This window comes from Henckelia pumila, chromosome 2 (assembly GCF_033568475.1).
Source record: "Henckelia pumila isolate YLH828 chromosome 2, ASM3356847v2, whole genome shotgun sequence".
NCBI lineage: Eukaryota > Viridiplantae > Streptophyta > Magnoliopsida > Lamiales > Gesneriaceae > Henckelia > Henckelia pumila.
In genome coordinates this window covers 133,959,516-134,024,160 of record NC_133121.1, presented here as the reverse complement: position 1 = coordinate 134,024,160, position 64,645 = coordinate 133,959,516, and the positions used below count along the sequence as shown (strand labels likewise).

At 34.9% G+C, this 64,645-nt stretch overlaps 7 protein-coding genes across 9 annotated transcripts; 4 read left to right on the top strand and 3 right to left on the bottom strand.

The window, feature by feature from the left end:
• Nucleotides 1–3,922: 3,922 nt before the first annotated feature.
• LOC140882884 (uncharacterized) lies at nt 3,923–6,514 on the bottom strand. Its single transcript, XM_073289120.1, has 5 exons — nt 6,216–6,514; nt 5,588–5,833; nt 4,534–4,615; nt 4,217–4,431; nt 3,923–4,125 (listed from the first exon to the last, which is right to left on the bottom strand). The coding sequence occupies exons 1-5, from the start codon at nt 6,482–6,484 to the stop codon at nt 4,005–4,007; spliced, it is 933 nt and encodes a 310-aa protein (XP_073145221.1). The 5' UTR covers nt 6,485–6,514; the 3' UTR covers nt 3,923–4,004.
• Nucleotides 6,515–7,131: 617 nt separating this feature from the next.
• Nucleotides 7,132–9,448, bottom strand: LOC140882885 (protein DELETION OF SUV3 SUPPRESSOR 1(I)-like). 2 transcript variants are annotated; one of them, XM_073289121.1, is made up of 3 exons: nt 9,313–9,448; nt 8,987–9,085; nt 7,132–7,513 (listed from the first exon to the last, which is right to left on the bottom strand). In XM_073289121.1, exons 2-3 carry the CDS (start codon nt 9,078–9,080, stop codon nt 7,368–7,370), a joined length of 240 nt encoding a protein of 79 aa, XP_073145222.1. In that variant the 5' UTR covers nt 9,081–9,085; nt 9,313–9,448; the 3' UTR covers nt 7,132–7,367. The 2 variants fall into 2 exon arrangements, with proteins under 2 accessions (XP_073145222.1, XP_073145224.1); XM_073289123.1 differs by having other exon boundaries at nt 8,987–9,082; nt 9,313–9,406.
• A 3,003-nt stretch (nt 9,449–12,451) lies between these two features.
• LOC140884733 (uncharacterized) lies at nt 12,452–14,766 on the top strand. 2 transcript variants are annotated; one of them, XM_073291581.1, is made up of 4 exons: nt 12,452–12,781; nt 13,464–13,541; nt 14,100–14,239; nt 14,338–14,766. In XM_073291581.1, the coding sequence occupies exons 1-4, from the start codon at nt 12,467–12,469 to the stop codon at nt 14,597–14,599; spliced, it is 795 nt and encodes a 264-aa protein (XP_073147682.1). In that variant the 5' UTR covers nt 12,452–12,466; the 3' UTR covers nt 14,600–14,766. The 2 variants fall into 2 exon arrangements, with proteins under 2 accessions (XP_073147682.1, XP_073147681.1); XM_073291580.1 differs by having other exon boundaries at nt 14,335–14,763.
• Nucleotides 14,767–19,420: 4,654 nt separating this feature from the next.
• LOC140878459 (uncharacterized) lies at nt 19,421–21,907 on the top strand. Its single transcript, XM_073282060.1, has 5 exons — nt 19,421–19,880; nt 20,023–21,057; nt 21,227–21,345; nt 21,407–21,481; nt 21,587–21,907. The coding sequence occupies exons 1-5, from the start codon at nt 19,421–19,423 to the stop codon at nt 21,905–21,907; spliced, it is 2,010 nt and encodes a 669-aa protein (XP_073138161.1).
• Nucleotides 21,908–24,061: 2,154 nt separating this feature from the next.
• On the top strand, nt 24,062–24,909 carry LOC140885291 (uncharacterized). The gene has a single exon (XM_073292252.1). It carries the CDS (start codon nt 24,201–24,203, stop codon nt 24,675–24,677), a length of 477 nt encoding a protein of 158 aa, XP_073148353.1. The 5' UTR covers nt 24,062–24,200; the 3' UTR covers nt 24,678–24,909.
• Nucleotides 24,910–29,050: 4,141 nt separating this feature from the next.
• LOC140881009 (RNA-dependent RNA polymerase 2) lies at nt 29,051–34,400 on the bottom strand. Its single transcript, XM_073285957.1, has 4 exons — nt 33,793–34,400; nt 30,563–32,466; nt 30,084–30,234; nt 29,051–30,000 (listed from the first exon to the last, which is right to left on the bottom strand). The coding sequence occupies exons 1-4, from the start codon at nt 34,348–34,350 to the stop codon at nt 29,185–29,187; spliced, it is 3,429 nt and encodes a 1,142-aa protein (XP_073142058.1). The 5' UTR covers nt 34,351–34,400; the 3' UTR covers nt 29,051–29,184.
• A 12,535-nt stretch (nt 34,401–46,935) lies between these two features.
• Nucleotides 46,936–50,025, top strand: LOC140885209 (RNA-dependent RNA polymerase 2-like). Its single transcript, XM_073292155.1, has 2 exons — nt 46,936–47,543; nt 49,861–50,025. Exons 1-2 carry the CDS (start codon nt 46,986–46,988, stop codon nt 49,975–49,977), a joined length of 675 nt encoding a protein of 224 aa, XP_073148256.1. The 5' UTR covers nt 46,936–46,985; the 3' UTR covers nt 49,978–50,025.
• Nucleotides 50,026–64,645: the final 14,620 nt, after the last annotated feature.

The following is a 64,645-nucleotide window of genomic DNA, read 5'->3' as shown; positions in this document are numbered from 1 at the left end:
CTCATCTGTTACCGATAGCTTTCCTCCCTCGTGGTAGTGTAACAAGATCCCAAGTTTTGTTTCTGTCCAATGCTTCAAATTCTTTCTGCATCGCTGTCATCCACAGGGATACATCCGAGCTTTGAGTAGCCTCATGGAAACTCGATGGCTCACCATCCTATGTTAATAAACAATATGCAATGTTGCTTTCAGTGACATAATCTGAAAGCCAACCTGGTGGTCTTCTCTCTCGAGTTGACTGCCTCACTTTGGAAACCTCTGACTCAACTGGTTCTTGTTCCTCGTGCTCTGGTACTGCTTCACAAGAAACTTGATCTTCGTCTGTCATATTTTCCACCTGAATAATAGTAGTTTCTGAATTCTGTGTGCCTTTGTCTCCCTTCACTTTATCTTCCTCGAAGATAACATCTCTGCTGATGATAAGCTGGATTTGGAATCCAACTTCGATCTTTCTTGTTCATTGTACATAACGTACACCGGACTTCCAAATGTATGTAACCGAGAATAATCAGCTGGCTTTCCAGTTCACACCTCCATCGGAGTCTTCAAATCAATCGCCACTGAAGGAGAACGATTGATGATATAAGAAGCGGTTTTAACTGCTTCTGCCCAAAATGACTTTGGTAGACCCGCAGTACTCAACATGGCCCTTGTTCTGTCCAAAAAAATCATGTTCATCCGCTCTTCCACTCCATTCTGTTGAGGCATGTTAGCCGTCGTGAACTGTCGTTTGATGCCCTCATGCTGACATAATGCATCAAACTCATCACTGGTATATTCTCCTCCATTGTCAGTCCTCAAACACTTGATTTTCTTATCAGAATCAAGTTCAACCCGCGCTTTGAAAACTTTGAAGACTTCAAAAATATCTGACTTCTTCTTGATTGGATACACCCAACATCTCCTAGAGAAATCATCAATAAACGAGACAAAGTATCTCGCTCCTCCTAGGGATACCACCGGTGCTTGCCAAACATCAGAATGAATCAGCTCCAATATGTCTTTTCTTTTGGCAGTAGATGTGCCAAACTTCAATCTGTGTTGTTTACTGGTAACACAATGCTCACAAAAGGGTAGAGTCACTTTTGTAAGCCCTGGCAACAGCTTCCGTTCAGAGAGAATCTTCATTCCTCGTTCTGACATATGTTCAAGCTTTCTATGCCACAACACTGTTGATTCTTCTCCCGAACCAATTGATGCAACAACTAGTTCCGCCTCTTTGTGTGTTTCCCCCAACAATACATACAGATTTGCAGCAACTTTTTCCGCCTTCATAACCACAGGCGCGCATTTCACAATCTTCATGATCCCTTTTTCGATACGATTTTTGCACCCAATATCATCCAATTGCCCCAAAGACAAAAGATTCTTTGTCAGACCCTTCACATGTCGTACCTCCTGTATGATGCGAATAGTACCATCAAATATTTTGATTTTAATGGTACCGACCTCAGCGATTTCCAAGGTATGATTATTTCCCATGAATACAGATCCTCCCAAGACTGGTTCATACTGATTGAACCATTCTCTCCTTGACGTCATGTGCCACGTCGCTCCTGAATCCATAATCCATGCATCACAAAATTTGTGTCTGCCTTCCGCAACTGTTGCTGCTTCGCTGAATAATATTTCACCACTGCCTGAAGTACTGACCACATTTCCTTGAGATCCCTTATCGATGCTCTTCGTACACTCTCTCTTGAAGTGTCCTTCACCGCCACATTTAAAGCAGTAAATATTCTTCTTATTACTTCTTTATTTGGATCTACCATATCTGTGGCTCCCACTGGAGTCACGCTCCGTCAATCTTCCTCTCGTCATCGGCAAAGCCTCTGCTTGCTTCGACGTTGCCAACCTATCTTTCTTGTTCCTTCGACGACTCTCTTCTCCAAGAACCGCAGTTAAGACGTCGTCAAAATTTAAATTATCCGAAAGAACATTGTTGGTAACATTGATGATGAGTTGATCGTATGAATCTGGTAGACTTTGAAGTAGAAGCTCCGCACATTTTTTTTCCTTTATTTTATGCCCCATAGAGGTGAGCCGGGAAAATAGAGTATTCAGTGTGTTGATATGGTTGGTCATCGATAAGGATTCCGCCATCCGAAGAGTATAAAGCTTTCTCTTTAGGAAAATTTTGTTGTGCAGTGACTTGACCTCGTACAGTTTTGCCAGAGTATCCCAAATAACTTTTGCGCTTTTTATTTCAGAGATACTTGACAAAACTTCATCTGCTATAGCCAAGTGCAAATTGACAACAGCATTGTGATTCATCTCGTTCCACTTTTGGTCGTCCGTGATGTCCGCCGGTCTATCTCCAATAGCTTCCAAACAACGCTCCTTTGTTAGAATTGCTTGCACCTTCAATTTTCACAGCAAAAAATTGCTCTCATTGAACTTTTCTATCTCGTACTTTGCCGACATCTTGACGACAAGAATCTTGCCTTATAAAATTTTCAAAAAATCTTTTCTAATGTGGAAGATCAGTCACAGCTGCAACCACAGAGCATACTCAGAATTTTAAAAAATTTTATGTCAAGGCTCTGATACCACTTGTTGGTCCCAGGTGCGGCATTACGAGATAGAAACTATGGAAATTGAAGAATAAAATAGACACCAAGATTTACGTGAAAAACTCCCAAAAATTATTAGGGTAAAAACCACGGGCAAAACCAAAAGATTCCACTATAATATTTGGAGAATTACAACATCTCTTTGTGTTTCCAAAGAGACACACACTCTCTTAATATAGGAAAAAACCTATCTCACAAATATATATAAAAATTATTAGGAAGAGAAGAAATACACTCAAAAACAGAAGAATGCTTGAGGCTGAAGGATACTGGTAAATACTAAGAATGCATCTATTTATAAATGCAAATCATCGTCTGAACCCTCGATGTGAACATGCAAAACAAATTCACAATTGAATTTGTTTTGCATGCATTTAATGCATTCATCATTCAATGAGCCACCAAAAAAAACTTTTCTCCCGACATTTTGCCGACATGTTAAATTATAGTGAATCTGATGTATTGTAAATTGAAATATGGGATAAAATAGCTCTTTTACTTTAAATTTTAGATTTTGGATGAATCTGATGTGGGTGACCTAAAGTGTGTATTATCTTGGTTAATACATGCACACACACATATATACATGAATTATTACATTTTTTTTTTTTTGGAAAAAAGGTAACGAGGAATTATTGCAATGCAAGATGTCCGATATGCACTTGCACGTAGCTTGTGACTGTTTGGACCAAGTGGGTTACGCGTAGACATTTTGCCGCAGTGACGTGTTGGGATTAGGTTCGGTAAAGTGTAATCCCATTTTGCCTTATAACCATGTTCCCCTTTTTTTTCGTTATAATAAATATATAATATAATGTCAATCAGTGTAATATATTCACAAATAAGTAATAAATTAACTTATAAAAACATTTCACGGCTCAATTTAATTTTGTGAAACTGATTTTCATCAAGGTCCTCATTTAAGATGAAATCTAAGTTCAAAACTCGAACTTAACAATCCTCATTTAAGATGAAATCTGAGTTCAAAAATCGAACGTAACAATCTCGCCTCGTCGCTGAAAAATATGTCAAGTAACGTATAACCTAAAAGGTTGAAAATGACTACCAAATAAAGTGCATTTCATTTTTAAATTTTCGGAAAGTGGCAATGAAGTATTCACCCCACCTCACCATTTCGACTTTAGAAATGCAATGGATAAGCGCAATAATAAAGCACAAGACTTTTGCTTGAAAGTTTGTTAATAAGAGCCTAGCCATCTATTTCTCTTGTGTTTTGGAAATCAAACACTGGACTTGATCGATGATTTTTTTATAAAAAAAAAACTAAAAATAAAAATTTACATGTTATAGGTTGAAAAATGACTTTCAAACAAAATGCATGTATGGATCCAGGCAAGAAGTTGAGAGTGCTATAATGAATCAAACTTTAAACAAACAATGAACATTTACTGCTACATACGAGAATACAATTCAATTGCAGTTAGGGGGATTTAAGCACTTGTACACTGCTGATGCAGGTTGTTTATAAGTCGGCACGCTGCTAGCATCTATGTATCTGACTTCGCCCGGCCCATAAGCAAGATCCCTATGCCTGCAAATGTTTGAGAAGATCAGAAACAGTTTCAAATCTGCAAGAACTAGAAGAAAACAGCACAAAACATATGTTCTCTTGAAATACTTGCCTGCGAAGTTCAAGTCCTACTATACCGGCTTGTAGCACAGACAAGTTATCGGAATCTGGGGACACAATAATCACCGTGTCTTCAGAATATTGTGTTTCAAGAATCGACATGAGTTGTGTCACACGAACAAATACATCCTGTACACTTTCGTTTGGTGTGCCATCATCAATTGGAGGTGGCTTGATATTCGGAGAAAGGCTATCCGAGGCATATACCTAGGCATGGTTTCAAGGAACAATTAAACGATTTTACTTTAGTATACCGTTCCTTGTGATCTTTCATGCAAATAAATACATATCCGATGTATTAGGCATTACCTCGGAAACAGAATCCAGTTCCTTTCCTTCGTATGCTCCCAACCCCCGAGCATCCAAGAAGCTATACTCTGGTACTATATGACTGTAGACAAATTTGAAAAGTTTCTGGTAAGAAGAGTTCATTCCAAAAGTATTTAATTAATCCAAATGGTCATTCTAAACTAGATTCCTGCCAAATAAAATAAGCTTCCAAAAAGAAGAAAAATGTTTATCAGAGTCATACAAGCAAACGTACAAAGAGAAGGAATTCAATTGCATTTAAAATTAAATTGGAGAAGGAACAATGAAACTTATATTTTAGAAAAGAATTGCACTTAAAATTAAAATTTGTTCGATTGAAGGGTGACTCTTGCTTGCCTCTCAGGTCCACAATGCCTTCGGCAGTTGAGGACTTGCAAAAGTCTTCATCACCCACATTTTTGGATACAAAACAAGACTTGTTCATCGTGATATAAGAAGTGAAGAATACGACATAATTCAAGCATCCTGGATATGAAGCTTGAATTGTGGACAACACAGCTTGCATTCAAAAAGTACTCTGTTTCATTAACAATTTCAGAATATGATATGATCACATATTTCAATACCACATCAGTTCAATTGTTGCAACGGATTCAGTAAAAGGAAAAGATATATAGAAAGAAGATTAGAAAAAAAAGAGGCAATTTTCATGTAGATTAACAAACAAGGCTAGGAAGAGTGCCTAAGTCCTCGTAGTCGAAAAATAAGATAATGCAACTCTCTCATCCATTTTTTCAAAAACTTATCCCAACAATTTCAGCTAAGCATCGGTTTTACTCGTAGTCGCAAAGCGCAGATTCCAAATAGGCTAACTACTTAGACAATGGTGAATGCTTAAACACAAAAACCATAACCCTGAAGGTGGCAGACGATCAGACTCCACATCCAACAACAATCACTGCAAGAAATTGTAAGGAGACCTCGGGCAAGAATTATAACAATGTTGGGGACAATATTTGACACCATATTTGACACTAATAATCCAATATAAACGCGAACGAACAAATCAACACCAAAAATCATCGTCTGTTACCTTCTACTAACACCGTTAACTGCAGCAATTATTTCAGCAGCTTGATACGCCCTCTGAGTTATAGAAGGCCAAATCCAACAGTTGCCTTCACATGCCCCCATTGATTTCAAAGCCAATGCAGCTTTCACAGCCTGTTTCTTCCCTATCTCCGATAACCCGTTATCCATCGATGTTTTAGTCACTGGGTTCGTGTTAATGATCCCAGAAGTTTCATATTCCGACTCCCCTGCTCTCACCAAATAGTACCTACTTCCATTCCAAAAAAAGACCCATAATCACTAAATCCACGGATGCCGCAAACCAAGAGAAGCATACCCAAACTTTAGTTGAAGTGAGGTGAATAGTTAGCATTACAACGGCAAAACAGAAAATTTACAAATGAAAGGGACAACTCACCCAGCTGTCCAGCAAACCTGAGAACACTAAAATTCTAGAAACAGTTCGATAAATTAAAAAAACATCAGCAAAAGGAGTCATTTTTGAAAATGGGTTCACCGGGATTCAAAGAAGCAGTTACCAGACACATGAAACTGGCTACTTCCATGATCAATTTCAGAAAATAGAGTCAATATCAAGCACAAGATACAGAACACACTTGTCTTTGCATGAACGTAATGCGGATAATTACTTATTGACAAGGCGAAAGGGGGGCATTTGAAAGAGCCCACGTGCTTGGGAAACTGGCAAAGCAACGGGGTTTGCAACATTTCTTGTATTATTAAGTTGAGGAAATGAGACGAACGGCGTGAGAGCAATGGACAGAGAAGTAAGAAAGTCGCGACGAGTGAAGGGTACGATTGGGAAGAGTTCTTGATTCGACGAAAATGGGGGACTTGATGGATTTGGATTCGACGAGGTTGCAGGTTTTGAAGATACGACGAACGTTGTTGCAGGCATTGCGTTTGTAAGATGCGAAAGTGTCTTTAGAATCTTCTTCGAGCATCGGATTTGAAGGCTGTGAACACAAATGTCTTTGCCTTTATAATTACATTTTGATCCTTACAAGGCAAAGAGATTTACAATGTGCTGTGCCTTTATTAAAAACTAGTATCTAGGCGCACCCAATAATGTGTATAATCCAATTTAATTTTTTTTTTTCTTTTGCTTGGAGAGGAGATCGTGGAGACTTCGTTTTATGTCGAGGATTTTGATGTCAGATGAACTATACAAAATGTTTTTTTTGTGCAAATATAAATCCAATTATGTAAACATCAACCAATTATATATGGTGAAAATCCAGAAAACCAAAATTTCAATTTGTATTTTCATATTTTGAGTAATAAACTAAATAAAATTGTCATTATTTGGTCAATGTTTGCAATTTCAACAATAGGTGGTGTTGGGGGGCAAAAAAACCGAGTATAATGCATATACTAAACCGGACGGTCACATCATTTTCACCAGGCTAGTAAACTGTGAGATGAGTATGGATAATTCTCGGCTAGCTCATATTTAGATATAGAAAATGTGTTCAGAACTCATGATCTCCGATAGCCACACACGATCGATGCAACGAAACTTGACAAATTGCTACAACATTCATATCACATTTCAAAAATATCACTAGCCCACGAAAGGAGAAACTGAAAAGCCATTTGGATGATGTTGAATTTGTTCACAGATGAGCATGCCAAATCTTTGCAACTTCAAAAATCATGTCTGATAAAAGTTTGCAATCAGAAATACAGCAAACATTGATTTGGCGACAAGAAATAAGGCCTTGAAGATGGTGTCTATATGGTAAAGTTTCAAAACAGAGAAGTATTAAAATGAATAAAGGTCATGTAGACTTGGCCTCGTTCTTCTCAGTGTTCCCCTCCAGTTCTCTCCTTAGCTGCAGAGAGAAATCATCATTGAGATCATCATCATCCCAATCATCTTCCCATTGCTGCAGCGCTTCTTTGCCTTCTTCTTTGTCCTCCAAATCTGAAAAATACATTGCCACGAGCATAAAAAACACAGAAAATTCACAAATAGTGCCAGATAATTATAAGTATCATTCAAAAAACAAAGTTGGGAGTCTCCATGGTTGAGCCCACACTTCAACATTCTATTAAAAGAAGGGTTACAAGGGAGAAAAGGTAAGATAGAAGAAAGAAAACCATTGAAGAAACATCCAATCAACCGACAATTTGTACCACAATCTAGTTACAGAAATTATCGTCTCAGGTACAAAGAAAGAGTAGTAGACACCTGCCCAAAAAAAATACTAACCATCCAAAAATGATGTTTGTTCTATTTCCATAAATAAGAAAGAAAAAAATGAGTTGATTATGGAGATTCATTATTCATTCGTCTTATTTGTCAAATGATTCAAATAAGAATCAAGCCACTGAAAACATATGTCCTGGCAATTCATAGTTTCATACATGACCATATATTCATTAACTTTTGCTATTATGCTAAGCATCCCTACAATTTCATATAAACGTCCAATGCGGTAAATGGATTCTGATCATCAATGGACAATGACAGTGAAACCCAATGAAGGGATTGACCTATTAGTTGTAAGGCTAAAATAATGGCAAGGATAGGGTGCAGGGAATGACTTGGCCGGATGGTCCAAAGCCCAGGAGCATCCATATGTTGGAGTTGAATCATGAACATGAATGTCCTCCTGTTAGAATGAATAGTATAACAAAGGAGGTCGGACAAGAAAAGAATTAGATGCAACTCCAGATCATTGCTTTTGCCATCTTCTTTTTACCTAAAATTGTCACTATGCATCCGTTTCATTTATTCTGAAGTTACAACAAATGTTGAAACTTATGCCACCAGTAAAGCTTTACAGCCCGTAAAAAGTTTACAAAATCTGCGAAACCACTAATTACAAATAAAATGTATTAAATGCTAATTGGTGAAGCTCTAGCAGCTCGACATTATTACGCTTGGTGCCTTCAACAAATCTTATTTTATTTTCAACATGCCAGTCATGCCTCAAGGACTACACATAGCCTCAGACTAATTCTCAAGGCTAACAAGTACCTATCCAACAGCCTATTTTCTCACCATATGCAATAAAAAAAACTCACAACTACCAGAAACAGAAGCAAGCAAACTAAGGTATGTTTGGAAATGCTTCAAAAAAAGTGATCCTCAAGCTTGCAAAATTTTCTGTTTTTTTAAAACATTTCCAAACACTACCTAAATAAAACAACGGCAGCATCAAATAAAGTGCGGAGGATAGACTACAGAGGACTTGATTTTGCATACATTGGACGAATCTCAACTAGGCAACAAGTTTCAATCAAAAGAATGCCAGCCCATCAACAAATTGAAAAGAAAACATTCAAAACCGTCAAACCCATCTGTAAAATACGCCATATTCAAATAAAAGATAGTAAAACCATTCAAGTGCCAGAATACATAAAATATAGGGAAAAGGTTTCGAAATTTTACCATAATCAATCTCAAACTCCTCAAACTCGTCATCGTCTTCAAATAGATCAATTTTTGCTTCTTCTGTTGCTGGCTTTGGTTGTTCAGTCGCCATTCCTACTGTGTAACGAATATAAACCTCAGTATCCCATCACATAACATCATTTGAAGCATATCTCTTAAGAAAAAAGAGAAACATATCTTCACAGCATACACATGCATTCAACGCATAATACACAGAATAAATCAAAATTCAGTTCGAAACCTAGCTTGTTACGGTTAATATCAACTTGTTCGCAGATTCACGGATACTAGAAACCTGAGAAATACGAAAGGAATCAACTTACTAGATGATACCGCAGATTTGGATATAGCTTCTCTAACCTAGACGGGAACTCGAAATTCGTAGATTAGATTAGGAATGGGATCACAAAAGTACAAACGACGTCGCATATCAGCAATGTACACTGGCCTGGATTTCATATGGAACTCTTGGAGTGAGAAATTACACTTTTGCCCAATAGTAATTGGCAACTTTCTTATGGATCCCTGGTAGCCCTAGGTGTGTTAAGGGGTGCAAATGAGTTGAGTCTCATGTTGATTGTTTTCTTAGATTTCATATTGAACTCTAAGAGTGGGAAATTACACTTTTGCCCAATACTAATTGACAATTTTCGTATGGATTCGTGGTAGTCGTAGGTACTAGTAGGCTAGTAGGGGTGCAAACGAGTCGAGTCGAGTTACATACTACTCGAGTTCGAGCTCGACTCGTATTTTATCTACTTGATCTCGAGTTCGATCGAGTAATTAATTTCAAACTCAAACTCGACTCGTGTATATTTTGAACTACTCGAGCTCGAAAAATAAACTTATATATAAATAAATAAATAAATATATATATATATATATATATATCGATATTATATATATTATATTTATATGTATATAATCGAGTAGCTCGCAAGCTACTCGAACACATACATATAATACTCGAGCTCCATTATAGATTTGAGTTTTGACTGAGTCGCTCTTGAGTCGCTCATGAGTAACTTGACTCGTTTGCATCCCTAAGTATTAGGTACACTAAGATAATAATGAATAGATTAGGGAAAATATAGATGGCTGAAATGAAATGTATAGATAATTAATAAGTAATAATTAATAAAAGAGAAAAAATTATTTTGATACACGAATTATTGATAAAATGTCAAATTAGTACATAATCTATTGAAAATGGTTTAATTGATAAATGATTCAACTAAAAAATTCAATTTTATCCTTTATAAAATTGTTTAAGTCCAATTATTTCAGTAAATTCAACTAAACTCACATTTTTTTAAAAATAATTTTTATTGATCAAAAATGAAAAATAAATTCATATTTATTTAAAAATTATAAGAAATACGTATTTTAATATTTTAATAATATATTTTATATTTTAATCATTAATAAATTATTTTTATTCAAATATAATATATTTTGAAAATATAAATAAATAATAAAATGCATGTTTCTATCTATATCAAATTATTATCATTTTTATAAAAAAAAATTCGATGCTACACAAATGACGAAACCTTGTTATCTGAAGAAGATCTTTCGCGTGCTCCAATCAATTTGAGTAAAATATGATATAGGAAGCCAAGCGTTCCTTACATATACAATCCAACAATGTCAAAAAATGATATTAGAGGCGCCGAAAGATGCCCGGCGAAAATCCTCCGACGCTCAAGTAAGCGATCTATCCAAAATACGCACTCACAAAAACCAGAGAGCTCTTAGAGCATAAATTGAGAGAAAGTGAGAGAATACCCTCAAGAATGGGCAGGAGTCTCCATATTTATAGAGCTCTTTGTGCATGGGTCATGAGTCCTCCAAATATATAGACTCTCCTCTTGGACTCAAGCACATGGGCTTAATAAATGTGATATTATTTAATATACCCAATTTATATCTTAATTACCCTTAATTAATGAGCCCGTTTGGGAACAATAGACATTTTGAAAAAAATACTTATTTTTTTAAAAAAATGTTTTTTCTTAAAAAGTTACGTGTTTGGTTACAATAGACGTTTTAAAAAAAATCACTTATTTAAGCCCAAATAAGTGCTTTTTTAAAAGCCAAAAATTTTGACTTTTTGGCTTCTACTTATGTTTTAATTTAAAAAAGTACTTTTTTAACATTCATCTAAACACTAAAACTACTTATGTTTTTTTAATAAAAGCACTTTAAAAGGCTGAACGTATTTAAATGTTTTTTTAAGCCAATAACTTTTGTTTCCAAACGGGCTCAATATCTATCACTATCAAAATGATATAGAAATTCATGGTCCTCCGAATATATGGACTCTCCTCTTGAGCTCAAACACATGGACTTAATACATGTGATATTATTTAATATTACCAATTTATATCTTAGTTACCCTTAACTAATATCTATCACTATCAAAATTGATATAGAAATTATATGTTAATAAAATTATATTCAATAAATCAATCTACATGATTAAAATATATTTAATTTCACAATAAAAATATAATAAATAAATATTTATTTATATTTAAATTCAAACACGAGTAAAAAAAAATATAAAAATACAAAAATTTAAATCAAATGTAAAAATTTTAGGTCTTTAGAATCAAGGAACACGATAGAATGAGTTAGATTTTTTTCTTGCCTTGCTAATTGCTATATTCTTAAGAGAGAGATTCTTTTGGCAGTCTTGCAGTTTTTTTTGAAAAAATAATAAAATAAGAGAAATTTGATATAAATGACTTGTGACAATTAAAACTTGACAGAATGAAAATTGTAGTAGTTGTGTCATTTGATGTAGCTTAGTTTACAATTTTTCAAATTTTCGTGTTGACATGTTGTGCCAATTTTTTTTAATAAATAAAATTTTATTATTATAAATTAATTATACTAGGCCTTACAAAATAAAATAATACATCATTCTATTTAAATCAGAAATAAATTAATAGTAAGAAAGTGGAAATGAGGTCCACAAATATTTCGGTGATGAGATATAATTAGATAGTATTTGGGAGAGCTTTTAAGAAGCATTACTCAGTTTTTTTTTTACAAAATTTTGAAATTTTGTGAAGAAGAAGTTGAGAAATACTTTCTAGAAGCTCTCCCAAATACTATCTTAATAGTGGAATGTAAAATATTTGAATAGTAACGTAAAACAATAAATTGTAAATATTTGAAAAAAAATGTCCTGATGATTGTGAATGCCCTAATGCAATTGACCTTTCTAAAGAAGATGTGAATTCAATTACTTGGTGCAATATATAATCGTTATATTTACAATATTAAGCTAAAAGTTAATTATATATTGAAAATCATTTATTATTATTATTATTATTAATAAAATATATTAGTACTCTTCTTCTGACGGCTAATTCCTTTCAGCGTTCTACAGGGCCCCACCAACGATGTTAAAAAGTACACGGTTCACCATTTTGTTGAGACAAAGAGCAAAGCCTGCGCCCACACAAGATGCCGGGCCCGGGCCCTCACATGATATACACACTCGGGTCGGGCCAGGCACTTCTTCATGCAACTAACGGGAGGTTCGGGCCGCACCACTGCCTCGTGTACACGATCAACTCCTTCTTCGGGCCGGATATGGGGTATTTCGCCGAGTGGTTAACTTCCACGCTGGGTTTGGGCCGGGCTTTGGGATCCTCCGTCGAGCCGTGGATACACGACCCCTTGTACTATGTTCTGATCCTGGGTCTTCCTCTAACGCTGCTCTACTGTTGGGCTTCGAGAATTCTCCTCCGCAAGGGTCTTCTTGATTCCGCCTCCGGGGTCAGTATATATATGAACAAAGGAAAGCGTAATCAATCTAGAATCATCACTTTTATGACAAGTTTTCAGCTGAATTCAGCTCAATTATGGATGCTTCTTGATTTATGATTATCCGTAGTTAGAAAATTTTGAATATCTTGCAGCATATATTATGGTGTGATTATTCTGAATTGTGCATGGTTGTTTGATAGAGAAATTAAATATCGATCTAGGGTAGGGTGCACTCGGGATTTCTGATGAAGTAACAGGGGAAAGAATAGTTGGCTTCGTGCAGCAGCATATATATATATCTTAGCGAACTCTTCTTGGTCTCTTTTAAAAATATGTTTGCAATTGCAAATATGGAGGTAGAAATTCGGAATCGTGTGGTATTATGTGGATAGCAGATACAAATGTAAGTTAGTAGGAAAATTTTCGAGTTTACGGGCCGATTTGTCAGTTTCCTCCGACTCCGCCAATCCGCACGGTCGCTGTAATTTTGTAAGGATCATACTTTAGTAACTATTTTACATACAGAAGGTATCTGGATGTCTGAAAGAGATTCATATGTGGTTGAATTGAATGACCGCAAATGCATTACAAGACCCTTGGACATATGTAGCCATCTATTTGAGAATTCAAAATCTTGTTGAGGGCATCGATAGATGTTTGTAGTCTACTAATCAAGAATTTTATGGTGCAGATACCGCTAACGAGGAGACAATGCTTCTTGTTGTTATCGGCGGGATCATCGCATTTTTTCTTGGATCACTTGTTTGAGGTAATATACTATGGGAGTAGACATCCGACCAACAACCAATTGTTTGGCTGATTTTAATAGATATTCTGAATAGTTTGCATTTTGAATGTTAGTATTATAAATAGGAATTATTATCTTCATAGTTCACACCCATTCAAATGGCCGTATTGATTAAAACCGTGAGGTTACCATAGTCCATTAAAATTTAAAAAGTCTTTAGACTATTATTCCTTGTCATTAATTATACAAATTTGGGGAAGCATGGTATTCTAACATATACACCAATCATGCATGGCTTCTATAGTGGTTAAGTATTAGATGGAAGGGTAATATTTTGTGGGTTGAATTAAACTTTAAAGGCAAAACATAATATGTCAAATTGAGCCAGAGTCCTATCAATAGACTTCATGTCCATGCTGAACAAAGGGCACCATTGTTAAGTAAATTTGCATCTGTATTGATTGAGCATTGACATTTTATTTTCCATTATAGCTCAAAGTTATTTCCCTGATTCCGATATTCGTTCTGCATATGCACAGACATTTCTTTCTTGTTGGTGGTGACTCGTTTAGTTTACAGGAGAATGGACATTCTACAATGTACACTTGGATCTTAAGCACTGGTTGGTGGAAGAGCCGAGCCCCGATCAACCCTGATGCTGTCGTTGTAATCGCCTTTCTGTGCACAATCTTGATCTGTGGTTTTGTTTATATCAACAGGTTTTACTTACTCTGTCTTAAAACAACCATATTGCCATTGCTTCGTCGGGTTTCAAACATCGTTGTTTTGAAGTTTGTCATTTGGGATTGTCCAGCAGATTGAAGCCATTGGAATCACTGAGAAAACGAACCGAAAGATCCTCGAGGTTAATCCTCACAGTCGCAATCGTGTACTGCCTATGGTGTGCGATCCAGGTTTATCTGGTTAGACCACCGCGGCCAGCGGTCGGGGAAGAGGCTGATCTTGGAGTTCTTGTGTTTCTTGGCATCTACTTCTTCTTGCCTTACTGGTTGTGCATTCTTTCAATGAATCCACCACCAAAGGAGTTTCAAGATCCGACCGAGCAACTTCCACTTTAACAATCAAGTAAAATAGTAGAAATGTTTTGGCATCCCCGGGACTAGTGTATTAAATGAAATTGTTAGATAATTTTTTTGAAACATTTTTATTTATTTTTTTCTTAATGAAAAGAATATATTTTTAAAACAATAATTAAAAAAAATATTTGTAGGTGACGTGCACCTTTAACATCCCATTGCTCATTGGACCATGGACATTGATAATAAAAATTTCACTACGTTATTTATGCTTATGCATGTATCTTATATTATATAAGATATTAAAGTTGTGCATAGGGTAGACAAAACAATGTAATATTATAATTTAAGGTATCTAAAGACTAAAAACATATATCAATAGTAATCTAAATCAAAGTTCTAAAAATCGCGAAATATGACGAAATATCAGTGGTCAAACTTCACAAGACACAACCTTAAGCAAAGTTTGTTGAAGCTTCACAAACTTAAGCGAATTTAAAACAAACTGAAACGTGAAAATCATTTTTTAATTTTTTTAATCATTTTAGTTATATTAATTAATTAATAGAATAATTAACATATAAACTTAAAGATTTTAAGAATAAATACATAAATTTTCAAGTTATTAAAAACGTAAGTCTTAAAATAACAAATTATCTAGAATAAAATGTTTGAGATCAAGTTTTATCTCTTATTAGTTGCAAAGAAAAGAAATGTACGAAGCAAATTTAATTTTGACGCATAGGAGGTGTTTTTTTTTAAAAAAAAATCTTATATTATTAAATATTTATCATTTAAACTAAAAGTTAAAAGTTAAAAATATTAAAAAATAAAATCAAACTTAAATATTATTTTTTAAAAAAAAATCACGTTTTTTTCTCTTAACTTGGTTAACCTTTTTTCACGCTTTTATCCAATGCGAAACTTTTTGCTCACGCTAAATCGTACTTAAGCGACGTTTTTTCGTGCTTTTTAGAATACTGCTCTCAAACTCTACATTATTTATGCAATAAAATCATATCTATCACATGAACATTGCTCATTCGATATCTGTATTTTGAGATAAAAAATATGATGTGTAATTTTTCCAAATTTAAGTAATATTTTTTAATAAAAAAACACTTTTTTATATTGCACGAGCATACAATGTGTAGGCATTGATTTATTTTAAGCATGATCAAATCTAATTTTTCCTAGATTTCTTGAAACGACAATTTAGCCGGTGGTTGACTAAATTTTCATTCGAATAATAATACTTTATAGATTTTTATATCCATGTGATCCCCTTTTTAAAATAAAATGCTTAATATTTCATGACAGGAATACAAAAATATACATTATAATAATTTTAAAAATATATTTTTAAAAAAATAATGATATACAATTAATTAAACGTCGCTCCAAAAATAAATCAGATTTAGACAATTAGTGTCCTTGTATTTGCAAAGTGAAGTAGGAACACGTTTGTGATTTGTCGTCTTAGATATACATGCAGCTAGTTATGTCACCTTCATTGCTTCAATTCATCACTAATTTATTATTTTTTAACCTTATAAATCTCTCTTTGTCGTACACTTTACACGAATCATGTCACGTGATAATTAATAATTATTGAAATATAATATATATATATATAATTATAAATGAATATATCCATCAGTGAGAAAGTGAGATAATTGTCTGTAAAATTTATTTACGAATTAAAATATTTCTGAGGGTTGTGAATATCCATCCATCCATATTATCAGAATGAGAATTAAAATATATACATGAATAATATAAATTTTTGTGAATGATTCTTGAGACTATCTAGGGTTATTTTAGGATTCAAAGAGTCGGGGATTTGCGTGTGTGTGTGTAAGTTTCAAATAACTAAGGTCATTTTTAACTTATATTCTCTAATTTTGATCATCTATACTCTAAAATAGAGATTTGTGGTCTCTATTTTCAAAAGACTTCTCCAACTCATATCCTCTAAATATTACCAAATACTCTATTTTTTTTATTTTTTTATTTTACAACACACATATATATATAATTAAATAATTACATAATATATCTTTCAACTAAATTAATTCGATAAGATTCAAATAAAAATAAGGTCTAAATCCGATCATTACACAATTTTTAGAAGATATGGGTTGGAGGAGTTTTTTGAAAGTAGAGACCACATATCTTTATTTTAGAGGATAGATGATGAAAATTGAGGATATGGATTGGAGATGGCCTAAGAGCATCTTCAAACATCCTCTATTTTGGAAAATTCCATTTTGAAATTTTTTTTCAAAATAGAGGATGGTTTGAGCTCCAACCGGTCTCCATTTTCATCATCTATTTTAGAGGATGCTACAGTGGTCCTCCAAATATGGAAGATCACTGTAGAAATAGAGGATGTTTTTAGAGGATGACTTATTTACGAAAATGTCATCCTTCAAAATTTTTAAATAGACCTTTTAAAATAAAAATTTATTTTTTGGTCCTTGTTTCAAATTATTTTTTATTATTTTTAGCAGTATTTTTAGAACCGGACCGGACCGGCCGGTTCGACCGGGAACCGATCGTCGGTCCGGTCTGAAACTTCACCAAGAACCAAAAAAACGGTTCAAACGGTCAGAAACGGTCAAAACCGATCAAGAACCGGTTGGACCGATCAATAACCGAAAAAACCAGTTGAACCGGTTTTTCAATTTTTTTATTTTTTAAACTTTAAATTTAATATTTTTTTATATATATACATGATTATTTGGAATTTGTACTTCATTAAAAAATTATTTTAATAATTATTGTTTTTTTTAAAAAATTAAATAATTTAAAACTATAATTTATATTTTGAATATATTTACATATTTATTTAGCTTTAAAACTATGACAAATATATATTTTTTGTTTATTTATATATATTTTTAGATTTTAAAATTCAAAATATATTATTTGTTATATTATATTATATAAACGGTTTTCCGGTTCGACCGTCCGGTTAAAACGGTCCGACTGATCGGACTTTTTTTTCTAGATAGACCGGTTCGATCACCGGTACGATTATGAAAACACTGATTTTCAGTCCTTATATTAAATTTTAGTTGGTTATTTGCTCCAATTTTTATTAATTTGAGTGTTCTCTCTTTTTTTATTATTTATTGTACTTGTAATATTTGGATCAAATCAAATGCAATTAATTAACAAAATAAATTCATTATTTGAAAAAATACGACCAGAACTTATTTAATTGAGTTTGCTTTTATATTATGTTACATAATTATTTATTTCATCAATAAATATGTTAAATAATATAATACATAATTATTAATATATTACACGATTTTTATTTGAATTTTATCGAATTAATTTAGTTGAAAGATATATTATGTAATTATTTAATTACATATGTGTGTGTTGTAAAAGAAAAAAATAGAAAATTAAAGTATTTGATAATATTTAGGGGATAATTGCATTTTGACCCCCTATGAAACACATAAAAATAAAAATAAAAACACCCCGTGTAAATTAAATAGGCGAAAATCACCATCTGTTATTCATAATGAAGCACACGTTCCCCATCCTATTTTTTTGAAGTTTTTAAGGATTTTAAAATTATGTTAAGACTATTTTACCCTTATAATTCTAATAAGAAAAATACACTCATCCCCTGTGATAGCATCGTTCCTTATAATTGCTGAGGAGATTGTGAAGAAAACCCTAATCCCCATTTCACTCATCGGCCACTGCGGAAGAAACGTACGCAAATCTCTGGCGGTGTTGGCAAATTCGGTACATCTTCGGTTCTATTTCTCTTGCATTGTATGGATTTATCGATTAAGTTTGATGTATGGTATGGAGGTAAGTCTAAGCTTAACCCGAAGAGCACATATCCGAAAATAGTGTATATTGGAGGTATTAAACATTAATTTAAAAACATGAACTTCGACAGGTTTAACTATTCGAATTTACATGATATGTACCGGTTGTGTGGTGGAAATAAGTTTAATGTCATATTCTTTTATCGAATTCCTGGTATAATGATTGAACATGGTCTGACAGAAATTTTTGGAGATGGTGATATTGCAAATATGTACGCATTATATAAGGATTTAGAACTGGTAACCATTTGGATAGAAGAGACAATGGTAGACCCTCTTATCATGTTAGACCCATTAGGAACATTGTACCTGTTGAAACATTTATTAATACTGGTCCCATAGGTTATCTTGAGTATAAAACAGATGTTAATGACCAAGAAACTTCATCTACAGGTGATCCAATATTGAAAAATGCTTCTGTACTAAATTCTGAAATAAATGATCCTAAAATTCCAGCCTCTCATGAAGTTCTTGAGGATGAATGTGACCAAATGAATCCTGAAAATAATGATGGTACTTGTGAGAAAGGTGATTGTTCTGGTCCTTCATTTTCTGAATTTGATAGACAAGAACAACATTTGAATGAAGATATTCCAACCTTAGATGATTTTCTCGAAAATATTCCAATTTCTTCTCATGCTCAAAATCCAAATCCCCGTAATCTTGATTCTGAAAAAGTTTTAAGTAGTGAGGATGAAGGCATTTTAGATTCTAGTGAATTCGATGACTCATCTGATGCAAATTATTCAGTTGCACCATCTGAACTTTTGGAGGAAACTGAGGGGAATAGTGGTGAAGAAACATCTGCTAAAAATTTGAATGTTGAGGGTGATGTGTATCCAAAGGAAAGTGCACAGAGGAATAAGAAAAAAGATAAAAGGAAAGTTGGTGAGAAGAGGAAAGAATTTGAAACTGGAGATAACTTAGAATGGTTAAGTGAGGCAGATGATGATGATGATGATTTAAGCATGTATGGATCTGATGGAAGATTTCCCTTGTTGTGGGAATGAAATTCAAGAGTGCACAAGAATTTATGGAGGTTTTGAGAGATCACAGTGTTAGGAAGGGTTATGAGCTAGTGTTGAAGAAAAATGAAAGGAGCATGATAACATGTGAGTGCAAAAATGGTTGTGATTGGAGGATCCATGCATCTTTGGTTATGGGTGGACCAACATTTCAGATCAAGACTATCAAGGGTAAACACACTTGTGCTATAAGTAATGAGAACAAGTTAGCCAACTCTAGGTACTTAGCTAAGAGAATTCATAAGATTGTTAGAGATAATCCCGATATAAAGATCGATCAGCTAAGAAATTTGATAAAGTCAAAATGTGAAGTTGATGTAAGTAAATGGAAGGTGATAAGGGCTAAAAAGACTGCTATTCAGAAGATCAGAGGTGTTGACAGTGTACAATACCATCATCTATGGAATTATTGCGAGACATTGAGAAATTTTAATCCAGGAAGTACACTTATTCTCAGAAGAAAAGATGATTTTGAGCCCCCAACATTTGATAAGCTTTATTTTAGCTTGCATGCCATGTAGGCCAATTATTGGGTTAGATGGTTGTTTTCTGAAAACAATACATGGTGGTCAACTATTGGCAGCTGTTGGTAGGGATGGAAATGACAATATGGTGCCTATAGCCTTTGCAGTGGTACAAGTTGAGAACAGAGAGAATTGGACATTGTTTCTCACAATTCTGTTGGAAGATGTAGGAGGAATGAGAGAAAATAAATGGAATTTTATATCAGATAGACAGAAAGGACTAGTGGAAGCATTAAAAGAACTTGTTCCTGATTCTGAGCATATATATTGCTTGAGGCATATGTATCAGAACTTCAAGAAAATATTCAAAACTTTGGATTTGAAAGAGTTGTTCTGGAAGGCTGCTACAACAGGAAACAAGAATGAGTTTGAGGAGCATATGAAAAAAATTGCACTTGTGGATCCTAAAGTGAACGTGAGCCAAGAGACAGCATGTAAATGGCTCAAAAAAATTCCAGCAGTACACTGGGCTAGAAGCCATTTCTCTAGTGGATGCTTGTGTGATGTTGTGGTGAACAACTTGTCTGAATCCTTCAACAGCTACATTATGGAAGCAAGAGACAAACCGATCATAACAATGCTAGAGTGCATAAGAAACAAGCTGATGAAGAGAATTCAATTGAGAAAGGTTGGCATGGAGAGATACATTGGCCAGATCTGTCCAAACATACTGAAAAAGATCAACAAGAATCAAAAATTTTCTAAAAACTTTTATGCACTCTATTCAGGTGAAAATGAGTATCAAGTCCAGTGCTTGTCAGTCCATGGTGTATTAACTCAGCATGTGGTTGATTTGATGAAGAATATTTGCACGTGTGGGATGTTTCAATTATGTGGTTTTCCATGCTCTCATGCTTGCACTGCTATTGGTCACAGTAGACGAAATTTGGAGGATTTTGTTCTCAAATTCTATACCAAAGATGAATATTTAAAGGTATACTCGTACATGATACATGTTATTCCTGGGAAAATTGATTTTTGCAAAACACCTTGGCAACAACTGAATGCACCAATTTATAAGAGCAAGAAGGGAAGACCTCAAAAGAAGAGAAAGAGACAAGCTGATGAGGGGAGTAGTGTTTCAACAAGGAAGGGTCTTACACATACATGCTCAAGATGCTTGGGAAAATCACACAATAAGGCAACTTGTAAAAATCCAATTCATCCCAGTTCAAAATATTTTAAGATACATACACATATTTCAGTTAAAAAGTCATAGTTGACTGTTTTTGACATTAATTTTAATGTAAAGGACTGGTCAAGGACCTTCTGGAAATCAAGATGCAGCTGAGACAGCTACAATTGGATCTATGCCCTCCAACAACACACCTGCTAATACTACTTATGAATCATTGAGTGGCACACCACAAGCAATGCCAAAGGTGAGACTAAATGCAATTTGTATAACATTTTCAGTGAATGATAATTTTGGTTGGTTGTCAGGAAATACATACTCAAAATTCTGGAAATCAAAATGATATTGGAGCTACATCATTTGCACCAAATTTATATTCAAGTGTAAGTAATAGATTTTGCGCCTATTGTATACTGTACATTTTTTTGTGTGTTCTATTGTGTAATTTAGTGTCATTTTATGAATTTAACATGTATAAATGATGATAGAATATTGATAGTGCTGCAAGAAGGGTGCAAATGAGCCATTTGAATAGGGCAAAACTAGATGCAAGTGCAAGTGCCAAAGCAAGAGCCACCGCAACTGGAAATGCAACTGCAAGAGCTAGAGCTACTGCCACTGGTGATTCAACTTTCAGAGCTACATCCATGGCCACTGCAACTAGAAATGCAAACTCGAGAGCTAGAGCTACAGTCAATACAACTAGAAATGAAAATGTTGCTGCTTTGAGTCAAGGAACAAGCTCTAGTTCAAGTGTGTTTGATGCAAATACCAATTCTTCTAGGTGGGCAAGAAGGTTGCCAAGATGAGGGCTGTAGTTCAATCGTTTTTGTTGCTGCTTTGTCACATTTTGTATTGTTTTTGGTAATTGAAAAAATGGGGTTGTAGGCTACTAATATCTTTTGATTGTATGAAACACAATATCTACAATAAATGTTCTAATTTTCAACTAGTGTAATTTGAGTGTTACATGTTATTCGAAATAAATTGCTTCTTTGATGAATTGAAAAAAACACAGGAAATTGGAATGTCATATTCCCTTTCATCATCGGGCAACAGTACACACTCAAAAGAAACACACACAGATTTAAACTAAACACACATAGACTCAATTGAAATACACAGACTCAATTGAAACACACACAGACTCAAACTAAACACACAAACTCAATTGAAATACACAAAGACTCAATTGAAACACACAAACTCAAACTTCATCAACAATGGGCTACGACACATTGCTTTCCCATTACTTGAACACAAGAATAATAAGCACTAGTAGAAGCAACACACAAGAAACCCATGAAACATGGACATAACCAGCTTCAATTGCACCGATATTTCTTCCTCGCACAGTAGAAGTAACCTCTTCTTCGAAAGCTTTATCTTTTTTCTTCACACCACCATAGCTATTGCAACTATGACCCCTCCAAATTCACCATCAGATTCATCTCCATCTTCATTTGGAAATAGAGTATAATCATCGGGGTGACACCAACGGAAGAAGCCACACTGGTTCTTCGAGCAGCTGTAGTATAACAAACCCTTTGTTTTCTTCTTTTCAGATACCACCACCTTGATATCAGCTCTAACATTGCAGGAACATGTTGGAGGAGTTGGGTACCTTAAATCCAAGCGCTTCAAAATAGTTGGATTTCTGGGTTTGTAAGAAGATTCCATCACGAGCCTTCAAGAAATCGAGTGTTTCAATTATTGTAAAAAATGAGATAAATAGCCAAGATTTAATATAGGGTAAAAGGGCATTTAGGGTACTTTGTGCTTAAAACTCCTCAAAAATTCAAGAATACTCACGTATGCAGCGCGTGAATATCACTTCCCGGATTTAGGGGCACATGAGCTTCATTCTGAATAACAGAGAGTGATTTTCGCCTATTTAATTTACACGGGGTGTTTTTTGATTTTTATGTGTTTCATAGGGGGTCAAAATGCAATTATCCCAATATTTAGAGGATATGGGTTGAAAAAGTTTTTTGAAAATAGAGATCGCAGATTTCTATTTTAGAGGAGAGAGAATGAAAATTAGAGGATATGAATTGGAGATGGTAAGTTAAAATTTATTCTATTTTTTAGACAACAAATACAGTGAAATTGAAAATTCCATTCGAATTATATTCAAAATTTAGATTATTAACCTAAAAACAAAAATAATAAAAGTAAAAAACAAAATAAATTGTAGGGCCCATGGGCACTAATCAGCTGCTACCTAACTACCAATTCCATGTCATATAGCCAACCTGTCATATGCGTGTCTTGTACCAGTATTCCTACTACCTTTTATCCAACTCATTCATATTTTTCTATTTCAATTTATAGTTTCCATTTTTTTTTTAATTTAAATTAATTGGACATCTCCATTATTTTTATTTGCATCCTTCGTTAGAAGTCTCACGAGACTGACAAAAAGAACGAGACATATATCCTATATACACAGATGAATAGTGCTATTTGTCGTTGCTACTTGCTTCCTCATGATTCATCGTTCGACTCACACTCAACGATTATACATATGGACTGGCATTGTATATTGAATACAGTATAATTAATTACACCACACAAATTATACGTGTGTTTGAGACCAAGAGTTACGTTGGAATCTAGCTCAAATTATCAGCTTCCCAAATGAGTATCTTAGTTGATAGAATTGATGAGTATTTGATCAAGATAAGGAGTTCAATTCTTTCCACAAACACTTTTTTAGACTAATATGTCGTACATAACTTGTTTAGTACAACTTATCCAAATAACCTAATTTGCAGGCTATTGCATTAATTTTGAGGTTTACCCAATATAGCACCGAAAGATAGCGAAAATAGATTGTCTCGCTATCACAATTATTATTTATAGAGGAGTCTTATTTAAGGCGGCCAGCTTTTCATGATCTCTCCCGCTGTAAATGACTTTGGTGGTGGTTTTTTTATTTTATTTTTGGGTCTGTAGCCGTTACTTCCTGCAGTGTAATCTTTCCAACTCTACAACATTAATTTCCAAATTCAATTCCTCAAATATATATAATATAATAATATATAAATACACACATATATATATATAAGCGAAAGCGAGTGCCTTCGAGTGCGATCAGCAATGGAGGGTGGCGGATTCTCGCGCCAAAATGTGGAGCCGATTCACGAAGTTTCCACAACCCTCCACCAGAAGCGCCGCTTCTGTTTCTTCTTCCGAAGGAACGCCTACAAATCCCGGCCCGCCGTCGGCGCATCATGGTGGCAGAAGATACAGCCTCCGCAGGCGGCGGAGGATACCCGAGCAGGGATCTCCCTCTGGGCACGTGGGTTGGACGCGCTGAAGAGGATCCGGGAGTGGTCGGAGATCCTGGCGGGTCCGAGATGGAAGACCTTAATCCGCCGTTTCAATTACCGGGACAGAAACAGCGGCAAGCACGTGGATTTCCGGTACGACCCGGTGAGCTACGCCATGAATTTCGACGAGGGGCCGGGGCAGAACAGTCATTTCGGCGACGACGGGGAGGATGGATACTTCTCGCGGAACTTCTCCTCAAGGTACGCCAAGGGTTGGATGGATGTGGGGCCTAGCATCGTGTAACAAAGCTGGGCCGGAATACATTTGTTGTGCAGGTACGGAACCCGGCAAGAATGGGCCATGCTTGGCCTGACATGCGCCGGGGCTGGGGAGTAATTTATTGTTGCCGATTACAGTTCATCGTGGTGGGGTTTTATCTTCTTCTTCTTTTTTTTTAATTACTATTATTTACTTTTGAATTACTGCAATAAATTTTTTTTTTTTTTTTTTAAAAAGATTGGTATGTTTTCAGGAATGTGGTTATGATTCACGTGTTTTTTTTAAAAAAAAAATTCCATTCGTGTGTTTTTATAATATATAAACCATATATGAGTAGGAGTGTGAGTTATGCAAAAAAGCTTTAATTTGATTATGTTAATTAAATTGTATTTTGGCGTTGGAGTAAAAGATAAAGTTGATGTGGAAGGTGTGATTAATTGGGTTAAATCTGTAAGTTGAAACGTTCCCATCTCTTTATGATAATGCCACTGCCTTTTCTTGAAAACTTGAGCCATATCATATCACACACACTTACATAAGCTTAGTTTTTTTAAATGTTTTTATTAAAAAATGCAGAAACAATTTTGACGATTGGATAATTGTTGTAAAATGCTTTTATTTAAATTTTTAAATACTAGTAGAAACAGAAGTAAAAAAAATTCAGAAATTATAACTTTTAAAAAAATAATATTTTTAAGTGCTTTTTAAAAATAAATAAATTAAAAATCTTTTTACTTTACACTTGAACTATCTTTGCAACTCCCTACAATTACTATATTTATTACGGAATAATAACCAACATTTATTTTTCCCTCAACGACTCAATCGGCTTACCGAAAATATTCCTAGATCTAATATGTTGCGAAATTTCGAATTCAATTTTTTTTATCTTTCCTTTTTTCGCCGGCAAGATGGTGTGATTTTGTTTGAACTGTTGAAACTCGTTTTTTTCGCATCATCGAGGCAGTGAGTGAGATTTTTTAAAACAATCGATGTTTTTCGTTCTAATTTTTGTTTGATTTTTCTTGATATTTGAATTGTTTTATGGGGGTGAGTTTGGAAATAGTGTAGTTAAATCAACGCTTTTGGAAACCTTTGTAACCAACTTTAAATTCCATGCCATTCGCGAGATAATAGCTTTTGTTTTGTTTTGTTTTGTTTTAAAACTCCAAAGATTACATCAACGGTCCATAAGGTCAAGTTTTAAACCCCCACAGTTGCTTCCCTTTTGTAATTTTGTTGGGAACTTGCGTGCGTCAGCGTAACATGTCTCATGTACACACAAGAAAACAACCCCCTAGACCCCATCTGCAAATCAATCTTTCCATTTAATTCATATTTAAAAATATCATAAGCCAACAACAATATAATTATATATTAAGATATGATAAATAATACATAAATAAGTAATATAATATAATAAAAAAATAAATAAGAAATTATAGTTAATATAGAATTGAATTGATAGATTATAGTTTATTTGATTTGATTGATTAAGTGTTATATAAAAATGTTAAACGATCATTTTATCCTTTTAACATTAAATAAAATATAAATAATATTATTTATAAAGAGTAATGTAGTAATTTAAATTCAATGATTTGATTGATGTAAGATAAATTATCTGTAAATTAGCTATCAGTCCCTAAACGCAAACATAAATACATGCTCAGTCCCTTGTCAGAAAAAAAATTGTTTAAACTCCTTGGACCCACGTAATTTTTTCGGATGAAATTTCGTATAAAGCGTTGAAAATATGGGTTTAGGGACTGAATGCTTATTTACATATAAATTATTAATGATTTGATTGATGTAAAATTAATAATTAAAAGATGAATAAATAATATGACGAAAAGAACGCAAGATTGAATGAGATAAGCTATACAATGATTAAATACTGTGTACCAAACGAGACCTTATAGTCATATAAGTTTCGTTTAAACATGTGCTTCAGAAATTTTTTAAGTGTTTTATAAGTTAAAAAAACTTAAATTATATGTTTGGATAAAATTTTTGTGAAATGTTTTTGAAAAAATGTTTTCAAATTATAGTTTTTAAAGAACGTACACTTGAAATGTGTTTTTAAATGTTTTTAGATGGAACAATGAAAGACAAGAATGAACAACATTATATTTGAAATGTTAAAATATTTTTATACAATAGTTGTTCAAATATATATTTATTCTTAAAATAACTTTTAAAATATTTTATAAAAATATTTTTTAAAAACAATTTTATAAAAACATTTTATAAGTACATATCCAAACAGAACCACAATAATGTTTAACTAAATTTGGAACTCTCAAACTTTTGTTCGCATGCCGTTTCTCATCATTAGCTAAAATATCTTTTCGTCTTTCATAATTTTTACTTAACATAAAATCTCAATAAATTAATGTTAGTAGTATTATATTTTATTAATTTAAAGAGATATTAATTAATTCATAAATAAATACTTTATTATTTTAAAGAGTAATATTTTATTAAAAATATATACATTTAATCACATAAAAAATTATTGTGTTTCACCAATATTTGCATCATATTATTTGAATTAATATATATATATATATATATATATATATATATATATATAAATTTATACATATATATTTATATAAAAATAAGTAAATTATATTCAAAATTTTTAATAATCAAATAAAATCCGTCTTATAAATAATATAATTAAATTTATTTAAAAAAAACAAACAACAATAGAATCATATTTTACTGAATTGCTCTATTTATATTTGTAAATTTTAGAAAATTATTAATTTATAATATTGACGAGACCATAATTTTGTACAAGAATCTTTCGAAAAATTATCTTGATAATTTATCAAAATTATTAATTTAGTATGTTGGCCCAAGTAAAAAAAATATTGATTTAAGGAAGTTTTTTTTTGTTTTTGTTTTTGTTTTTTAACATGCAAACATTACCATTACTAAGTAGAAATTACATCAAGTTTTACGATTTCTAATAACCTAGGTGAAAAACCAAGCAGAATTAAGATTAAACTTAAGCGCGTTTCGGGCTAACAAATTGACCGCACCATTTGCCGATCTCGATCATATGATGGATGGATAAAAATTCCTAATCATGAATCAGCGATTGGATTTCCATAGCTAAAGCACCAGCAGGTCCAAGTTCTTCTTCAATCCACATCCATTTTATTTTCTGATTATTTTAATATAATTTTTTTTTATCAAGTCAATTTTTCAAACCTAATTTCTCTACATTCGTATGAACCCATTATTTTTTTAACATATCACATCAAATTTAAAATGGTACCACCCTTTTTTTAGCTATATTTTTACAAAGAGGAGTGTTATTCACACTCCACTATTTGTTAAACATATTTAAGTTTTGTACTCAAAATTGACAATAACACCTTTAATTGATTATATTGATTTTTGGTAAAATTTTTATTTCTTAAATTTGTTATTAAACACATAGATAAATTTTTAATTGTTACTCACATTATAGAAAGATATCCAAATCAAACATTAAAAAATAACTTATACTTTTGTTAATCCTAATTTATGCTTGATTTCCCATTTTAAATCTTTTCATTACATGTATTCTTATTTTTATTATCACAACTAACTTAAAAAAAATTATTATCATAACTAAAAAATTCCTTTAAAAAAAACTTAAAAATCATAATTTTTTTTTATATTAATCATAATATCTTATTGAAAGTGACCTGTACTAAAATTTGTTCTTTTAAAACAACTATTATCCATCAAATTTATAATTAATACATTTATGTTTTAACTTTATTTTAAAAAAATAGTCATAAATTATTTTTGTGTGTGTTTATCTGCATAATATAAATAGATTCAAATAATATAATTATATCGTAGAAAAATAATGTTAATAATTACTGGAGCACACATATATATATATTTATATATAACAAAAATCCTATAATTTAAACTATTACAATATTTGGCATTTTATACCAAACTTAATAAAATTTTGGTCAATCGAAAGTTTACATCCCATTAATTTACGCTTGAAAAAAAATAATTTTCACATTTTGAATATACATATAATTTGGAATAAAATATAAATAATATTAAATCTAGTTGTAATTTGTATTTTTTTATAGGTATATAATAAAAATTTCGTGAACGTTTTTTAAAAATATTAAAATTTATTTTTGTAAATAAAATTTTTAATTGTTAACATACAAAAATATTGTGTTTGAGTTTTTCAAGGTGCCTTAAAATTTTATTATATAAAGAAAGATATTAGAAAGGTAATATCGTCTCTTAATTAAATAATCAGACAAAATGGTGTGTTATTAAGTGTTAACACTATTTTGAGTGTAAATAATACACTCTTCTTTTATAAATAGCTACTTCAAACATGTACTAAAATATTTTCCCATTGTAATAGCTAGTTAAATATATCATCTGCATAATAAAAATCCAATACAGGATCTTTTTAAGTCATTTCAAGTTTCAACAATAAAAAAACCAATAGTAATCAACACTCCTTCACACATACTAGTTTTCCTTGCAGTCAAATATCGTCTCCAGATGCGTCATTGGTACCTGATGATCTTCTTGCATACACGATGATCATGCATCGTCTAGTCGACTTGATGTTCAGCAAGATTTCGCCCACAACCCACGGAAATCCCAGGCAACATGAGCTGCCCTCCGAATAACTCGGGTGGTACGTTACATGATACCACGCAGATGCCAACTTCTCTCGTTCACCTTCGCTGCAGCTGCTTTCGAACCACTCCTTGACATCCTTCGTCAAAGTCTTGACAGATGCCAAGATTCGGTCTTTCACCTCTCCGTACCTGCGGTTGTCCCGCTGCAGATATGACATCTTCCTGAAAAGGTTCCCTGTCAATATCTCGACTTCGCTATCAGCTCCGTAGTAATTCATCAGTGTGCTCATTTTATCTATGTACTGTTCTTTGTGGCTTTTGGCAGTTTCCAGAAAGGTTTCGTAGCCATCTACGATGAGATCAGGGTCGTAAGCATCGGCCAAGATCTTATGGGAGGGTTCGTTTTTTGGTTTTGTTTGTTGAACAAACTGGATGGTGGCTCTGTATAGCTTGCCTAAAGCACCTTGGGATATATACATCGGCTTCTCCCACCTCTCCATGAAATCAGGAAATTCTCGTAGTTTCAGGAATCTGGGCATTTCGGCAGGTGCTCCCGTTTTAGCAAAGTCGACAGCCATTGAGTGAAGGGTTGCTAGCTCGAGACATTTGGAACTCAATGCCTTGTCAGGCTCGCGATCAGCATGCACCAAGTGTGCGGTAGAGATGGCGCCTAGAGTATCACCAAACAAGTAATCCACAAAAAATCTTTGAATTTCCTGAAAATTCAGGGAGTAATGTTACTTCTATCAGTCTACCGTGGAATGGGATGGAAATATAAAAAAAGGCCATTTCTCGTTACCTCCAAGGTTACTTCGTGATCCATGATACGCGCTCGTCGTCCGGTGTAGTCCATTGGCGCCACTGTTCTAGGTGGGATGAGCTTTTCATCCCAGCTAATAAAGTATTGGTCTCCGTCGAGATCGCCACCAGAGCACTCGTTTGGATGAGGCCTGTTGAAATATAACATTCAAATCTCAAATCTCAAAACAAACTTCCATACATTTGAGTCCACACATGTAAAAGTTGTAGCAGAGAAAAGAAAGATTTATTAATGAATATACAAATCATTATCTAGAGTACAAAGGGGATTTAAATCCCAATAATTAAGGCATATAAATATCCTTTTTTAATAAAAATAGAATAAACAATTCCTATCAGATACCCGCAACTGATAATATCAACATATACCAATTTAAGCTTTAAATTATTTCCGCAGGCCACATAAAGAAACAATTTACGTACGAATTATGGATTATTGGAAAGTGAGAAAAATTTTACCTTTCTCCTTTCTGAGGGAAAATGAGGCAATCCACGAAACCATTTTCTTCAAATTTAATATCCCACACAGCGTCAAGTACCCTTACATCGCCTGGATGGAGACATGGATTTTTCGTTACCACAACCTTCCCTTTAACCACACATGTTGTCCCATCAACTTTATGAAAATATGGTTGATCGGTGCACTGTAGCTCAGTCTTAGTCAAGGTTACTCGTACGTAAACCTGGCCATACTCCAGAATTCCTGTTTCATCCAGGCACCCCACTAACACACGGCCCTTTGGGACAAAAATGCGGCACCTACTTCTTAAATCGGATATCTGGTTATCGAGGTGTGATTGAAGCATCATAAAAAGATAAGGTTCCTTTGTCAGTTCATAACCTAAAAACATCATCTTTCCTAATATGCTTTTGATTTCAGTTCCACCAATTCCCTCCAAAACGCTTGTTGCAGCCTCTCTATCTGTCAATATACTTCCCAAAAGTCGAAGATGCTCTTCTTGCAATGCCAAAAAAGCATCATCCTCTACGCCCAAGGTTGATAACAGGGTGATAACCTCCCGGTTTAAGTAGCAAGGCATGGATTCACTACACTTGGTTATATTAAGCATATAGTTGTCAGATTCAAACTTAAGCATGCTATTCCTTAGTGCTAACTTACGGAAGCATCGGCGGTCAACGGTAATGACACCTTTGTAGCCACCGTAACGTATTTGAAACGCTGATGGGACACGAGACAAACCCAGCTTTCTTGAAATATCTTTCGCAAATAGATAAGAAATCTTTCCTATTCCATCTGAGAAGCAATATTTCACACCATCTGTAATCACTTCTATGTCGGGAATAACATCAACATCCCGAGGATGGACTTCTACTGTTTGCTTTGATGAGCTGAACAACTGACCCATCCTTGCCGCACATTTCGAGACACTTCGTATCTTCGTAAAGCATCCCATCCACTCTCTGATGTCTTCCGCTTTGACATGCTCGTTTGAGGCAAACATCCAAACAGCATTAGATCGGAGTTGACTGGCAGAAAAGGCTAGAAACTCAAATTTTTTATCTCCAATCACAATCCCGTCTCTGAGTATGGATAAAATTCTATAATAAACATCTGTTCGATACGGCCTTGCAAAGATACCTTGCATAGTACTGGTGGAAACAGCATGGGCAGGAAGCCTACCCCAATCTTCATCAACGAAGGTGACCCTCACAAAATCTGAACCATATGCAGCATAGTGCTTAACAATGTAGTTTGAGTTTTCGAGTTCCGGACCCATACAGAAAATCCTCGATGGAGTTACAAGAACTCTGTGACAATTCATCATGTTCTGATTTGTAAATCTCTTCAAAATTGATGAAGTAAGATTTTGACCATTCTGACTGATAATGTGAGACTCATTCTTGATGAAAGACACAGGTTCATAACACGAGGATGGTAACTTGTGCATTTTCTGCAGAACTAACAAAGCCGTATTTACATCTAACGTGCTGAGAATATGGAAAAGATCGTTGTCGACTGAAGCAAAACTCAACTTTTGGGTATGTACAAGTGAGTTAAGCTGATAAAGGACCTCGTAATCTAAATTGAAATCCGAATTGTTAGCCACAATTGGAACTAAATTTGGAGACGAAGGGAATTTTTCTCTTTCTTCCAATACTAATTCGATTACATCTTTCTTGTAGAATGGAAGACAGGAATAATTGTCTAAGCTCGAAAAATTTTCTTCAATCTTCCAACAAAGACAAGATAAATTTCCGATTGACTTCACACTAGAAAAATCAGTTGTGCGAACCCAAAGAAAGTCAAAGTCCTCCTTGCAGATGTGATACCGGTCCGAGCTAAATCTTGAAGCAACATTTGGTCCAGAGACCCTTTTAAATATTTTAGGTGCATGTTTGAGCTGGGGAAAAAAATAAGAGTAAGATAACACAGCTAGTTGTAAGTCTACAATTTGTTCACAACAAACTGAGTAACAAGCACAGTGAAATATAAAATCTTAGATTGATTATGGTTTTTCCAACATAAATAAAAAAAAAAGGGAGACTCGTTATCATGGAAATTTCCATATTAGTCCATCATTATCAGGTTATCAGGTACATAATGGGGCCATAGATGCTGGGTGAGTTATTAAACAGGATGTTCATTGGCAAAAGATGTGGCACCAAACTATTACATGCTTAGCAAGTTGAGAGACAACTCGAAACACCTTAGTCATATTTTCAGAAGTCCACACCAATTCCAAACATTTCTGTTTGTACTTACCATAAGCCTTGGTACAGTGAAATATGGTTTTATGCTGGATAATTCTCAAGGTTTAACAGTGGTCAACAAACAGATCTGATTGGTCAGTTCGAAGCCTTTGTACATCCATACACAGAACACAACCTAGCCCCTATATTAATATTAACATTATGTGAGTTTCAACCTCAGGTTCTTGCCCTCATCTCCACTTCTAGAACAGTTGAAATCTAAAAGAACAGGGAATCAGGGTCATACACAACCAACAGAGGAAAGTGTATAAAACCTTAGGGTTCCCAGCCTAAAAACTGTAGGTGTTGTTAACTGCATATGAAGGTGGAATAATGGAATTTCCATGAAATGATAAATTGAAGATTCACTGTGGAGAAGATCCGAAATTCTGTAATAGACGGAATAGAGAAATGGTGTTGAGAAAATGTATTGAAGATAGGCAATGTCACTGTTCTGTAAAAACATAATTCCATGGAAGCACAACCTTCTCTTTTATATATTTCTAATCTTCTCTATATCTACTTAACTGCATTAACTACGCAAACTGCTATTAACTAATTAGTAATTAACTTATTACTGTATAGCAATCAACAACTCAAACAATCCAATCGCAACAGCCGAAACTTCTGTAACTGCACTATAAGCTAAATAGATATAAACAGGAGTAAGGTGGATGCCCGTGAACCACTATCATAATAAAACGAATCAACGCAAGACAAAGCTTCTAAACAAAACTAATTTGTTTGCGGGGAATGCAGGAGTAGACCACCTCAAAATCTCTGTCCTTCTGCTACTTGTTTAACTTTAAACAAATGTTCTTCGCAAGTATCAGTCCAAAGTTCATTTTGACCATCATAGAAAACAATCTCTCCAATATGAATCCCACCAATTTTTTTTTTTTATTTTTTTTTTTTTTTGTCTCTCTAGATGAATAACCTAGATTAAGAGAGAGAGAAACAATACGAAAAAACAATACCTTCAAAAGAATGGCATCAGCATTCTGTTCGTTACCACCAAAACAACATCCCTGGGTCTCTAGCACATCCCCAAATCCCACCTCCAACTTATAGCACTCCCCGTTTTGTTTCAAAAAGAACTCAAGCCTCCTCTTCTCAGGCGAAACCCACAATTTGACCTCATCCCAAGACTCCAAAATCCCCATGCAATCCCTCCTGGACATGATCCCAGCAAGCAAAACAAGCCCTCCAGCATTTTCCACCCGGTTATTCGGGTCCACGGGACGAATTATTATGTCTTCGAAGGAATGTGACAGGGTGAGATGGGCCCCCCTGAAGTACAGTTTCCTTTGCTGGGAAAGCGATAAAGCTTTGATATTTGTTTCTGGGGTGTCGAACTGAACTCTGCCATGGCCTCTAGACTTCCAGTTCTTGTGCTCTGTGGAGATGTCGATGGCAAAAATTTCGCCTTTTCCTAACAAAGATTCGAGGAAAGTGAAGAGTTCTTGGGCTATTGCTGAGTGAGGAATGTTGGTCACTCTCGCAGTGAGCGTAGGTCTCTTCTCTTCCGTACCCATGGCGCAGATGGAGAAGAGAGATACAGGGGTTTCGTTTTCGTGGGCTCTTATTATATTCTTGACCACAATTTATGGGGTTTTTGTTTTTTAATAATAAATAATGTAATGTAATGTAATTGTAATAGAAAAGAGAAAAAATACACGATTAGTCCTCATACTTTCCCACTAAAATATTTTTGATCCTTAAACATTTCATCTCAACATTTTTAGTCCCTAAACTTTAAAAAGTATTACTCCTTACTGTTAATTTTATGTTTAAATATAATGTTAAAAATTCAATTGTGATATTTATTATATTTTATGGACAAATATTAGAAAATAAAATTTAATTTGGTAAATATAAAGAAGGTAAATCATAACATATCTACAATATAATATATATTATTAGATTTTTATTATATATATGAACAAAAGTTTATAAGAATTTTGTATATAAATTATTAGCAATAAGAAAACTTAGATAAAAAAAATCAAAATTGATTAAAATTTGTAGTTAAAAACTTATACAATAAATTTTTTTAAATAAATTATTTATAAATGATGGATTTTTTATCAAAAAATTTCATAACTATAAATTTTGTTCGTTCATATTCTAAATTATGATATATATTTTTATAAATATAAATTTATGTTTTTCTTAAATGTTGATGTAAGAATATTATTATTATTTTTTTTATATTGTATTTGAAAATAAGAGTTCTGAAACTTTCAAACTTATTAAAATTACGACGTTATTATTTGATTTATTTATTTATTTTTTTAACAGAAAAAACTTGTAATTTTATTAACCAAAAATTTCATCCATTACAAAATTCTCCAACTTAAATGGAAGAGTACTCTTGTGGAAATCGAAAAACTAGCAAAAGCATGAGCAACCGTATTCGTAGTACGTAGTACGTAGTACGTGATTTAATTTCATGTTGGTGGAACCATAAAAAAAATTCGTACGTCTGTTTCAATTGCACCAATGTATTCAAAATTCTCAACTGGGTAGGTGACTACTTGCACTGCAAACAAAGAATCAACAATAACTTCAATAATGAAGACTGCTTTTAAAGTAAAAGATTAGTTCATTTTTACGTATACAGTGTAACGAATTCAAACATTCTTTTACTAAAAAAATAAAGTTAAAGAAAATTTAAAAAGTAAATAAAAGTTTTTATAATAAAGAACAAAAGCCACAACAATAGTATAGATAGATACCACATATTCATATTTGATGATATGTTAAGAAAATAAAAATTATACCTAAGTCGTATAATAATGTTAAATTAAATTAAATTAGATAGATTTGGTTTCGGATCCACTTAATTAGTATCAAATATATTGAATACATTTTTTTATTTTAAAAAATTATTAGAAGACTCATCATAATTAAGAAATATGCACATTAAATTATTCAATGATATTTTTGATATTGAAAACGTATTCGACTAATGTTCCAAAACAAAACATATTCGACTATTTTTTATGTAAAAAAAACTCAAGGTATAAAAGTAGATATTTTTTTAAATAAAAATTTAATAATATTATTAAAAAATAAGTATGTTCACGTTGTAGATATGTTATTATTTATTATTTATGGTTCTATATTTTCATAATATTTTTAATTGTTAATTTTTATTCATTTTTTGTCCCTATAACTTTATAAACATCTTAAATTAGTCCCTAATAACCATAGAATGACTAATTGTGTTACAATATTCAAAGTTTAATGACTAAAAGTGTTGCGTTGAAGTGTTTAGGAACATAATATATTTTAGTATGAAATTTCGAAGATTAAAAATATATTTTTCCCCAATAAAATCAAAAGTTCAATGGTAAACCCCCGCTTCCTTCTTTTAATTTTATTTTTAAAAAAATTCTTACATACATTTTTAAAAATATATTAACAAAATATATATTATTAATATATACAAAAGTAGCTACTTTATAATATTTGAATTAAACAGTGAGAGACTCTCACACGTCAAGCCCCACTGATTTCGAAGTAACTCATGTTAATACTGATAATACATGACAACCACAAGGTGTTGGATAACTAAAAGTGAATGTCGATGTGGGGGCCAATTGCATTTCCCCCCTTTGTGTTGTCACTTAAGAGTATATAACCCAAAACATAAAAATCCGAATTTATTTAATTAAATAACCTTCATTTGACCATGATTTGGAAATATAACCTTTTTAATTTTTTTTTTATTTTGTTTTTGCATTTTCTTTGTATTTGAAGGTCATTTTGTAAATTTTTTTTTGAAAAAAGGTCATAAATCAAAAAATTTGGTTGACCAAGGTCATTTTTCAAACTCTCCCAATATAACCCCCCATGTAATATTTATTGTCTTATTAATCCCTGTATTCTTAAATTAGGTGTACACTTGCCCCATTTGCTTGCATATCACAGATGTTTTTCGGATGTCTTTCATCAAAATTCACACCTAGCGGAAATGGTAGCACTAAAGAAGGGAAATCTAAAAGTAAATCAGTTTCAACTTAGTGCGTAATTGGATTATCGAGACGGATGAACTGTAAGTAGTAGAAGTGATTCAACCCCTCTCCACTTCCTCTAGGGATGAACCTTTGTTCCCACTAGATGGATGCATCAATTCATCATTGTAGCGCGAAAGAAAATCAAATTGCGCATGTTTTGGCTCGTAAAAGTATTGTGTTCAGAAATTAAATTAATTATCTAGAGTTTGTGTCTTTATTTTTAAGTAATGTAGAAGTAACTTTGATTTTGAGTCCTTATTTTGAAATCTATGATTTTTATTTTATTTTTATTGTTAAATAGGGATGACATATAGGTAAGTGTATGGGTCCGACCCGAGGCCGAAATTTTAGAAGAGAGTTGGGTGATGGAGACATGAACCTGAGAACCTATGACTGCTGACCAGTAGTAGGGTAATGTGACGAGAAGGGTACAAAGGGAGTTGAGAAACAGTCAAGAAAGAAGCGGTGGCTCAGGCTCGGTGGAGCCAAGACCAAGATATGTAGTGTTGAGGCTCCGGAGAAATATCAATCAAGATCTTGTTTTCTTATCTAGACATATTCATATACCTCGAGATAAGGCAAGAATATTTGATAAGAATGAAAGTTTTAATTCAAAGAGGAAGCAAATCTTCTTAGCTAGGTAGGACTCTGACATGTTCACTTATAAATACTCATGTTTGGCTTATTTTTTCGAACAACTACATTGAAATACATTGCACATTACTCTCGACTTTTTCCTCTCATGAGCATATTTTGACTTGAGATGTTGAGTGTGTGCAGGTGACTGATCCTCGTATTCAGGCTACAATGAGAGCAAGATTTAATTGGGAAGAAGTTGACACGTCCATCCAACTTTTTCCGATGTTAACAAGGTAAAACTTGAATTAATCCATATACTACTTTAGTTGTACTAATTACAATGGTTTTTTAAATGCCTTGAATATTCCAAGGATTTGAAATCTTTTGTCAACACTATAGTTATAGTGTAAATAAGTAGAGTCTGAATTTTTTATTTTTTTTTGTATAAGTTTTATAGAAAAATACATGTAAACTCTTGGATTTCAATTTTTTTTGTTCGAAAGCAACCTTATATAAGCCTAATCCACACACTGTGCTAGTCAATAACATCAGGTAGTGTCAAAAGGTTATAAGTCTTGTGTGTCTGCCTATATAGAGTTAAAGAAACAATAGAAGGCCCAACAAATAATTCAAAAGCCCATATCAATTTTAGCCCAAAAGTGTATAGCGTCACTTAAAGCTTAGTAGAATAGATTTCTTATTACGCAAGAAGGGAATATTTGATTGTTAGGTTGTTACGATTTCTTAGCCACCTGTCATTGGCTTATTAGATGCAAGAATCCTTAAATATAGGTGTTTGTAAAAAGTTATTCTCTCAAGTGATTAAATGAAATCATTTATCATCTTCTAGTGTTCTCTAACTTGGTATCAGAGCCATGGCGAAAACCACATCTCCGTTAAATCCATCTTCCTCTATTATCAACACCACCAATCCCACCGTTTTGATAATCAACCCAGCAAATCAGATAAACTCTGTAAAATTGAGTGACGACAATTTTCTTCTTTGGAATATCCAGATCCTTGCTGGCATTCGTGGTTTAGGTTTGGACATCTATCTTCTTGAGGATCCACCTGTTCCTCCAAAGGTTTTACTCGATGAACATGGAGTTGAGACGATCAATCCAGTGCTTATCTCTTGGTGTCGACAGAACCAATTGTTATTTTCATTTCTTCTTGCATCTATGACGGAAGGAGTTCAAAGCCAAATGATTGGTTGCTTAACCTCCACACAGCTATGGGGCAGAGTTACTTCTCTTTTTGCTACAAGATCGCGAGCCAAGGTAATGCAATACAAGCTACAGCTTCAAACTCTGAAAAAGGAGATCTCAGTATGAAGGATTATCTGGGAAAAATGAAAACTCTAATGGATACTCTGGCCGCTTATGGACATCTCATTTCAGAGGAAGATCAGGTTCTGTACATTATGGGTGGACTTGGTCTGGAATATGACTCTGTAGTAGTTCATATTACTTCTCGAGTCGATTCTCTCACTATTTCTGATGTGGGTGCTCTTTTAATGGCTCATGAAGGCAGAATAGAGTCATATTCTCTTCCCTCTGCTAAAAACACTCCTACCGTAAATGCTGCTACGTTTCCCTCTCCAAAGAAATATGACTTTTCCTCTCAACCTCAACAATTCCATCGTGGTAGAGGTTGAGGGAGACATCCTCGAGGTAGAGGTCGAGGATGGCACTACTCCTCTGGTAGGCCTGTGTGCCAAATATGTGGCTACAATGGGCATGTTGCTGAAAAATTCCACTATCGATTTGACAAAGATTTTGTGCCTTTTCATCGGAAGAATGGTGGATATCACTCTGGACCTCCCTTGCATCAACCTGGAAATTATTATCCAGCTCATCTGCCTCAGAATCGCCCACGGTATCCTATTGCTGCTGTAGCTTCCACTACGTCTGGTTCCTCTCCTGAAGAGTGGTGGTATCCTGACTCTGGTGCTTCACATCATGTTACTAGTGATCTTGGTAATCTCTCCCTTGGCTCTGAGTATACTGGGAATGGTAAGGTTCACATAGGAAACGGAGAAGGTCTGTCCATCTCTCATGTTGGTAGCTCTAAATTTCTATCTTCATCTCGATCTTTCCTACTCAAAAATCTGTTGTGTGTTCCTAACATAACCAAAAATCTCTTAAGTGTTAGTAAGTTTTCTCAAGATAACAGTGTTTTCTTTGAGTTTCATCCTGATTTTTGTTTTGTGAAGGATCAAGCCACCAATGCAATTCTTCTCAAAGGGACTTTGCATAAGGGGTTATATAAATTCAGCTTAGGAAAGTCCTCTCCTATCTGTGGTTCGTCAGCAACTTGTTTTCATCTTCAATCTCCAGAAATAAACACTTCAAGCAGATCGGCCGGTGTCAACTCTTCCTCTACTCTTCTAACTAGTTGGCATCTTAGACTAGGACATCCTAGTGTTGCTGTTGTTAGGCAGGTTCTCAAGCACTGTAATGTTCCTATTTCAAGTAATGAAAAACCATCATTTTGTTCTGCATGCTCAATGGGCAAAAGTCATGCTCTTCCCTTCTCCTCCTCATTAACAAAATTTACTGAACCTCTTGAATTAATCTATGCTGATATTTGGGGTCCATCTCATACACAATCTCGTAATGGTTTTAGATATTATGTCAGTTTTGTTGATGCTTATAGTCGCTTTACCTGGATTTATTTTCTCAAACTTAAGTCTGAAGTCAGTCATGTTTTTCCTCTATTTAAGTCTTATGTTGAAAAACAGTTTAACAAGACAATTCGATCCTTACAAACGGACTCTGGGGGTGAATTTAAAGCTTTATCATCCTTTCTCCAACATCATGGGATCAATCATCGTTTCTCATGCCCCTACACTTCTAAACAGAATGGTGTAGTGGAGCGTAAACATCGACATATTGTCGACATGGGACTTACACTTTTAGCCCAAGCTTCAATGCCTTTACGATTCTGGGAATGTGCCTTTTTAACTTCTACTTATATTATCAACCTGTTGCCTACATCTTCTCTTTCTGGAGATATTCCACTTCTCAAATTGTGTCACAAAAATCCTGATTACAATGCTCTCAAAATCTTTGGTTGTTTGTGTTTTCCGTGTTTACGACCATATAATCATTATAAGCTTGAATTTAGATCTACTCCATGCACTTTCCTAGGATACAGTACTCAACACAAAGGGTACAAATGTCTTAGTCCAAATGGTCGAATTTATGTATCAAGGCATGTCACCTTTGATGAAACTTCGTTCCCTTTTTCTTCTTCTCACACTCAGTCTCCTTCTCCTTTAAAAGACAGTCCAGCAGCCTCTCCTCTGTTTCTTTCACAAACTCCCATTCTCCACCAGTGTCCTTCCAATACTTGTCCAGGAATGACCTCTTCGTTTGTATCCCCTAGTTCACCTGCATCCTCTGGCAATGTTCCCATTAATTCTTCCTTTACCAATGAAGAGGATAGTTCTCTTCCTTCTCCTATGAATACTCATCATATGGTTACCAGGGCCAAGGCTGGGATCGTCAAACCAAGAATCTTTGAAGCATCGGTTTCTTCTCTGTTTGAACCAAGCAATGTGAAAGAGGCTCAACAACATCCTGATTGGATAAATGCTATGCAATCTGAATATAATGCTCTTATTTAGAATCAAACTTGGTCATTGGTTCCAATCTCAGTTGATACTTCGATTATTGGGTGCAAATGAGTGTTCAAACTTAAGACTAATCCCGATGGCTCAATTGCTAGACACAAGGCCAGATTAGTTGCCAAAGGATACTCCCAAACTCCAGGCCTGGATTACAATGAAACGTTTAGTCCAGTTGTTAAACCAACAACTATTCGCATTGTGCTAACTCTGGCTGCCTCTTGTAATTGGACTATCAAGCAATTGGATGTTAATAATGCCTTTTTACATGGAGCACTCAATGAAGTCATCTTCATGCAACAAACTCCGGGTTTTGAAGTTCAAAATGGTGATATTCCTCTTGTTTGTAAGTTACACAAGGCTATCTATGATCTCAAACAAGCCCCCCGTGCTTGGATTGATAAATTGCGCTCTGCTCTTCACATCATGGGATTCATTGCATCTCGTGCTAATTCATCACTGTTCATTCAACATACTTCTACCACTATTGTCTATATTCTTGTATATGTTGATGATATAATGATAACAGGTAATGATCAGGCTCATATTCAGCAAATCATCCGTGACTTGGACACTCAATTCTCTCTCAAAGATCTTGGTGATATGTCCTTCTTCTTGGGCATAGAGGTAAAGAGATTTTCTGATTCTTCATTATTTCTCTCTCAGTCTAAATATGCTCAGGAGCTACTTCAGAAAACAAAGATGTCTCAAGCACACTCACTGCCAACACCTATGTCTACGGGTGCCAAACTTTCTTCCAAAGACGGAGATCCTTTTGAAGAAGTCACCTTATATCGGAGCACTGTTGGAGCTTTACAATATTTGTCCATCACTCGCCCAGACATTGCCTACAGTGTAAATCGAGTTTGTCAATTCATGCACACTCCTCTCAATACACATTGGAAAGCTGTGAAGCGCATTCTTTGCTATATCAAAGGCACCTTGGACTTTGGCATTCATTTACAAGTGTCGTCTTGTCTTTCCCTTTCTGGATATTGTGATGCAGATTGGGGAAATGATCCGGATGATAGGCGCTCAACTTCTGGTTTCTACTGGTTTCTTGGTACATCGCCAATATCCTGGAGCTCAAAGAAACAATCAGTAGTATCTCGCTCAAGTACTGAAGCCGAATATCGAAGCCTGGCCAATGCTGCCTCTGACTTGTTGTGGATTCAGTCTTTATTAAAGGAACTTCATATTCCACAACAACAAGTTCCTGTTCTCTGATGTGATAACATGAGCACTATTGCCCTCAGTGCAAAACCCGTTCATCATTCTCGAACCAAACATCTCGAGTTGGATCTTCATTTTGTTAGAGAAAAGGTCTTGGCCAAACAACTATGTGTTCAATATGTGCCGTCCTTTGATCAAATTGGGGATGTTCTCACCAAACCGTTATCTGCTGCTGCCTTCTTGCGTCTACGAAACAAGCTCAGTGTTGTTCTTTACCCCACACTTAGCTTGAGGGGGCAAGTTAAGGAAATAATAGAAGGCCCAACAAATAATTCAAAAGCCCATATCAATTTTAGCCCAAAAGTGTATAGCGTCACTTAAAGCTTAGTGGAATAGATTTCTTATTACGCAAGAAGGGAATATTTGATTGTTAGGTTGTTACGATTTCTTAGCCACCTGTCATTGGCTTATTAGATGCAAGAATCCTTAAATATAGATGTTTGTAAAAAGTTATTCTCTCAAGTGATTAAATGAAATCATTTATCATCTTCTAGTGTTCTCTAACTTATAGCCTATAAACTAGTCACTTATTTAGGAAAACTCAGAGTTATAACATAGCAATGTCGTATCCGAGTACGTAGACATCGCACCTACGGACCTAAGAAAAAGATATTAGATCGCCGTTTGAGCCATAAACAGAATGTTAAAGGTGCCGAAGCTTTCCGTTGCAAACGCTTCGATGCTCAAGTCAACGTTACCTAAAGACAGATAGATTAAAGAAAACATTTAATAGTTATAATGAACGCTCCCTTTGAAACATGAAAAATTATCTATTTATTGATTTCTTAGATTGCATTTGGAGAAATATATAGATTTTAATTATAATTTTATTGTTTAATGTGAACGAATTTAACACTTTATTTATTTACACACTAGCATTACAAAGTAAATGAATTTTAAATGACATCATTATTTGGTGAACATTAAATTTATCATACTTAATTTTAATTAACATGAAATACTATATATATATGTATTCGTCGATGAACTCATGTCTATAATGAAAATTAAAATTTTGACATAAAACTGATATTTTTCATGGATCAGGTCAAATAAGAGATCAACCAATCTCACAAAATTAACCCATGAACCGCCTCATAATAGTTTTTGTGTTACAAAAATAAGGTCATAAACTTCAATCCACCACTTTCATGTTTATAAAATATTTTATGTTAATAATGTCATTTGAAATTCATTTTATTTTATATAACTAATGTGTAAATAAACATAATATTGATTTAATATTTGATTTATTGCTTCTTTTTTAACAATAAAAATAATTATAATATGTAGCACCAATATTCCAAAATACGTCATTTAATCAACTGCTCCGTTCAGTGAGTCAATCTTCCCGACTTCTTGTGAAAGGGGTGAGTTATATCTCTTATGTTACAGTCAATTCTATCTAGGGGCGGAGCTAGAAATTATTTTCAGTGTAGGCGATGACATACTATAGTTGTTCGATATACTAAGAATCAATACAATGAAATTATACAAATTCTAGGTCAATGCAAAAAAATAATTAAGAATAAAACCATCACAAAACAATTTATATTTGATCTACATCATGTACTAAAAACCTATAATTTTTCAACAAACAAACCCAATAATTACGCATCAAAATTTAAAATAAAAAAAAAACAATTGTATCCAAAAATAAAAACAAGAAAGTTAGATTGTCAATGACCCTCACGTAATCTTCATTCATTTTCATTTTTTTATTCACATATTTTTGTAAGTTTAATATATAATTTACATATAATTAAAATGTCAATTAAACAATAAATAAGTTCAATTTGATGAAACTAAATAATTAATGAGCTTGTATTTAACTAATAATTAGGCCTAATGTGTAGTGGGCTGATAAGTGCATTTTGTGTGCATTTATTCATGTTATTTTTATGTTTATTTTATGTGCATTCATATTGCTTTTATGTGTTTTTATGTGTTTTAGTTCTTGTGTGTGTATTACACTCTTCGGGTTAATTTTGTAGAAAAATGGATTTTTGAATAGTGAATTACGGAGCAGCCTTGATCGAAAAATCATATTTAATTTTAGAGAGATCAAACTCCAATCTCCATCGTTCACAACAAAGTTAAGATGTTTTAAAGCTGCTGTCAAAATTTCAGCTTGATCCGATGGCTAGAACTTAAGATATGAATTTTTCAAAATTGTCGCACGGAGCAGAAAAATCCACTCGCTCGAGCGAGAGTCGATGCTCGCTCGAGCGAGCCAGACTTGCCAAAAATCTTCCGGGACAGAGAGTTGCTCGCTCGAGCGAGACCTGTGCTCGCTCGAGCGAGCCTGGCGTGCAGATTCCATATATTTGGAAACTCTTGGTCGAAAAGGATGCTATCTTTTAGAGATCCTTGGACACTTAAATACCGATCGATTCATCAGATTAAGGGTTTCGAACACGCAGAGAACGCAGAGGGCGGCTTCAAAGCTTGGGAGAAGATTTCTACACTTTTTCTTCTTCTTTTCTTCTTTATTTTTATTTATTGAATTATAATTTCACTTATTGAGTAGTTTGTTTTCAACCAAGACGGCGTGATTGAGCCGAACAAATTCATGTAGAAAACTTGGATGTTTGTTTGGAATTTTTCAGAGTTGATTTTATTTTATTGATTGTCAGATTTATATTTGTCTTGTGAATAGTCTGATCAACTATTTGCTTGCATGTTAATTGATTCCAAGTCGACAGAGGAGGTTTCGATTTTGATCACTTTGATAATCAACATATTGTAAAACCGACTAGAAATATAATTCGATTTTATTATGCGGTTTGGGTGTAAACTGAATTTTCACAAATATTTAATGCATTCAAATTTGATTAGAATTACAAAAGATTAGTTCATCAATATTTGAATAGGTTTGATTGTTCTAGAAATAGTCATTTGAACAAATTAGGAGAATTCCCGTGATCTAAGATTAAATCTGAGTCCTGAATCAACTACATGTTACATGATTTGTTTGGTATCTACATGTGTCTTGGTTGTCTCGTTTTAATTATTTTTATCTTCAGTTATTTTAATTCTTATTTCTTAAGATGTTTATAAAGTTATAGGGACAAAAAATGAATAAAAATTAACAATTAAAAATATTATGAAAATATAGAACCATAAATAATAAATAATAACATATCTACAACGTGAACATACTTATTTTTTAATAATATTATTAAATTTTTATTTAAAAAAATATCTACTTTTATACCTTGAGTTTTTTTACATAAAAAATAGTCGAATATGTTTTGTTTTGGAACATTAGTCGAGTACGTTTTCAATATCAAAAATATCATTGAATAATTTAATGTGCATATTTCTTAATTATGATGAGTCTTCTAATAATTTTTTAAAATAAAAAAAATGTATTCAATATATTTGATACTAATTAAGTGGATCCGAAACCAAATCTATCTAATTTAATTTAATTTAACATTATTATACGACTTAGGTATAATTTTTATTTTCTTAACATATCATCAAATATGAATATGTGGTATCTATCTATACTATTGTTGTGGCTTTTGTTCTTTATTATAAAAACTTTTATTTACTTTTTAAATTTTCTTTAACTTTATTTTTTTAGTAAAAGAATGTTTGAATTCGTTACACTGTATACGTAAAAATGAACTAATCTTTTACTTTAAAAGCAGTCTTCATTATTGAAGTTATTGTTGATTCTTTGTTTGCAGTGCAAGTAGTCACCTACCCAGTTGAGAATTTTGAATACATTGGTGCAATTGAAACAGACGTACGAATTTTTTTTATGGTTCCACCAACATGAAATTAAATCACGTACTACGTACTACGTACTACGAATGCGGTTGCTCATGCTTTTGCTAGTTTTTCGATTTCCACAAGAGTACTCTTCCATTTAAGTTGGAGAATTTTGTAATGGATGAAATTTTTGGTTAATAAAAATACAAGTTTTTTCTGTTAAAAAAATAAATAAATAAATCAAATAATAACGTCGTAATTTTAATAAGTTTGAAAGTTTCAGAACTCTTATTTTCAAATACAATATAAAAAAAATAATAATAATATTCTTACATCAACATTTAAGAAAAACATAAATTTATATTTATAAAAATATATATCATAATTTAGAATATGAACGAACAAAATTTATAGTTATGAAATTTTTTGATAAAAAATCCATCATTTATAAATAATTTATTTAAAAAAATTTATTGTATAAGTTTTTAACTACAAATTTTAATCAATTTTGATTTTTTTTATCTAAGTTTTCTTATTGCTAATAATTTATATACAAAATTCTTATAAACTTTTGTTCATATATATAATAAAAATCTAATAATATATATTATATTGTAGATATGTTATGATTTACCTTCTTTATATTTACCAAATTAAATTTTATTTTCTAATATTTGTCCATAAAATATAATAAATATCACAATTGAATTTTTAACATTATATTTAAACATAAAATTAACAGTAAGGAGTAATACTTTTTAAAGTTTAGGGACTAAAAATGTTGAGATGAAATGTTTAAGGATCAAAAATATTTTAGTGGGAAAGTATGAGGACTAATCGTGTATTTTTTCTCTTTTCTATTACAATTACATTACATTACATTATTTATTATTAAAAAACAAAAACCCCATAAATTGTGGTCAAGAATATAATAAGAGCCCACGAAAACGAAACCCCTGTATCTCTCTTCTCCATCTGCGCCATGGGTACGGAAGAGAAGAGACCTACGCTCACTGCGAGAGTGACCAACATTCCTCACTCAGCAATAGCCCAAGAACTCTTCACTTTCCTCGAATCTTTGTTAGGAAAAGGCGAAATTTTTGCCATCGACATCTCCACAGAGCACAAGAACTGGAAGTCTAGAGGCCATGGCAGAGTTCAGTTCGACACCCCAGAAACAAATATCAAAGCTTTATCGCTTTCCCAGCAAAGGAAACTGTACTTCAGGGGGGCCCATCTCACCCTGTCACATTCCTTCGAAGACATAATAATTCGTCCCGTGGACCCGAATAACCGGGTGGAAAATGCTGGAGGGCTTGTTTTGCTTGCTGGGATCATGTCCAGGAGGGATTGCATGGGGATTTTGGAGTCTTGGGATGAGGTCAAATTGTGGGTTTCGCCTGAGAAGAGGAGGCTTGAGTTCTTTTTGAAACAAAACGGGGAGTGCTATAAGTTGGAGGTGGGATTTGGGGATGTGCTAGAGACCCAGGGATGTTGTTTTGGTGGTAACGAACAGAATGCTGATGCCATTCTTTTGAAGGTATTGTTTTTTCGTATTGTTTCTCTCTCTCTTAATCTAGGTTATTCATCTAGAGAGACAAAAAAAAAAAAAATAAAAAAAAAAAATTGGTGGGATTCATATTGGAGAGATTGTTTTCTATGATGGTCAAAATGAACTTTGGACTGATACTTGCGAAGAACATTTGTTTAAAGTTAAACAAGTAGCAGAAGGACAGAGATTTTGAGGTGGTCTACTCCTGCATTCCCCGCAAACAAATTAGTTTTGTTTAGAAGCTTTGTCTTGCGTTGATTCGTTTTATTATGATAGTGGTTCACGGGCATCCACCTTACTCCTGTTTATATCTATTTAGCTTATAGTGCAGTTACAGAAGTTTCGGCTGTTGCGATTGGATTGTTTGAGTTGTTGATTGCTATACAGTAATAAGTTAATTACTAATTAGTTAATAGCAGTTTGCGTAGTTAATGCAGTTAAGTAGATATAGAGAAGATTAGAAATATATAAAAGAGAAGGTTGTGCTTCCATGGAATTATGTTTTTACAGAACAGTGACATTGCCTATCTTCAATACATTTTCTCAACACCATTTCTCTATTCCGTCTATTACAGAATTTCGGATCTTCTCCACAGTGAATCTTCAATTTATCATTTCATGGAAATTCCATTATTCCACCTTCATATGCAGTTAACAACACCTACAGTTTTTAGGCTGGGAACCCTAAGGTTTTATACACTTTCCTCTGTTGGTTGTGTATGACCCTGATTCCCTGTTCTTTTAGATTTCAACTGTTCTAGAAGTGGAGATGAGGGCAAGAACCTGAGGTTGAAACTCACATAATGTTAATATTAATATAGGGGCTAGGTTGTGTTCTGTGTATGGATGTACAAAGGCTTCGAACTGACCAATCAGATCTGTTTGTTGACCACTGTTAAACCTTGAGAATTATCCAGCATAAAACCATATTTCACTGTACCAAGGCTTATGGTAAGTACAAACAGAAATGTTTGGAATTGGTGTGGACTTCTGAAAATATGACTAAGGTGTTTCGAGTTGTCTCTCAACTTGCTAAGCATGTAATAGTTTGGTGCCACATCTTTTGCCAATGAACATCCTGTTTAATAACTCACCCAGCATCTATGGCCCCATTATGTACCTGATAACCTGATAATGATGGACTAATATGGAAATTTCCATGATAACGAGTCTCCCTTTTTTTTTTATTTATGTTGGAAAAACCATAATCAATCTAAGATTTTAGACTAGTTTATTGCATTATTTGTTATGAGTGTTGCATCTGTCATGTTTTGTGTTTGTTTGCATCTAGTTTGTTGTTGTTGTTGTTTGTTTAGTTTTGCATGAGTAAGATGAGTCATAATAGCCAATGATGATGAAGTTTATTTGAAAAATTGTTTTTTTTAAAAAACTTTACTCTTGACTTGACATGAGAAACTGTAGGTTGAACCGTGAATATTTATAAGCACTTGTGTTAGACCAGTGGACTGTAACGAAAGATTTGATGAAGTTTTTGTCCGTTTGACCATTGCACGATAATAGCTGGTTTGTGGATCTTGATTGTGTTCTATGAATTTTGATGAAGCTCTAGTTTACACTTATGATCTTGGGCGCACATAGAAAAAAAAATATTTTTACAACTCCATCCGGGCTTGGACAATGATTGAAATCCTAATCATTGTTCCATAGCTAAGTTAGCGGGTAAAATGGGGTTGATGCTCCATCCGGGCTATAGACGAGGGGATTAGAAAAAAAAAAGAGAGAAAGATTTTTTGTATCCTAGCCAGTTATAGCTAAGTCAGCGGGTAATTATTGGGGCAAAATAAATACTGGGTGCAAAATCCAGAGGTGTATAATTCATTATCTCAAGGGAGGTGAGTTTTTTTTCTAGAGGTCATTGGAAGGAATGAGCACTTGAAGAGTGAAACTTGCACTGATTTGTCATAGGTCGCTAAGCAGTTTTGAAACGAATTCGGTCTAAGTTGTATGAAACTGGAATGACAGTTCACACACACACGTTCACGTTAAACCAAAGGTGTATTATGAAAAGTTGAGAGCGTGTGTGATTTTGTTTTGTGATTGAACTTCTCGGAGGCTGTGCACATTCATGATTCGTCATCACTTATGTTTTTGTTTGCATATTGTTTTTGAATGTCTTGTTCGAGGGCGAGCAATGTTTAAGTATGGGGGTGTTGATAACTGCATTTTGTGTGCATTTATTCATGTTATTTTTATGTCTATTTTATGTGCATTCATATTGATTTTATGTGTTTTTATGTGTTTTAGTTCTTGTGTGTGTATTACACTCTCCGGGTTAATTTTGTAGGAAAATGGATTTTTGAATAGTGAATTACGGAGCAGCCTTGATCGGAAAATCATATTTAAATTTAGAGAGATCAAACTCCGATCTCCACTGTTCACAATGAATTTTAAGATGTTTTAAAGCTTCTGTCAAAATTTCAGCTTGATCCGACAGCTAGAACTTAAGATATGAATTTTTCAAAATTGTCGCACGGAGCAGAAAAATCCACTCGCGCGAGAGTCGATGCTCGCTCGGGCGAGCCAGACTTGCCAAAAATCTTCCGGGACAGAGAGTTGCTCGCTCGAGCGAGCATGCCTGGCATGCAGATTCCATATATTTGGAAACTCTTGGTCGAAAAAGATGCTATCTTTTAAAGATCCTTGGACACTTAAATACCGATCTATTCATCAATTAAGGGTTCCGAATACACAGAGAACGCAGAGGGCGACTTCAAAGCTTGGGAGAAGATTTCTACACTTTTTTTTCTTCTTTTCTTCTTTATTTTTATTTATTGATTTATAATTTCAATTATTGAATAGTTTGTTTTCAACCAAGACGGCGTGATTGGGCCGAACAAATTCATGTAGAAAACTTGGATGTTTGTTTGGAATTTTTCAGAGTTGATTTTATTTTATTGATTGTCAGATTTATATTTGTCTTGTGAATAGTCTGATCAACTATTTGCTTGCATGTTAATTGATTCCAAGTCGACAGAGGAGGTTTCGATTTTGATCACTTTGATAATCAACATATTGTAAAACCGACTAAAAATAGAATTCGGTTTCATTGTGCGGTTTGGGTATAAACTGAATTTTCACAAATATTTAATGCATTCAAATTTGATTAGAATTACGAAAGATTAGTTCATCAATATTTGAATAGGTTTGATTGTTCTAGAAATAGTCCTTTGAACAAATTAGGAAAATTCCCGTGATCTAAGATTAAATCTGAGTCCTGAATCAACTACATGTTACATGATTTGTTTGGTACCTACGTGTGTCTTGGTTGTCTCGTTTTAATTATTTTTATCTTCAGTTATTTTTATTCTTATTTCTTAAGAAGTTTTTATTTTATATTCTTATTTTATTTAATTCAAATTGCTCTTTATTATTTTATCTAGATTAAGTAAAATAATTAATTTTTAAGAATTGACAACAGTCTTTGTGGGATCGATACTTGGACTCTCTGTCCACTTTACTATTACTTGACCTGGTACACTTGCCAGTAGATTTATTTCATACCGATTTAGCCGGTCAAGTTTTTGGTACACTAGTTTATTGCATTGTTTGTTATGTTTGTGTTGCATCTGTCATGTTTTGTGCTTGTTTACATCTAGTTTGTTGTTGTTGTTGTTTGTTTAGTTTTGCATGAGTAAGATGAGTCATAATAGCCAATGATGATGAAGTTTATTTGAAAAATTGGTTTTTTTAAAAAAATTTGCTCTTGACTTGACATGAGAAACTGTAGGTTGAACCGTGAATATTTATTAGCACTTGTGTTAGACCAGTGGACTGTAACGAAAGATTTGATGAAGTTTCTGTCTGTTTGACCATTGCACGTGGTTTGTGGATCTTGATTGTGTTCTATGAATTTTGATGAGGCTCTAGTTTACACTTATGATCTTGGGCGCACCTAGAAAAAAAAATATTTTTACAACTCCATCCGGGCTTGGACAATGATTGAAATCCTAATCAATGTTCCATAGCTAAGTTAGCGGGTAAAATGGGGTTGATGCTCCATCCGGGCTATAGACGAGGGGATTAGAAAAAAAAAAGAAAGATTTTTTGTATCCTAGCCAGTTATAGCTAAGTCAGCGGGTAATTATTGGGGCAAAAGAAATACCTGGTGCAAAATCCGGAGGTGTGTAATTCATTATTTCAAGAGGTGGGTTTTTTTTTCTAGAGATCATTGGAAGGAATGAGCACTTGAAAAGTGAAACTTGCACTGATTTGTCATAGGTCGCTAAGCAGTTTTAAAACGAATTCGGTCTAAGTTGTATGATACTGGAATGACAGTTCACACACACACGTTCACGTTAAATCGAAGGTGTATTATGAAAAATTGAGAGCTGTGTGTGATTTTGTTTTGTGATTGAACTTCTTGGAGGCTGTGCACATTCATGATTCGTCCTCACTTATGTTTTTGTTTGCATATTGTTTTTGCATGTCTTGCTCGAGGGCGAGCAAAGTTTAAGTAGGAGGGTGTTGATAAGTGCATTTTGTGTGCATTTATTCATGTTATTTTTATGTCTATTTTATGTGCATTCATATTGCTTTTATGTGTTTTAGTTCTTGTGCGTATATTACACTCTCCGGGTTAATTTTGTAGGAAAATTGATTTTTGAATAGTGAATTACGGAGCAGCCTTGATCGAAAAATCATATTTAATTTTAGAGAGATTAAACTCCGATCTTTTCCATTCACAATGAAGTTTAAGATGTTTTAAAGCTGCTGTCAAAATTTCAGCCTGATCCGACGACTAGAACTTAAGATATGAATGTTTTAAAATTGTCGCACAGAGCAGAAAAATCCACTCGCTCGAGCGAGAGTCGATGCTCGCTCGAGCGAGCCAGACTTGCCAAAAATCTTCCGGGACAGAGAGTTGCTCGCTCGAGTGAGACCTGTGCTCGCTCGAGCGAGCCTGGCGTGCAGATTCCGTATATTTGAAAACTCTTGGTCGAAAAGGATGCTATCTTTTAGAGATTCTTGGACACTTAAATACCGATCTATTCATCAGATTAAGGGTTCCGAACACGCAAAGAACGCAGAGGGCGGCTTCAAAGCTTGGGAGAAGATTTCTACATTTTTTCTTCTTCTTTTCTTCTTTATTTTTATTTATTAAATTATAATTATTGAGTAGTTTGTTTTCAACCAAGACGGCGTGATTGCGCCAAACAAATTCATGTAGAAAACTTGGATGTTTGTTTGAAATTTTTCAGAGTTGATTTTATTTTATTGATTGTCAGATTTATATTTGTCTTGTGAATAGTCTGATCAACTATTTGCTTGCATGTTAATTGATTCCAAGTCGACAGAGGAGGTTCGATTTTGATCACTTTGATAATCAACATATTGTAAAACCGACTAGAAATAGAATTTGGTTTCATTGTGTGGTTTGGGTGTAAACTGAATTTTCACAAATATTTAATGCATTCAAATTTGATTAGAATTACGAAAGATTAGTTCATCAATATTTGAATATGTTTGATTGTTCTAGAAATAGTCCTTCGAACAAATTAGGAGAATTCCTGTGATCTAAGATTAAGGGCCCGTTTGGTTTCAAAAGCTAGGCCAAAAAAGCACTTTTTTAAGTGCTTTTCATTTAATAAAGTGTTTGGTTGACCAAAAAAGTGCTTAAATAAGCACTTTTTTAAGTCAAAATTAGAGTTTTTTCAAAAGCAAAAAATTATAGCTTAAAAAAGTACTTTTTTTTTAAAATGTCTACCAAATCCAAACGGGGCCTAAATCTGAGTTCTGAATCAACTACATGTTACATGATTTGTTTGGTACCTACGTGTGTCTTGGTTGTCTCGTTTTAATTATTTTTATCTTCAGTTATTTTTATTCTTATTTCTTAAGCAGTTTTTATTTTATATTCTTATTTTATTTAATTCAAATTGCTCTTTATTATTTTGTCTAGATTAAGTAAAATAATTAATTCTTGAGAATTGACAACAGTCCCTGTGGGATCGATACTTGAACTCTCTGTCCACTTTACTATTACTTGACCTGGTACGCTTGCCAGTAGATTTATTTCACACCGATTTAGCCGGTCATGGGATCAACAATGTTTATAAAAAAAATTAATGAGCTTGTATTTAATTAATAATTAGGCCTATATATTCCTTTTTTTTGGGATGAATGTAGGCAAGTGCACACACTATGACACTGGACTTGAACCAGTTCGGCCCATGAATTTCTATCATTTCAATTTCAAATTATGTTTCTTTTATATTTGAACATGTTTTTTTTTAAAGAGAGATCTTGAATTTATTAATAACGAAGAATATCTTGAATTACAAGATCAATCAACCAAAACGGAAAGCTCCCACGTTCCCAAACAAAAGGAAATGGGGAGGAAATTGCAAAAGATGCTAGAGAATGAGCCACACCATTCGCTTTCCTACGAATGTGGCTAATAGAAGTGGTGTTGTCTGTAGCTAATAAACAACGAATATCATTTAAAAGAGCACCACCATAGCTGAAATCCTCCTCTAGGCCATTGACTGCTTGCACGGCTAAGAGAAAGTCCGAAGAGAGTTGTTGAATTCTGAAATTGTTTGCTCGAGCATAGTTCAAACCTCCAAAGATAGCAAGAAGTTCTGCATGCAAGACAGAGTGAGGCTTGTCTATTTTTCTTCCAAATGCAATAATTGGCTGTCCATCATGGTTTCGAATAACTCCTCCAATTGCAAATTTGTCTATACTTTCACAGTAGGCGGCATCAACATCTAGCCTTAATTCACCAATATTAGGCGCAATCCAAACTTCCGGTGAGTTGCATGATAAATGCAAAGAGAGATTCAAAGCAGTACCAAAAACATTCCTGAATTCACGTAGCATTACCTCACACCATTGAAGATTAAAACCATGTTGTTGAGCTGGAAAATTGTGCTTTAGATTGAGTCTTTCACTCCATAATGCCCATGTGTAAACTGCAAATAATTCAAACTCAGCTTTACTAACTGAATCTTTCATCCAACTAAAAAGATCTACCATATCTAGTTGTTTGGCAAATTTAGGAGGCAGCCAAAATATAGTAGTCTTCCACCACCGCTTGACAACCGGGCAAAAGAATAGAGCATGACCAGTTGAGTCACCTTGAATATGACACAACGGGCAGAAGTCAAAAACCGGAACGTGATGTTTCTGAAGATTTTCCCCATTGGGAATTAAATTATGAAGCACTCGCCACAAGAATATCCTCACCTTCGGAGGGATGTAGAGAGCCCAAAGAAATTTCCACCAGCTTTTTGGATGAGTACTTGAGCATGAGACCGGTGAGTCAAAGAAGCCAATTTCTGTCTTGTAACCATCTCTGACAGAATATCTTCCCTTCATGTCAAACTCCCAGAACCTAGTGTCATCCCTCATTGAAGCTGGCCGAGGTATAGCAATTATATTGGATGCAATATGAGTAGGAAAAATCTGATGTATTAATGGCTCGTTCCACCTCTCATTCTCCAAAAGAGTGCTAACATTTCTATACAAGGAGGGATCCACATTTGCCACCACGCATTCCTTTACTCCCGGAACCCATCAATCTACAAAGGTAGAAATATTATTTTCATTACCCACTCTCCAGCGTAAACCCTTCTCTAATAATGATTTGCTCCATAATATCGAATGCCAGATGAAAGATGGGTTACTCCCAAGGCCCGCATCCATAATGTCCTGATGTCAAAAATACCTAGATTTGAGGACTCGAGCCAGAAAGGTATCCGGGTTAGTGATAATACGCCAAACTTGTTTACCCAAAAGAGCCTTATTAAAAGCCTCCAATTGACGAAACCCTAGACCCCCATACAGTTGGGCATACTGAGGGCTCTCCATGTTTTCCAATGCATTCGTTTTTTCCCTGCATTCATACCCCACAAAAAATTAGAGCACTCTTGCTCTATCTCTACACAAATAGATTTAGGAATGCGAAAACATGACATAGCGTATGTGGGAATCGATTGAAGCACATATTTGATCATTATCTCCTTGCCCCCCCATAGAAAATGTTTTATTGCTCCAGCCCTGAGTCATGTTGACAACTCTATCGACCAAGTATCTAAATTGCAACCTTTTACTCTTCATGGTAAAGACAGGTAATCCCAAATAAACCTCATGTCCTTGAACCACCGGAATTGCCAGCATATTCTTTATGTTTTCAACAAGATTTGCATTTGTGTTTGGACTAAAAACAGAGAAGATTTGTCAAAATTAATAAGCTGGCCAGATGCCCGTTCATATGCTTTCAGACAGTTGCAAATCGCCTGGCAGTCCTTAATCGAAGCCCTGAAGAACATAAGACTGTCATCGGCAAAATAGAGATGTGTGATGGGAGGGCTGGAATTGGCAATCCGCACCCCATGTAACAATTTCCGATCTTCCAGTTGTAATAAAGACGAAGACAATCCATGAGCGCATAATACAAATTGTAACACCCAGTATTTTTAGTACGTAAATTCGCATGCATAATTAGAAAAATTTATTTATTTAAAATTTTAGATTTATGGGTTAAATTATGATGTGAATTATTTGTTCATGTTTTAAGATTTATTTTCAAGCATTTAACCCATAATTTGAGATTTTTATGATTTTTAGTATTTAATTGTTTTGATCGCGTAGACGGAACCGTGGACGGACGAGATACCAAAATATTTAGCCAAAAATAAATTATGAGCTATATGAGCCTTAAAATAATATTTTAAGGTATTTTGTCAAGAAAATTTTAGTATTTATTTATATATTTATTTAAGGATTTATTTTTAGCCAAAATAAGTCATTTTAATGACTTTTATTAAATTTTAAAAATCCCTTAAATTATAATTTCGGGATTTATGCTTTTACATCAGATTTTTTTATTATTAGTAATAGTTTAATTATTATTTTATAGTATATTATCTAAATAGGTTTTGTATTTTAAGTAATTATCTAATATTTAACCCTAAACTAAATCTTTAACCGATCTAACTCTTCCTAGCCGCTTCCCACCCTTCTTCATCAGCCTCCACCACAGTTTTGACAAAAAACTTCAACTCCATAACCATAATCTTTGAAGCTCCAAAGTTGATCGTTTTTCGTCCCGTCGTCCTGGATTTGTTCTACACGCTCCTACCTCTTCTTTTAATGGTGCAAGGCATGTTTTTCTTTCAAATTTTTGTACCTATAAGATATTATAGAGTGTGTATTGTGTAGCATCGATTTTTCTTCAAATTTTCAGAATTAAGGATTGGTTTTGATGTTCATGACATGTTTATGAATTTGTTTGATCATGACTCACGTTTTCTTTCAACATGGTACGACCAACTGCTGGTGCATGTCTAGCTGGGTGTGTTAGGGTCCCTAGGGTCGAGATTGGTCAGGTTTTATGGGTGTAACAGGATGGAACCGAAGCCATCTATTTTTGATGCGCAACAGGTTGCAGTTTGAGCGGTTTTAGGAGAATGGTTCGTGTGCACTGTTGAAGACGAGTTTGAGGGTGATTCCAATTGGGTTAGAACCCCAAGACCTTGGGGAAGGTAGTACAAGTAATTTTTCCGGCTGGTGGTTGCCGGAGATGAGCGGTCAAACGGCCTGAAGCCTCTGGTCGCGTTTTGCGCGTGAGCAGAAACTAGGGTAGATTGTTTTGGTTCGTTATCCCTCTACAGAGATTCGTTTGAGGTAAAATTTGTGGGGTTAGAACCGTCTTGATGTTGTTAAGTATGGGCGGTAGTTTCACGGCCAAAGGTGGCCAGAGCAGGCGGCACGGTTAGTTTTTCTAAAGCCGCTCAGGGCTGCTCACGGCCGCTGCACAAGGGGAGATAGAGTTTTGGGTTTTAGGGTTCTAGGTGCTTTTCGGGTCGGTTCATGGGTCCGGGTCGGTTTCAGTAAGTCATGGGTCAAGTCTAGTGGGTCCAGTTCCGGGTTAAGTTAGTCGGGCTCGGGTATTTTATTTTTAAGTTAATTATTAAGTTAAAATGTTTTAATTGGGCTAATTAGATTAATTAAATTAATGGGCTACATTTAAGTTTCTTAATGGGCTTGAATAACTATTTTAAGTTAGCCCAATAATTTTTATGGGCTTTGGAGCCCACGGAAATTATTGGGCCAGTCTTTGGACTTTTAGGCCCATTGGGCCAGATTAAGTTGTTATTGGGCCAAGTATGTGCTAATGGGCTTTAATTGATTTATTGGGCTTAGAAAGGTGTTAATGGGTTTAAGTATGTTAATGGGCCAGTCTCAATGTTAATGGGCCAGAATTTAAGAAAATGGGTTTGAGTGTTAGGGCCAGCAGCCCAGTACAATCCATGAGAAATTTGCATGTGTCATGAATATATATTTAATTATTTTTATGCATTGAAGTTATTTTAATATTTATATGTTAGTAAGAAATTAAATTAAATATATATGAAGGACACACATTTTTATTTAAATACATGCATTCATGAAATAATTTTATGCATAATTAAATGTTTAAGGTTGAGCAATAATAAAATATTTTATGTTGGAAGTTGAAGTAGTGTGACAATTTAAGGGGGATTCGTCCCCATATGTGAACTATTGAAGGGCAGTTTACTGCCAATTTAAGAGGTGATTCGTCACCGCCATGTACGTTGGTTTCCACGCTGATCAGTATTTAATGTATGATTTAAGGTTACACTACGGATACAACCATGCGATGTTAGAAAATTACCTTGCTCAACAATGTTATGTATTATGTATGTCTATGTTAATTTAAGTTATGTTTATGTCATGATATTTTTAAGCATGCTCATTCATGTATATGTATGTATTAGTATTAAATTGATTTAAATTATTTTAAACCCTTGTTATGTTAGCATGTTGGGCCTCTAGGCTCACTACACTGGTATGGTGCAGGTGAGTACATTGAGGATGAGGTTGTACCCACCGGAGGCAAGGATGTATGAGCGGACATGCAGTGACCCCGCATGTCTGAGTCACATGCATGTTTTTGATTATGTCAGCACGTTACACATTTTATATTATTTTTCAGTGGTTGTGAGTTTTGAATATTTTATTGAATATTGTCAGTGCATGCAAATTTTAATCATTTTATTTATGCAGTATTTTTAATTAAATGTTTGACTCAGATATTTATTTTATTTTAAAGAATGCATTTTTATTTAAGTATTTAATTGTTTATTTATTTATTTATTTTTAAATCTTTTTATTCTGTGCATATATGTATGGGCATATATGTACATATTTTATTTAGTAAGTATAAAGAAAAAAAAAAATTCCGCATATTTATTTATTAATTATAGAGTTAGGGTCGTTTCAGTTGGTATCAAAGCACGGTCCTTGGAGGGGTCATTACTGCTATGCGAACTCAGAAATTCACGCTACCGGTCTGTATGTTTTAAGTGTTTATAGCATGAATCACTTTTAAGAATTTAAGTTAGCATTAATGTTAAAACACTTAGTTATGCATGGCGATTTACGTAAAGAAACATGTGGTGGATTACATTACCCAGTTCGAGAGAGGGTGTCGCTTCGTGCCTCTTTTGCTGAGTGCACCAGACAAGTTCGGACAGTTTGTGGATTGCGGGCTGACATCAAGCATGACGTTCGCATGTTGGATGTCACTACTTACGAGGCGGCAGTTAGCAGAGCATTGCGTTCTGAGGAAGGGAGACGAGAGATGCAGAGGTAACAGCAAGGCAAGAGGCAGTTCCAGCCAGGAGCTTATCGACCATCTTTGCAGCCTTCTGCGAAGAAGCAGTTTACTGGGCCGTCTAAGGGCCCGAATCATCAGGGACAGCAGCAGAGGCCTTAGGGGCGCCAGCCGCAGCAGCAGCAGAGGGGCGGGGCCCCTAAGACAGGAGTAGTTCCTTTGTGCCCATAGTGTCAGAGGCCTCACTCAGGTCAGTGTTTGATCGGTTCCAACGTTTGCTACCACTGCAAGGAGCTAGGGAATGGGGCATACAACTGCTCAAGGAAGAATAACACCACTGGGCGGGTGTTTGTCATGCAGGCTGAGGAGGCAGACCCAGATACCTCCTTAATCATCGGGAGAATTCTAGTAGGAGGAAACTCCACATTTGCGTTGCTAGATTCAGGGGCTACGCATTCGTTTATCTCCCTAGAGTTTATCACACGGATAGGCATCACACCTGAGATTTGCTGACAGTGGTTATGATGTCACTATGCCGTCAGGACATATTATTTATACCTCTAGTGTCATTCGAGAACTGGAGTTGGAGCTACAGGGGCACTCCATTCGCGCAGATGTAGTGGTTTTGCCGTTGAGCAGGTTTGATTTGATATTGGGTATGGACTGGTTGACAGTCAATGGAGCTTCGATTGATTTTCGTCGAAGGACAGTGTCAGTGAAACCATCAGAAGGCGACCTGTTTATTTTCTATGCATCTCAGAGCAGTTGTACACCTCAGGTGATATCTCTTATTCAGGCGAGAAAGTTGTTGAGACGGGGTTTTCGAGGTTTTCTAGCGATATCGTCACGACTTCAGAGCCATCTAGCAGATCATTATCAGAGATAGAGGTGGTTCGTGACTTTCCGGATGTCTTTCCGGAGGATGTTGCAGGAATTCCACCAGTGAGAGATGTGGAGTTCAGCATCGACTTAGTGCCAGACACCGTGCCTATCTCCAAGGCACCATACAGACTTGCTCCTACCGAGATGAAAGAGTTGAAGGAGTAGATACAGGAATTATTAGAGAAAGACTTTGTTCGTCCTAGCTTTTCTCCATGGAGAGCTCCAGTGTTATTTGTGAAGAAGAAGGATGTCAGTATGAGACTGTGCATCGATTATCGAGAGCTCAATAGGGTCACAGTGAAGAATAAGTACCCACTGCCGAGGATAGAGGACTTATTTGATCAGTTGCAGGGAGCTTCGGTGTTCTCCAAGATCGACCTGCGATCTGGTTACCATCAGCTACAAGTTAGAGAGGCAGATGTGTCCAAGACTGCTTTCCGAACACGTTATGGGAATTACGAGTTCTTAGTGATGCCATTTGGGATGACCAATGCTCCAGCGGTTTTCATGGATCTCATGAATCGAGTTTTTCAGCCGTATCTAGATCAGTTCATCATAGTCTTCATTGATGATATCTTGATCTACTCTAAGAGCATTGAGGAGCAGAGACAGCACCTACAGACAGCCTTGCAGACTTTGAGGGAGCATCGTTTGTATGCCAAGTTCAGCAAGTGCGAGTTTTGGCTCGAGCAGATGGCGTTTCTTGGCCACGTTATTTCGAGAGATGAGATTGCAGTGGATCAGTCGAAGGTTGAGGCAGTGCAGAATTGGGGTATTCTGAAGAATGCTTCGGAGATTCGCAGTTTCTTGGGTTTGGCAGGATATTATAGGAAGTTCATCAAGGGTTTTTCCTCTATTGCAGTACCCTTGACTTCCTTAACCAAGAAGAACGCGAAGTTTATCTGGATTTCAGACTGTCAGAGGAGCTTCGATCGGCTGAAGGAAGCACTCACTACTGCACCAGTGTTAGCGATGACAGTACCACACGAGGAGTTAGTGGTGTACACCGACGCGTCTAAGCTAGGTTTAGGCGCAGTGCTTATGCAGTGTGGTAAGGTTATTGCGTATGCGTCGAGACAGCTGAAGATTCATGAGCAGAATTATCCGACGCATGACTTGGAGTTAGCAGCAGTGGTTTTCGCTTTGAAAATCTGGAGGCACTATCTGTATGGAGAGAAGTGCAAGATTTTCACAGACCACAAGAGTCTCAAGTACTTCTTCACATAGAAGGAGTTGAACATGAGACAGCGCAGATGGTTGGAGTTGGTGAGGACTATGACTGTGACATTAGCTACCATCCGAGTAAAGCTAATGTAGTGGCCGATGCTTTGAGTCGAAAGTTGTCAGTGGTATCATGTTTGACCGTACAGTTACCACTACAGAGCGAGATTCAGAGATTTGGCTTGGAGTGTTATCCGAGTGGCCATGCACCGAGCTTGTCAGTGTTGACGGTGCAGCCAGTTCTGCGAGATCGGATTAGGGAGGGACAGTCTATTGATGAGGAGTTGCAGCGATGGAGACAGAGGGATGAGGCTAGGGGTAACCTCTTGTATACAGTTGTGGATGGCATTGTTCAGTACCGTGATAGGATGTGGGTACCGAACGTCGATCAGGTGAGAGCTGAGATTCTAGCAGAGGCTCACACATCTCCGTACTCCATTCACCCCGAAAGTACGAAGATGTACCGAGATTTGCAGCTATTGTATTGGTGGCCCAGGATGAAGAGAGACATTGGGAGAGTTGTGTCAGAGTGCTTGACTTGTCAGCAGGTCAAGGCTGAGCATCAGCGTCCAGCAGGACTTCTTAGACCTCTTCCTATTCCGGAATGAAAATGGGAGAACATTACGATGGACTTTGTAGTTGGCCTTCCGAGGAGTACTAGAGGGTGTACCGCTATTTGGATAATCGTGGATAGACTCACCAAGTCAGCTCATTTCTTGCCGGTGAGGACTACCTACTCCTTGACACAGTATGCAGAGCTTTACATCAAGGAGATTGTTAGACTGCATGGCATACCAGTGTCTATCGTATCCGATAGAGATCCGAGATTCACATCCGCGTTCTGGAAGAGTCTACATACAGCATTGGGGACTCGATTACTGTTCAGCACAGCTTTTCATCCCCAGACAGATGGTCAGTCTGAGAGGGTGATACAGATTCTTGAGGACTTACTGAGAGCATATGTCATCGATTTTCAGGGCTCGTGGGAGACTAGACTGCCATTAGTGGAGTTTATCTATAACAACAGTTTTCAGTCGTCTATAGGTATGGCTCCTCATGCAGCATTGTACGGGAGGAGATGCAGATCTCCTGTGCATTGGGATGAGGTTGGCGAGAGGATCTTACTTGGTCTTGAGATCGTACAGCAGACAGCTGACATTGTGACTCAGATTCGGGATCGCATGAGGACTGCTCAGAGTCGTCAGAAGAGTTATGCAGATACTCGACGACGAGATTTGGAGTTCGCAGTAGGTGATCACGTGTTTCTGAGAGTGTCACCTATGAAGGGAGTGGTACGATTTGGCCGGAGAGGGAAGCTTAATCCGAGGTATATAGGGCCATTCGAGATCTTGAAGAGAGTTGGCACGTTGGCCTACCGTTTAGCTCTACCACCAGGGCTTGCAGCAGTGCACAACGTTTTCCATGTATCCATGCTTCGGAGATATGTCTCCAACCCGTCACATGTGTTGGATTTTGAGCCTCTTCAGTTGACACCGGAGTTGGCATTTGAGGAGAGGCCTATACGGATCTTGGCTAGGGAGGAGCGCAGATTGAGGACGCGGGTCATACCGATGGTCAGAGTCCAGTGGCTGAATCACTCGGAGGAAGAAGCTACTTGGGAGACCGAGGCGGACATGAGGACTCGCTACCCGGAGTTGTTCGGGTAAGTACTTTAATTTCGAGGACGAAATTCAAATTAAGGGGGGGGGGGGGGGAGAGAATTGTAACACCCAGTATTTTTAGTACGTAAATTCGCATGCATAATTAGGAAAATTTATTTATTTAAAATTTTAGATTTATGGATTAAATTATGATGTGAATTATTTGTGCATGTTTTAAGATTTATTTTCAAGCATTTAACTCATAATTTGAGATTTTTATGATTTTTAGTATTTAATTGTTTTGATCGCGTAGACGGGACCGTGGACGGACGAGATACCAAAATATTTAGCCAAAAATAAATTATGAGCTATATGAGCCTTAAAATAATATTTTAAGGTATTTTATCAAAAAAAATTTAGTATTTATTTATATATTTATTTAAGGATTTATTTTTAGCCAAAATAAGTCATTTTAATGACTTTTATTAAATTTTAAAAATCCCTTAAATTATAATTTCTAGATTTATGCTTTTACATCAGATTTTTTTATTATTAGTAATAGTTTAATTATTATTTTATAGTATATTATCTAAATAGGTTTTGTATTTTAAGTAATTATCTAATATTTAACCCTAAACTAAATCTTTAACCGATCTAACTCTTCCTAGCCGCCTCCCACCCTTCTTCATCAGCCTCCACCACAGTTTTGACAAAAAACTTCAACTCCATAGCCATAATCTTTGAAGCTCCAAAGTTGATCGTTTTTCGTCCCGTCGTCCCGGATTTGTTCTACACGCTCCTACCTCTTCTTTTAATGGTGCAAGGCATGTTTTTCTTCCAAATTTTTGTACCTATCAGATATTATAGAGTGTGTATTGTGTAGCATCGATTTTTCTTCAAATTTTCAGAATTAAGGATTGATTTTGATGTTCATGACATGTTTATGCATTTGTTTGATCATGACTCACGTTTTCTTTCAACATGGTACGACCAACTGCTGGTGCATGTCTAGCTGGGTGTGTTAGGGTCCCTAGGGTCGAGATTGGTCAGGTTTTATGGGTGTAATAGGCTGGAACCGAAGCCATCTATTTTTGATGCGCAACAGGTTGCAGTTTGAGCGGTTTTAGGAGAATGGTTCGTGTGCACTGTTGAATACGAGTTTGAGGGTGATTCCAATTGGGTTAGAACCCCAAGATCTTGGGGAAGGTAGTACAAGTAATTTTTCCGGCCGGTGGTTGCCGGAGATAAGCGGTCAAACGGCCTGAAGCCTCTGGTCGCGTTCTGCGCGTGAGCAGAAACTAGGGGTAGATTGTTTTGGTTCGTTCTCCCTCTACAGAGATTTGTTTGAGGTAAAATTTGTGGGGTTAGAACCGTCTTGATGTTGTTAAGTATGGGCGGTAGTTTCACGGCCAAAGGTGGCCGGAGCAGGCGACACGGTTAGTTTTTCTAAAGCCGCTCAGGGCTGCTCACGGCCGCTGCACAAGGGGAGATAGAGTTTCGGGTTTTAGGGTTCTAGGTGCTTTCCGGGTCGGTTCATGGGTCCGGGTCGGTTTCAGTAAGTCATGGGTCAAGTCTAGTGGGTCCGGGTCCGGGTTAAGTTAGTCGGGCTCGGGTATTTTATTTTTAAGTTAATTATTAATTTAAAGTGTTTTAATTGGGTTAATAAGATTAATTAAATTAATGGGCTACATTTAAGTTTCTTAATGTGCTTGAATAATTATTTTAAGTTAGTCCAATAATTTTTATGGGCTTTGGAGCCCACGGAAATTATTGGGCCAGTC

Coding starts and splice junctions, on each gene's coding strand:
- LOC140882884 (XM_073289120.1), bottom strand. CDS start 6,484: ATGCCTGCAACAACGTTCGTCGTATCTTCAAAACCTGCAACCTCGTCG. Junction 4,616..5,587: donor GTTAACGGTGTTAGTAGAAG/GTAACAGACGAT, acceptor ATTTGTCTACAG/TCATATAGTACCAGAGTATA. Junction 4,126..4,216: donor GTAGGACTTGAACTTCGCAG/GCAAGTATTTCA, acceptor AAACATTTGCAG/GCATAGGGATCTTGCTTATG.
- LOC140882885 (XM_073289121.1), bottom strand. CDS start 9,080: ATGGCGACTGAACAACCAAAGCCAGCAACAGAAGAAGCAAAAATTGAT. Junction 7,514..8,986: donor GGAGTTTGAGATTGATTATG/GTAAAATTTCGA, acceptor TGTATTTTTCAG/ATTTGGAGGACAAAGAAGAA.
- LOC140885209 (XM_073292155.1), top strand. CDS start 46,986: ATGGGTACGGAAGAGAAGAGACCTACGCTCACTGCGAGAGTGACCAAC. Junction 47,544..49,860: donor CTGATGCCATTCTTTTGAAG/GTATTGTTTTTT, acceptor TTAATTTTGTAG/GAAAATGGATTTTTGAATAG.
- LOC140885291 (XM_073292252.1), top strand. CDS start 24,201: ATGGAGGGTGGCGGATTCTCGCGCCAAAATGTGGAGCCGATTCACGAA.
- LOC140881009 (XM_073285957.1), bottom strand. CDS start 34,350: ATGGGTACGGAAGAGAAGAGACCTACGCTCACTGCGAGAGTGACCAAC. Junction 32,467..33,792: donor CTGATGCCATTCTTTTGAAG/GTATTGTTTTTT, acceptor TTTTTTCCCCAG/CTCAAACATGCACCTAAAAT. Junction 30,001..30,083: donor ATCACGAAGTAACCTTGGAG/GTAACGAGAAAT, acceptor CTGAATTTTCAG/GAAATTCAAAGATTTTTTGT.
- LOC140878459 (XM_073282060.1), top strand. CDS start 19,421: ATGAAATTCAAGAGTGCACAAGAATTTATGGAGGTTTTGAGAGATCAC. Junction 19,881..20,022: donor GAGAAATTTTAATCCAGGAA/GTACACTTATTC, acceptor AACTATTGGCAG/CTGTTGGTAGGGATGGAAAT. Junction 21,058..21,226: donor TAGTGTTTCAACAAGGAAGG/GTCTTACACATA, acceptor GGACTGGTCAAG/GACCTTCTGGAAATCAAGAT.
- LOC140884733 (XM_073291580.1), top strand. CDS start 12,467: ATGCCGGGCCCGGGCCCTCACATGATATACACACTCGGGTCGGGCCAG. Junction 12,782..13,463: donor TTCTTGATTCCGCCTCCGGG/GTCAGTATATAT, acceptor TTTATGGTGCAG/ATACCGCTAACGAGGAGACA. Junction 13,542..14,099: donor TCTTGGATCACTTGTTTGAG/GTAATATACTAT, acceptor TTTAGTTTACAG/GAGAATGGACATTCTACAAT.